The following is a 72089-nucleotide window of genomic DNA, read 5'->3' on the forward strand; positions in this document are numbered from 1 at the left end:
AAATAGAAAGAAAGACCTGTTAATAGCAGCATCAATAAAAATAAATAAGATTGACTTCTTGCCCTCTAGGAGTTTACAGTTTAAATGAAGGTAACCCATGTAAACTCATTGTATATAAATGGGAGAAGATAAATGCAGAAGATGCTTCAGCAGCACACAGAGAAGGCACTTTAGGTTCCGGGAGTAGAGACAGGAGAAGAGGTCAGAATAAATGTTCTATCAGAAATGATGACAGAACAAGTCTCGGAGAATGAGTAAGAGGTATCCAAGTGAGAATAAGGGAGAAGGCATTTCAGGCAGATGAAATGACATGAAGCCAAGAAATCATCAAAATGCATGAGAAGTACTACTAGAGAGTAAAATTCAAGAAGTAGACACATGGGAGAAAAGGCTGTGGACACCAAATTTGGGGAGCAGACCCTAGAAGGCTCTTTCTGAGGGATTTGCACCTGTGTTGAGAGAGAAGCTGAGAGAAGCTAAACAAGGGAATACAGCATTTTCACAAGTAATTCCATATAAAATGTGTGAAGAATAGATTTCCAGAGAAGATAGATGTGGCAGGCAAAATTCTGAAACATGACCCACCCCCCAATGTCTTTTCCTCTTGTATAATCCCCTCTTATTTGAATGTGGAAGGAACCATATATATAACGATATATCACTTTAGGGATTATGCATGTTATATGGTACAGTTGACCTTAAATTAGGGAGATTATCAGGGCAGGCCTAATGTAATCACATGAGCATATTAAAACCAGAGAGTTTTTCTCAAGCTAGTGGCAGAAGGGGAAGTCGGAGAGATTCAAAGCACAGCAAGGATTCTCCATTTACCGCCAGGTTGAAGACAAGAGGGCCACATGATGAGGAATGCAGGCAACCTCTAGAAGCTGAGAGTGGCCCCCGGCTGACAGCCAGCAAGGGAATGGAGCTCTCAGTTCTACAACTACAGGAACTGAGTTCTTCCAACAACCTGAATGAGTTTGGAAACAGATTCTTCCCCCAGAGCCTTCAGAAGGGAATGCAGCCCTGCCCACACCCTGATTTCGGCCTGGGCAGAGAATCCAGCCATGTCATTCCATACCAGACTTCTAATTTACAGAACTATGACTAGTAAGTGGGTATTCTTTTAAGCCACTAAGTTTATGATAACTTATTACACATTAATAAATTCTTAATGTGAACTGATAGTTGGAGAAGAACATTTGAGTCCCAAATGTACCAATATCAACTTACTAACAAAAGATGTAAACACAGGCTCAGTAATTTCTTCCCTAAGGAGCCTGATCAAACTGTGATCCTAAATGAGCCTCATTTTCCAAGCTTCCAAACAAGTTGCTGAGATCCACAGAGAATACGATGCATTCACACTATTAGCCCGCTGATGGTTTGGAGACATAAAGCTGATGCATTTGCCTTGCCCTGAAGACATATGCGAATCTACAGACAGAAGGGATGTTGCCTCCTCCTTTGTCAAAACCTCTGTCTCCTTCGGGCCAGTGAAGGGAAAAGAGCACATAAGGCCTGGTAGTAGTGAAGTCTCCAGGTTGAAGGAAGTTGGGCGGCGAGTCTTCTCTGTTCTGATGTTTTCATTCCCACCGCTACAGCAGTGGAGAGATGTGGGAGGCCACCTGCCCTTCTTAAACAATCCATTGTGATTTTGAGGTAAGATTGGATAAAGGGAATGGGTGGGAGGAATGCAGGATCATAGGGGACACTCTCAGTACTTTTGCTAAGCCTGGTGCTGAGTTTCTGAAAGGTAGGAGAAAGAGAATAGGTTGAACAGTGGGCACAGTGGGCATCACAGTGACCTCACTGTCCCAAGCTTCAGGAATTTCCATAGGAAGGAGTCCCAGGTACCACTCTGGACTCCTTTCCTCTCTTGCTGTATGGCCTTGGTCAGCTACTCATCTCTTCAAGATATTGTTTCCTTATCTCTCAAATGTGAACATCACTTTGGACCCCTGCTGAAAGACTTTATCCTGGATCGTGTCAGCCCAAGGGAGGTGAGGAGTTGCAGCTGAGATTTGAAAACATGGAAGGAAAGGACAGATGAGAGAAGAAAGTTGAAAGATACGGAGTCGTCACTCTGGCTCTTCTAGAGTGCTGTCCCAACAGTCACACTTGAGCCCCCATGGAACAAGTCCTCGGTCTAGAAAGAAAGGATTTCAGTCTCTTCTTGATGTGACATTGTTTTCTCATTTCCTCACAGACCACACCCCTGCTGATAGTGTCTGTGGAAAATGACTCAGTTCATCCTGGTAGGACTTACAGACCAAAGTCAACTCCAGATACCCCTCTTCTTCCTCTTCTTATTGAACTATATGGTCACTGTGGTAGGGAATTAGAGCTTAATTAATCAGATATGCCTGAACTTTCATCTTCACACTCCCATGTATTTTTTGGTCTTCAACCTATCCTTCATAGATCTCTGCCACTCCTTGGTCATTACGCCTAAACTGCTGATGAGCTTTGTGTCAGAGAACATCATCTCCTTTGCAGGATGCATGACTCTGCTGGGTTCTTCTTTTCTGTTTCTTTGTCCATTCTGAATGCTATGTGTTGACAGCCATGGCCTGTGATCGCTATGTGTCCATCTGTAAGCCCCTTTTGTACACAGTCACCATGTCCCCTCAGGTCTCTTCTTTGCTGATGTCTGGTTCATATGTAATGGCGTTTGCTGGTGCCATGGCCCACACAGGGCACCTGGTCAGATTATCCTTTTGTGATTCCAGCATCATCAACCATTACATGTGTGACATCTTCCCCCTCCTCCAGCTGTCCTGCAGCAGCACTGATGCCAGTGAGCCAGTGGATTCCATTATTGTGAGCACAGTTGTAATAATATGTAGTTCATTATTTTTGTTTCTTATGCTTTGATCCTCTCCAATATCCTCCACATCTCATCAGCTCAGGGTTGGTCCAAAGCCCTCAGTACTTGTGACTCCCACGTAATAACTCTTTGCCCTCTTCTATGGTTCTGGGTTGTTCACACATCTCACGACTTTTTCTGATGGTTCTGTGGGCCAGGGGAAGTTCTTCTCAGTATTTCATACCAAAATAGTCCCCATGTTAAACCCCCTCATCTATAGTCTAAGGAACAAGGATGTCAGACTTGCTCTGAAGAAAACCCTAAAGAGAATTGCGAACTAAGCAGAACCAATATTGCTGGGTTGTTGGGTGTGTGTGTGTGTGTGTATGTGTGAATGTGTTTTCCCATAATTTTCTTCAGAACAAGGTTTTTGCCTTAGATCCTTTTTTCTGTCTAATCATGCCATTTAAACATGCAAATATTATTGAGTCTCATGATTGTTCTCAGTTCCATGCTTACTCACTGAATGAGCTTTATTCTTAACAGTGGGGTTCAGAGACTCAGCTTGATTCCTACTCCTTTTCACACCACCTCCCACTTTGCCTCTTTCCGTGTACTTTTCATACATCAGCGTGAATGTGGTCTGATGCGGTCACCCCTCTTTGTTTTCCCTAAAAACAATGTTAATGTAGCCCTTTCTGTTGTTTAACCATTTGAGGAGTTCCTTCTGTGTAAGTTATACATTTTCTAGAATTTCAGTGCTCTTTTAGTCATGGTTTCTATAGTACTGCATTTCCAAACTCAGCAAAGCTTCAATAGTATCTATGAGATATTTATGCTTAGTTAACAGGGATTACAAGTATTAGCTTATAAGTATGGAATGTGTTAATACCAATTAGGAACTGAGAGAAGTGAACCTAGTTACTTTAAATCAATTTAGTCTGACTTGTTGTAATAACATCAGGGGTATGATATATATGTATATATACATGTATCAGACTGTCATAATTTTGTTTACATCTCTGCCTCATCAAATAGAATTTGACCACCTAGTGTTTACTCCTTTCTCCTACATGGTTAGACTAGAATCTGGTAAAATAAATATTCATGAAATTAATAGTTTGAACTTGTTTGATACAGATTTTTTTCTCTAAAGCAAACTAAAAGTTTTTGTTAGTAAAAACTTCCTTTTTTTCAGAAAATGAGTTTTCTTAGAATTCGTGGCCATAAATCTTCAAAACGGTAAAGAGTCTGGTTTGATACAATAGAAGGAAATGCCGTTCTTTTTTCAGTTTGAAGTACAACCTTCTGCATTTCCGATAAGGCTGGTCTAGTGGTGATGGAATCCCTCAGCTTTTGGGTTTTCCTGGGTCTATTATAACATAGGTATCTTTCAAATTGACTGTTTCAGGTAACCTGCACTTCTGTTTGCAAACTAACATGTTCCTCCTGAAGAATTTGGATCCCTTTTGGAAAAAAGAAGAACTGTTTGGTTTGGTTACAAAATAAATTAGGAAAAGCATGCAATTTTACCTTCAGAAACTAAGATAAACTAGGGATGTGTTGTACTACTTATTATATACATGAAATTTAAAACCTGTCTCCAAAATGTAACCTATGCATGTGTTAGTAGAAGACAATAAAACCAAGTAAATAAATTAGGTGTGCCTGCAAAGCGGCTGTGGCATTTTTAGAACCCCAAAATGCATCATGGTAGGAAAAATTTTGTTTCTAACAGAGGCAGCAGAAATATAACAGACATATCCCTGCTATTGTGCACAGTCCTCATGCTTGGCTTGAACCGTGGTTAAAATGGATTGCATTTCAGTTTCCTCGGTAGGATTGACAGTTGCCTTGCCCTAAATTTTAGGCTACTAGAATGCTAAGTATCAGATACCACACTGAGAAAACTACCCTTCATGATTGGTATGTTACCTTCAAGTCTTTTCTCTTTACATCCGCAGATATATTTAGGGGGAAATTGGAGTGATATTACACATAAATTTATGCATTCTTTTTCCCAGTTTTACTGAGATAAAACTGACAAATAAAAATTGTGTGTATTTAAGGTATAAAACATGATTATATATATATATATACACACACACACACACACACACACATTGCGAAATGATTACCACAGTGAAGCTAGTTAACCCATCCATCAGCTCACACAGTTACCACTTTTTGTGTGTGGTGAAAACACTTAAGATCTACTCCCTTAGTAAATTTAAAGTATAAATCCCCAGAACTTATTCCTATCATAATTGAAAGCTTTTACCCTTTGACCAACATCTTGCCATTCCCTACACTCCTTAGCCCCTGGCCACCACTATTCTACTCTCTGCTTCTGTTGAGTTTGACTTTTTTTAGATTCCACATATAAGTGAGATCATGCAGTATTTGTCTTTCTGTGTCTGGCTTATTTCACTTAGCACCGTGTTCTCAGGGTCCATCCATGTTGTTGCAAATGGCAGGATTTCCTTCTTTCATGGATGAATAATATTCCAACGTGTGTGTGTGTGTGTGTGTGTGTTTGTATCACATATTCTTTATCCATTCACCCATTGATGGACATTTTGGTTGTTTCCATATCTTGGCTGTTGTAAATAATGTTGCAATGAATATAGAATTACAGATATTTCTTCAAAATCTTGATTTCATTTCCTTTGGATATACACCCAGAAGTGGAATTGCTGGATCATATGGCAGTTCTACTTTTAATTTTTTGAGGAGCCGCCATACTGTTTTCCACAGTGGCTGAACCAATTTACATTCCCGCTAGCAGTGTACAAGGATTCCCTTTTCTCTGCATCCTCACTAACACTTGCTATTGCTTGTCTTTTTGGTAAAAGCCATCTTAACAAGTATGAGGTGATATCTCATTGTGGTTTTGATTTTCGTTTCCCTGATAATTAGTGATGTTGAGCACTTTTTCGTATACCTGTTGGCCATTTGTATGTCTTCTTTGGAAAAATACCTATTCAGTTCTTCTGTCCATTTTTTAATCAGGTTTTTTTGTTTGTTTTGTTTTTTTGCTATGGAGTTGTATGAGTCCCTTGTATATTTAAACCCTTATCAGATATATGGTTTGCAAATATTTTTTCCCATTCTATAGGATGCCTTTTCATTATATGGATTATGTCCTTTGCTCCTGCTCTGTTTTTTGATCCCTTTCTGTCATGAGTATTTTCCTGTGTCAGTAAAGATTTCCTTCTATGAAAGCACTGTTCCTGATGCCATACTCTCTCATGTCTTTTAGACTTCTTACTGATATTCCTTCTTAGGATGGTATTTCCTCTGGAAAGTTTACTTTTACTGCGTTCTTTTACCACCACCACCATCTCTGTCTAGATTTTTCTCCTTTCCTATATGTATATATAGAATTAATAACTCGTTATATAAGGGAAATACGGCTTCTTAGTATTGGGGTCCTTTTTAATTATTTAGTTTTTGAGTTCATAATGCATTCACATGGTTCAAAATTCAAAAGCTACAGAAAGGGTATACAATGAAAAGTCTGCCTTACACTCCACGTCCCCTCAGTTACCTGGTTGTTCTCCCAGGAGGCGGCCAGTCCTATCAGTTACCATCAGTGCTGTCAGTGACATTTTATTCACATATAATAAAGTTCATATATATTAGCCCACTGATTTTACAGAAATGGTAGCATTCTGTGTGCACACTGGTTTAACCTGCTTTTTATCTTATATATACCATTTCTTGAGACACAGCTAGAGAACGAGTAAGACTTAGGATCCAGGAAAGAGTAAATTTAGAAGACTAGTGAAGTCCCAGGATGACAGCTGTGCAGCTAGCCTAAAAGCAACCAGTCCAGACTGGAACAGTGGTTTAGGAGGGTTTTTTCCACTTAACAATACATTTTGGAGATCATATCATATATATATATATAAAGATAGTCATATATGATATATGTCTTATATATATAAAGACAGTCTTAGTTTTTAGTATACCTACATAAAATTTTTGTACAAATGTCCAAAAAAGTATTTGATCAGTCTCTTTTTGATGGATAACTAGGTTAATCCCAGTTTTTTGTTATTATGAAAAAAGGTTAAAATTAGTAAACCAGTACATAAATCGTTAGGCATGTGTATAAGTTTTTAGAGTGCATTTATTAAGCCTAAGGATATGTATATATGTAAGTTTGATGACTATTGTCCAGTTGCCCTAATAGAACCTGTTTCTTTGGTTCATGTAAGTTTAAATTACCTCTCAGTCCAAATCCATCCTTCTGTACTTTTTTTCATGATACTGGGGCTAAGCCTCTGGAGCTTATATTTCTACTTTGCCAGCTGGCTTACTATTCGGTTCTACCAGTATTCAATGCTGCTGCCAGAAATAAAAAGCATCTTAAAAATATGAAAACAAATTGAAACAGGTTACAGGAAGATGACCTGAATTGTCTTGGCATCAGTTTAATCACATGCAAGGGAAAAACAGCAAGTGCTCCACTCCCAAATGTCATATTGGATATTATGTAAATAAACAACTAACCAGAGTTGAAAATATAAGTTCACTCTTTCAGTAGATATGAAAAAAACAAATGTGTGGGCGTGTATCTTGGAGGATAATCTTCCATTCAGTGTCATGTTGATGAGATTGAGTGCCCAACTTCCCCCTGGAGAATCCATGTAGGAGAGAAACACCTCCCCCATGTCCCTAGGCTCACAGAAAAGAGGCACATTGACCTAGACGCAGCCAATTGCATGCTTCCACCGGAGAAGTTAATCGGATGGGAATGATGTGAGCACAGTGAGACAGTTGGGAACCATTTTGGTGGCTGCAGTATGTCCAGGGGCCGTGCCAGTTGTATGGAGCAGGGGGGTGACGTTGTAGCAAGACTGTTCCTGCTGAAATACGCCCTGCTCTAGGCCTCTGGGTTGCGTCGGTTCTGCCTTTTCTCCAAGTATAGCTTTACAGGCTCACACCAAGTGCCTGCATCCCTAATATTCTTTCTGTAAATTACTAGAGTGACTTGCTTATCAACATAAATCCTGAGACAGGATTTTCCCCTGCGTCCATATATGCCAAATCATGGACAAACTGGCCAAAGATATGTATATGAAAAGTTAAAACATTGTGAAAACTGGTTTTAGGGTGTTTTGATTCATAATTAATGATTGAAAGTGGTAGTTTTTGTAACCTCCTCTGTACCTCATTTATCAAAAGAGAAAATTCTAGCTTCCTACTCTGGCAAGTAATGTCATTATTGGCTTTGCCAATAATGAGTCCTCTTTCATGTAACATCAACCTCATCTGCTATGATTTTCGGGTTTTGCTTCTAGAAACTGTTAGAGATAAGTTACGTACAAATTTTGCTTCTATTAAAAAGTATGAGGGCTTCCCTGGTGGCTCAGTGGTTGAGAATCCACCTGCCAATGCAGGGGACATGGGTTCGTGCCCTGGTCTGGGAAGATCCCACATGCCGCGGAGCAACTAAGCCCATGCGCCACACCTACTGAGCCTGCGCTCTAGAGCCCGCAAGCCACAACTACTGAGCCTGTGCACTGCAACTACTGAAGCCCACGTGCCTAGAGCCCATGCTCTGCAACAAGAGAAGCCACCGCAATGAGAAGCCCGCACACCGCAACGAAGAGTAGCCCCCGCTCGTTGCCAACTAGAGAGAGCCCACATGCAGCAACGAAGACCCAACACAGCCAAAAGTAAAAATAAATAAATTTATTTTAAAAAAAAAGTTTGAGGAAGACAGGATCAAAAAGACTTAGTTCACCTGAATTGTCTAATTTAAGCTACTTTTAAGTCACATTCACAGGATATTCGGTGATAATACCGTGGCACTTTGGTGCCCAGCTAAATTCAGCATAATGTTAATTTAACTCACTGTGGACTCTAGAACCCACAATATTTATTCAGGATTAAATGTGGAACAGAAGAGAATAAAAAGACAGCAAGTACCATATAATGCTCATTGTCTTTCAGCTCCACACTCTTCTCTCCTATGTATTTCCAAGGTTAGAAACCTGTTGCCTACATATCAAAAACACCCCTGACATCTTCATACAATGGCAAATAATTTAAACATGTCCCTTGTCCTGAAAGAACTGAAAGTCTGTGGTGGAATCTGACAAATATTTATACTTACAGTGAGGATAATAGGTACATTTGTATCCAAGCATATAAGATTGATTTAAGAGGCTGGGAGACTTAATGGAGAAAGTAATGTTTCAACAGAGAACAGAAGAAGGATATGAGTTACCTGAACAAAAGTAGAAGTGTGTATTGTCGGATGAGAAGTGTGGGAGCACAATAGGGAGAGTGAGGAAAATTCAACAAGGAAAAGCATGAAGAAGAGGCCAAAGATAGCAGAGCATGAAGCACTTCAGGGAGAGCATAAGCATGCAGTGGAATTTATTTGGCAATTACAAATTAGGATCGTAAGGAATTACAACAAAATGTTAACAGCAGTACATTTTGGATGATGTCTAAGGTGTGGCATAGAATTTAGGGTGAGGATCTACTCAGTCCCCGCAGGGGCTCGAATATAATCAGGTGTCCAAAACTAAGGTTGGGCACCAATAGAAGAAGCTAGGGGAGATTGCAGCAGGCCAAAGAGGATGGAGGCTCACAGAGATTTAGCATATGCCCACCAAATATTGAGTTTAGGAATAGGGCTGATATCTCTGATTGATGGGCATAAATACCCATATTGCCCATTTTGGTTACTTTCAGCTCAGAAAGGAATATAGATGAACCAACAGAACACAGACTTCAGAACTTGAGACTGTGTATTACTGGGGAAGCATAGAAAGACGCCTCCCTCTCCAAGGTAACCAGTCTGAGAAACTCTTGCTGTTTTCTACATACCTCTGTTATTTAGAAGTAGAACACTAAATGAATTCACTGCTCTGATCTTTCTTTCAGTGATGACTCTCCTAAATTGCCTGAAGAAATAATTAGGGGTAATACTCATTGATTCATTAATTCAATCATTCTACAAAAAAATTTTGAACACCTATCACAGTAGGTGCTACGTGTGGAATATAATACAGAACAAACAAAGTTCCCTACATTCATGAACTCACACTATGGTAAGGAACTGTAGTTATGAAATATCCTATTTTCCTAATTTTTGTGATTGAATATCAAACAGAAAATAGGTCAAAATGTGACTAAGAAAAATCAACCCATGAAGGGAGTAATTTGGTTTCACTCAGAGAAAAATGGCCCTTTTTCATTTGTGATTAATATTGTTCCTTTTTAAAGGAGAGAAGTTTTTTTGCTATCACCCCATCTTTCCCAAGTATCATCAGAATTACAATTGTAATTAACAAATGAAACGCACCAAATAATTTATTTCATTATGAAAGCTAATGATAATGGGTGTTTGCTAATGAAAATGTTCATGATGGGATTTACTCTGCCTCACAGAGTCTCCTAATAACTGTAGAAGAGGAAAAGTAAACTCTTAGCTAAGATCTCTGAGAAAACCTGCCTGGAAGATTTTGATCTTCCAGCACCTGTTTCTAAAACTTTCTCTTCTATGTAGGATGGACAGAGTTGGAGGTTAAGACAGAAACCCAATAATGTTAAACTTGTTTAGTTGGCTAAAAGAACACAGATTTGGGGAAAACCTTCATGATCTAGGGCTAGGCCTAGATTTTTAAGACTTGACATCAAAAGCACAGTCTATAAAAGGAAAAATTTGTAAATTTAGACTCACCAAAATTAAATGTTTTGGCTCTGTCAAATACCCTTTTAAAAGGATAAAAAGACACAGAGATAGGGAGAAAATATTTGCAAGCATATATCTCACAAACGTATCAAGATTATATAAAGAAATCTCAAAAACTTAAAAGTAAAAAAAAAGAAGCAAGTAGAAAATGAGAAAAAGACATGAGTAGACATTTCACTAAAGAGGACATGCAGGTGGCAAATGAGCACATGAAAAAATGTTCAACATTATCAGGGAAACATAATTAAAACCACAATGAAACAATATTACATATTTATCAGAATGGCTAAAATAAAAGTGACAGCACCAAATGCTGACAATGATATAGAAAAACTGGATCAGTCATAAATTCCTGGTGAGAATATAAAATATTAGAATCACTCTGGAAAGCAGTTTGTTAGTTTCTTCTAAAACTGAACACATGATTACCTAGCAGTTAGAACCTTGGGCATATATCCCAAAGCAAGGAAAATTTTCTTCACACAAAAACGTGGATGAACTATTGATACAGGCAACAACCTAGATGAATTTCAAGGGAATTATGCTGAGTGAAAAGAGTCAATCCCAAAATGTTACATATTGTATCATTCCATTTTTATAATATTAATTAAGTGAAAGAGTAATACTGGTAGAGAGCAGATTAGTGGCTTAAGGATTAGAGTTTAAGGCTGGGAATGAAGTTTTAAGGAGGAAGATAAACGTCATAAGTTAAGAACATCACAAGGGATCCTTGTGGTGATAAAACTGTTCTGTATATTGGCTGTGGTATCGAATACACAAACTTACGTATGTGATAAAAATTGTACAGAATTAAACACACACACAGGGACTTCCCTGATGGTGCAGAGGTTAAGAATCCACCTGTCAATGCAGGGGACACGGGTTCAATCCCTGGTCTGAGAAGATCCCACATGCCGCGGAGCAACTAAGCCCACGCACCACAAATACTGAGCCTGCGCTCTAGAGCCGGCAAGCCACAACTACTGAAGCCTGCACGCCCTAGATTCCGTGCTCTGCAACAAGAGAAGCCACCGCAATGAGAATCCCACGCACTGCAACGAAGAGTAGCCCCCACTCGCTGCAACTGGAGAAAGCCCGCGTGCAGCAAGGAAGACCCAACGTAGCCAAACACATACACACACACACACACACACACACACACACACACACACACACACACACATATATGAATGAATAAAAGTAAAACTGGGAAAATCTGAATAAGATCAATGCATTGTATCAGTGTCAGTATCCTGGTTGTGCTATTATACTATAGTCTTAAGGTGTTACCATTGGGGGAAATTGAATAGAGGATACATGGGATCCCTGCATTATTTTTATAACTGCATGTTAATCTACTATTTAAAAGGTTTAATTTTAAAAAGATAAAAGATATAGGCTTTTATCTCAGAAACAGAGAAATTAAGGCATTTAAGGGAATTTTTTAAATTGTATTCTCCTTGAAACTAAAATCTTAGGATATCACCCATTTAGATTAATTTTATTGTTATCTTGAATTTAACTTGAGATGAACAATGTCAATGTAATCAACGTTGTATGTACTAGAACAGCTTTCTTAAGCTTTAGTGTGTCCTTAGCACATATTGTTATGGGGCATCCTATGTGCATGTTGCTCCTACCTGAATAAATTTCCCCACTAATAAAGCCACCCAACACACCAAGGGATTCCAAAGATTCAAAATGGGCCCACTAGAAGTGTGTGTTTTTCGTCTCACATCAGTACAAGTTGATGAAAATAAAGTTACATTCAAACAACTTAGGCTCAGTATTCAGAATCAAAGAGTTGATAATATATCCCCGATCCCTACATGCTTGTATGACTCATTCTCCTTGTGTGTACGAGGTTGCCCATGCCCAACACAGCCAAAATCCACCTTTCTTCCCTACCCCTTCCACTACTTCTGCATCCAAATAACTTTTTAGTTATTCTTCACCTGGACTATCCTTCCAGAAATTTCTCTTCAATTCTCTCCATTCCCAAAAGCATCCACACTCTTCCTTTCCAGGGAAGATTTCTACCAGCTTTATAGCAACTAAAGCTTCATACAATCCTGAACATAAAGGAGAAAGGAAGACCAAGGCTTCAAAATACTCATTTTCTGGGCTGCTTAAGGATTTAGGAACTCCATCATATCCATATCACATATCACACATCACATATCACAGTGATTCATGATATGACTCACTCAAGTGAATCACAGATGTTTTTAATTTGTGATTCACTTGGATTTTTATTGTTTAGATTAAGCCTACAATTTCATCTAAAACTCAGTAAAGATTGTGTTATTTACCAAAGCAAGTAAAATCAATACTTATTTAGCAGGAGTTCAGATGAACCCAGAGGAGATTCGTAATGTCTGATGAAGTTGTGGATTTCATTAATTCATGGTGAGATGATCTGATTTGGCTCCATATTTATTTGTTGGGATGAATGCTTCATGAGAACTAGAACCATATCTACATAGCTCAGTGCTGTATCCCCAGTGCCAAATGCAGGGTCCAGTACATTATAGATGCTCATTTAAATTCTTCTTACAGGGATATGTGAAAAAGGAAAAAAACAATGAAAGTGGCCACCATCCAGAGCAGCAGATGTGTGTGGGAGGTGGGAAAAGAGGGACCAAGGAAGGGGAATTCTGTGTCAGGGCCTGGTAACAGCCTTGGAGAATGTGGCTGTACTCCTGTGGGCTGGTCTCTGAGCTGTGGCAAGAGAGGGCAGCAGGCACATCTGACAGAAACTCAGGGGCAGGAGCAGCTGATCTTCTGCTCTGCAGAGCAGTGTATCCTCCAATCTTGGGGTACAGGGAAGGTTGCAGAAGGGAGTAGTGTGCTGCCAGTGAGACGACTGGTTCCTGAGCACAAGATCTTTCTGGAGATTCCCAGAAATTCTTGAGGAAATTTCACAGGAGTTGAATTCCTGCATTAGCTAGTGGAAGTACAAGCAGACAAAAATGATCTATTTTAATGAATCACTAGTAGTTTTTTTTTGTTGTTTTTTTTTTAAACTTCATGTCCTTGGCACTTTTATGATCAACCTGGGGCAATTTCTTTTTTTTTTTTTTTTAAATTTTATTTTTATTTATTTATTTATGGCTGTGTTGGGTCTTCGTTTCTGTGCGAGGGCTTCCTCCAATTGTGGCAAGCGGGGGCCACTCTTCATCGTGGTGCGCGGGCCTCTCACTGTCGCGGCCTCTCTTGTTGCGGAGCACAGGCTCCAGACGCGCAGGCTCAGTACTTGTGGCTCACGGGCCCAGTTGCTCCGCGGCATGTGGGATCTTCCCAGACCAGGGCTCGAACCCATGTCCCCTGCATTGGCAGGCAGATTCTCAACCACTGCGCCACCAGGGAAGCCCACTAGTAGTTTTAAAATCTTAGAATTAGAGGTCCTCTAGTGCAACCACCCCCATCCATGGTGAAATACCTTTTAAGACATTTCTGGCAAATAATCATTCAGCTTCTTCCCAGTTATTTCTAGTCATGATCACTTGCAAGAAGAACCATCTCAGATTATAGATATCATGAATCTGACAAAATCCCAGACTCTATTAAATGGGTATAAATCACCTGCAAAACACACAAACCCTTTAAAATGTTGCAAAGCAGTAAAACAATAATTGCTTTTAATTTGCAGAATATTAAGTTCCTGTGGGGAGCAGGATTATAATTTAAAACTTTGTGACGCTCTTCTTGCCCTCTAGAAATCAATTAACTTGGAGAGGAGACAGATCATCCAATCACATTGCTATTAGAGGACCAGTATGTATAGGATTTTGAAATACCTATATTTGTTTTACAAAAAATTGTGTAAATTTTAATTATGATAGTTATAAGCTTCTTAATGTGATTTTTAAATACAAAAAAAGAAAAAGCCAGGTCAGTACAAGAATGGAGACACAACTCACAAGAGAAACTTTTAAACACTGAACCAAGTAATTCATTTAAGCAGCCACCAGGTTGTGCTGGTGACTCAGTGAAGTTGTTTTAAAAAAAGTGAATTTAGTTTAAAATTTATATTTTGCGTATTTTTAGGTCCCTAAATGTATAACCAGAGATTTTACATAACTCATTATATAAAATTTTCAATTCATTATTAAAACACATAAACTTTTTTAAAAGATGTGTTTTAGAGCAAAATTTAAATTAAGCAGGTTGAATATATTCAATTTGCAAAACTTATTGGATGCTTACTATGTTATGTGGTGAAGAAAGAATGGATGAGACATGGCAATCACAATATAAATAACATACACAAATATAAACTAATTATTCCAGTTTAACAAATAAGTTGAATCTAAGCTCCGAGTATTTTTTGTTTTGTTTTATTTACTGCTCTATCCCCCAAACCTGGAATATAGTAGGAATACAATAAAAAGTTGAGTGAAAGAAAGATTTTATAAGTTAATGATTATATAATGTATATTTATAGAAAGTGTCATGAACATAAAATCTAGTTTTAAATGCTCACCAATATAACTTATGATCTAAATTTATTCCTATAAAACAGTGTGTTTAACCATCTTAAAACCATTTGATAAAAATTTAAATTTTGCAAATTTCAAGGCTCTGATACATACCTCCAAGGAGTGATTGTATTTGCTATTCTTTAGAATAAATGGTGTTAAGAAGATAAATTCTTTTAGGTATTCTCACCAGAGTATTTTATATCACTAAATGGCATTATGACATTATTTGTATTTAATTTACTTTCAAATATACAAAATCATGTGACAATAAATTTTTAACTATACACAATGTCCCTAAAGATTCTGACATATTCCCAGAATGAGGTTGATCCATCCTCCAGTCTCGTTAGAGTTATTGTTGGAAACAAAGCAAGGTTAAATGTTCCCTTGTAGCTGACTTTCTTCATCCAGCCCTGGAGACAAACTTTTTAAGAATATGTGCAAGTGTCTATTTTGGACTCTTAAACCAAAGTAAACTATATCTCACTCACAGGGATTTGGGACACGAACACTGTGTCCATCCTCTCTTTCATGCTGATTTGCAACCATTCCTCCAGATTGTCACGCTCTCTGTTCCTCTCATATTTCTCTATTTCATATTCCTATTTCTTTACATTCCTTTCTAGAAAGCGATGTGTATTTGTGCAAAAAAGCGTAGGAGTTGGAGTCCAATAAAGTGGAGTTTAAAAATAGGATCTACCACATTCTCGTGACCTTCAGCAGATTCTTAACTCTGGAATTCAGTTTACTCCTCTATAAAAGATGATAGCCAGGAGAATACACATTATTTCTACCTTCTAAGAAGCTAAAGGCAAGTGGGAGTTGCATGGAAAGGTACAGTCCACTGCTAGGAAGTTTCTCTGCCACATTTCTTTCCTTTTTCAAAGAGGAATAAAAGATCTTCATTTGCACTAGGGAGCTGTTTTGCACAGTGAAGAAAACGAAGAAACTTCATGCTGCAGATAGCCCTTTGGCCCTTAGCTAAGGACAAGATACTGTGGTTTTTGCTGTTAAAATTGTGGAACCCAGAATATTTGTCCAGAACTTGGAAACAGCTAGAAAATAAAAGGAGCTATAAATACAAATGAATAAGACAGTGAAATGTTACTTTTTACCTAATATAGCATGAGTTACTCAGGGCCAGGAAAGAAATATGACAAATGAAATGTCTCTGTGAATTTAGTCCAAAGAGGGCAGGCAGTTTGATGAGCGTTATATATAGCTAGAAATAAAAGTAAATGGAATAAGTCCAATAGGGTTTTTAGTTCTAGCTGAGAGAGAGAGAGAGAGAGAGAGAGAGAGATCCAAACTTCAAACTGGCTCTATCAAGACCTATTTTATGAGGTGAATTTAGTCACAATTGTATGATGAATTGATATCTTCTCAGCATCTATGTAGATGATCATATGATTTTTCTCTTTAGCCCTATTAATAAATAAATTATATTAGTAGATTTCCTAATATTGAACCATCCATGCAGCCATGTAATAAACCCTACTTAGATATGATGAGCTACTGTTTTTTTCTGCTGCTGAAATATCTGCTAATATTTTATTTAGGATTTTTGTATTGATTTCATAAATGAGGTTGGTCCTTTTTTGTATGCAATCTTGTGGATGTTGGCATCAGTGTTATACTTATCTCATAAAAATAATTTTGGAGTTTTTCTTCTTTTTTTAGGCTTTAGATCAGTTTAAATAGTATTGGAATTATTTGTTCTTTGGTAGAATTCTTCTGTGAAACCATTTGGGACTGGTATATAACTCTTGACAACTTTATTTTATGGAATTGGACTCTTTAGGTTTTCTACATGTTCCAGCATTAGTTTTACTGAATCACATTTTCCTAGAAAATGGACTATTTCATCCAAGCTTTTTAATCCATTTGAATAGAGCAAAACAAAGTAGTTTGAAGTTTTTTATTTCCTCCATTTCTAATTCTCCCATATTTCTTAAATTTAGTATTTGTTCCCCTTCCTTTTTTTTCTGAGTTTAGAATAGATAGTAGTTGATCTATTTATTTATTAATTCTACTATCTTCTGTTTTCTAATTCAGTATTTTTTATTTTAACTTTATTAATTCCTACCCTCTGTTTTCATTTTCTTGGTTTTATTATGTTTTTTCCTGATTTATTAAGTGCTTAATTTATTTTCATTGTTCTCTTTATTGATAATAGTATTTAAGGTTATGTGTTATATTTCTGCTTTAGCAGTACACATATCCCATGAGTTGTGAAATGTTGCATTTTCATATCCATTTTCTAGATGTTTTATAATTTTGCAGTTTTCTCTCACCTGTAAGTACCTTTAAAGTTAGTTTTTATTATTTAGATAATAGAGGACTTTTTTTTCTTAATTACTTATGTAATTAAGTTTTAGTTTTATTACACAGTGATCAGAGGACATTGTGCTATTTCTAATATATAACATTTATTGAGGTTTGCTTTTATGACCTAATAGCTATTCAATTTATGTGACTGTCTTGACCTCTTAATAAGAAGATGTGTTTCTAGTTTCTAGGAAACAGAACTAGACACATACACACACACACACACACACACACACACGTACAGATGATTTATATACAGTATATCAGGTAAATGATATATATAAATTATATTTTTCTGATTCTTATATTTAGACAGGATTTTCTTTGTCTTTTTCTGTTTTTTCAGTAACCTTGTTTTATCATGAACTGAGAAAGGTAATTTAAAGTTTCCTCCCATTAGTGTGTTTATATCTTCTTATAGGTCCTGCTGTTTTACTATTTAGGGCATAGAGAGTCACAACTCTCACATATACATTGTAAAATTTACCCTGTAACGTTATAGTTTTCTTGCTTAACAGTTTTGGCCTGACTTCCATTCTAGTTGATACCCATATTATTGATACTTGTTCATTTGTTTGCATTTACTTAATATGTCTTTGGCCACTACTTTATTATCAATCTTTCTGAATCACTTGGTTTTAGATAGGTTTTTGTATGTAACATGGATTTGTATTTTGCTTTATGATCCAGCCTAATCCTTTTTCAACTAATAAAGAGGTTAGGACTTTTACATTTATTTATATATGTTTGCTTTAGTTCTATCATAGTATTTTATGTTATGACTTCTCATTTTATATTTACATTATTTTAAGTTACTAACTACATGATTTGCCTTTCTTCCTCCTTATGTGTGTGAAATTTTGATTTGTATTTTTGTAATGGTGCATGCTTTTATAATAACTTTATAAAATACCCTTACTGTGTCTATTATCACTATAATTTAATGATACAACTAATACATTTCCTCTTCTTATCCTCTGTGCTCCCTTTTCTCCACCATCAAGTTTTAGCCAAAAATAATTCTTCCTTGGTGTCTATTTTACACTATTAAATATACTTATTCTTTTATTAATTGTCAGCTTGTAAGTACTCTTGTCCCTCCTCCAAGGAGATGTCAAATTGTTCTAAGTAGGCAAATGTCCTAATTAGGATTCTCAGTTTTCAGAAAGTAGTATCAATCAAACCCTCCTCAGCTTATTTATTAATTAGGGCATGTGGTTGTACATATTAATGGAAAAAAGACAGTTTGAAGTCCTAATGATCCCATTAAGTGAAATCTTGAACTCTTCACCTGTGACTTAGTGAGAATTTAGTGAATATCTGTTGAACCCATAAATGGTTCGGTGAATCTTAAAAGATAAGCAAGTCTTCTTGCTATTCTGTGAAATTATGGATTTCCTAGCCTAATTTTTCTTGTCATATTTCTCTGTTAGCTGTCAATGAGCCCCGCTGTCCGTGGCCCTATTTAAGTTGCATTTTTAAAATAAATTTATTTATTTTATTTATTTTTTTATTTTTGGCTGTGTTGGGTGTTCACTGCTGCGTGCAGGCTTTCTCTAGTTGTGGCGAGCAGGGGCTACTCTTCGTTGTGGTACGTGGGCTTCTCATTGCGGTGGCTTCTCTTGTTGCAGAGCACGGGCTCTAGGTGCACAGGCTTCAGTAGTTGTGGTTTGCGGGCTCTAGAGTGCAGGCTCAGTAGTTGTGGCACACGGGCTCAGTTGCTCCGCGGCATGTGGGATCTTCCCCGACCAGGGCTCAAACCCGTGTCCCCTGCATTGGCAAGAGGATTCTTAAGCACTGTGCCACCAGGGAAGCCCTTGAATTGCATTTTTGTGTGCTCTCAGTAACTTTGTTCTTGGTATGGTTCCTAATGGCAGTAGAATATATGCCACCCAAAATATACCATGCTGGTATAAGGATTTTGAACTGAAGGCTATTGAGAAAAAGTAGATATAAGAAAATCTCTCCCTATTTACCTAAAAGCAGCACATAAATATGTAGAGGTGTTCCTCTCCCTTCTCTACCAGAAGGGACAGAAGTTAGGGACAGAAGTTAATCACTGGAGACAACTCTAGACCCTTCTAAACCCAGAGACCTCACCAGCCTAACCTACATTAAAAAACATTACTAATTAGACCTTATCCTCCATTAGTTTTCCCCATATATTTACTTTCCCACAGTTTACCACCCCAGAAGCTCAGAACCCTTTTCCTCTATCTTGTAACTTTTCTACAAATTTATTCTTTGTTAAGATGCAATTTAAGTCCAAGTTCTAACCACCCCTTGGAGTTACTCATCCCTGAGTACTCCTATGTGTATGTACAACACGCATGTTAATACACTTCTGTTTGTTTTTCTCTTGTTAATCTCTCTTTCATCATTCTAATTTTAGGGCCCTAGTCAATGAACCTAAGATGGATAGAGGAAAGTTTATTTTTCTCTCCTACCATTTCTAATAACCACCTACAAATCAAGAGGGAGCATCTCAAAGCATAAGAAAATAAGAGCTTCAATTACCAGAAGTCCCTTTATACTAAAAAGACAAAGGTAACTGTAATGTGAGAAATTTAGCAATATTAATAACTCTCTCTCTCTCTCTCCCTTATACTTGAAACCAAGTGTAACTAAGTAAGGAAGCCATAATAGGGATGGAAGGTGCTCACTTCTGAACTGCTCCCTCCTGGCAAGTGGAACCAATTCTGTCCTTTGGTACACATTGCTGATTGCCTACCCAATAGCCATTTACTCTTTCTTAATTAATAACAAAATCCTAAAGTTTTTCCTGGATGGCAGTTTTCTGAAGTTGAATGCCAAGTTTCCCAGTCTCCCTTGTAAGTAGGGGTGGCTAGTGAGATGTCAGTGAAAGTCACTCATTGAATAGGCAAAGCATCCTTTGCCCTCCTTTGCCCCTTTCTCTTCTTGCTAGTTGGACTGTGGACAAAACCATATGAGGTCTAGCAGCCATATGGAAGCCATGATGCATCCACGAGAATGAAGTCACTGCTAAGAAGAGAAGAGAGAGAGAGACACTGAGTTCTTGGTGACTCTGCCATATCAGCCCTGGACTTCCTACTTCTAGATGCCTTTTATGTTAGAGAAAAATAAACCTTCATGTGTCTAAGCCACTGCAGTCAGACTTATGTTATCAGCAGCTGCAGCAGTTAGTAAATGACGGATTTCATTTATGGAAGTGTGAGGGGACAGAGGGTGATGTTTGTCGATCTAACACGTGGGCTAAGGCTTAGCACTGAACAGGCATCACTGCCCCACAGCCTAGAGCAGTACCTTTCACTCCCAAGCTCCACTGGAAAGTTCTTCGCGGACTTGGTGTCTGTCACTTACCTCTGTGCTCTCCTACCTGTTTAGAATGTAGGAGAATGTGTAGATATCAAGAGCAGTTTATTCTTTTCTATTCTCCAAAACTATGTCACCACCAAATTATTACATAATTCTGTTTGGTATCTGACGATACTTTCATATTTCTAATTATAACTAATTGTAGGTTATAAACATAGATCCAAACCAGAGTTATGGATTTAGGAGTCAAACATGTGGTTGTTGGAGCCGCGGGAGCTGGAGAGACGTCCCAGGAAGAGCCAAAAGGAGAAGTAGACCAAAGACTGAACCCAGAGGAATCCTGACTTTAATAATGCTTCCTAGAGAGAAAATTTAACTTGCTGAAAGTCAAAATGTCATGATATCATGAGGTGACAGAATTTTGCTATTGTGGCAGAGGGACCCACTTTAGGACATCTGACACAGAGCATTAAATCATGTTTTTCACTTACTGTAAAGCAGAAGCCCCCAAACCTGTTCCTATTTGTTGACCATTTATGAACCAGCAGTTCCTCAACACCAACCTAGAAGGATATGCAAGATGACCTATCCTTAGTTTGTGAGAGAGGTGAAGGTCTTCATAATTTATGAAATGTTGTCTTTTCTGTGGGAGAAATAAATGGCTCTTACTGGCTATTACAAGAACCAGGAAAAGAGCCTCTGAGTTTTTGTCATTTCAGATTTTCAGTGACAAAGGGTTCCAAGCCGGTGTCTCATTAAGTCATACTTATGCTTTCACCTCTAGTTACCCCAATGCCAATATGGGATGAATGTAAATAAAGTTATTCTTAGGCTTTAATGAACTTATTTCATAATTATTCCTTTCCACTCACATCCTTATGGTTTTGTTTTGTCCCTTATTTCCACTCATTTATACTAATGGTATTTTTTTCCTTTATGCATATCAAATTATATTTATTCTTATTCTTCCTTATTCTTGACTCTTACTAATATCCCCAGGTCTCCACATGCCTAGACCTAGATAATCCTCTGGAGGATAGAGTTTAGCTAAGTCCAGAGGACTGACTAGCAGTGGTTCAGCATGGCATTAACACAATTCCAGTAAGTGAGTTAATATATGTAAGGCACCTTAAACAGTGCCCAGACATAGAGTGCTCAATAAAGGTTAAGTATCATTTTTATCATAATCCAGATGTAATCCAAGTATTGGATTTTTCTGCCTTCAAAAACGCCCTCCCTTTAGCATATTTGGAGAAAATAAGTTTTATTTCACGTCTCCTCCTTAGTCAGTTCCTTGCTGCAGGTGCTTCTCTGTGCTGTTCTCGGCTGCATCTCAGGATGCCTTGCTTCTGGCCATGACCTGGAACACTTGAACTACCTTTCTTCTCAGTACGATGCTGCCACTTCTAACAAGTGTCAGCAGAGAGATAAATGTGAGAAAGGTCTTACACCTCTGTTTCCTCGTTTCTCATACCAATATACACTGTGCAGCTATCCAATTTTATGGGTGAGTTGGAAAAATACAAACAAAGCAAAATATATAGACTGAGTACTTTATATGACTCTCCCGTATCCAAAAGTACCAAATGCTTTTTACAGATGATCTCATGGGCACCCCAAGTTCTAGTCTTTACACAGAGAGGGTCCCATTCTTCTGACCCCACCGTGAGTCTCCATTCTCCCATCTTTCCATGTGGGTTGGTTTGGCCCTAAGTTCACCTTCCTGCCAACACACAGGAAAGTTTATGAGGGTGTACTCCTCAAAATCTGAGCTATCCATTATAGAATAGCAGAATCTTCAACAGAGTAGTACAGAGCAGTCTTTGGCACTCAAAATCAGGATTGCTTCCAAGTCTTCCTGCAAGTGGAAAGTGTAATGTGACTCCTCTTTCTTCCTGATTCTCTAATAGCTAACTGTAATACACACACACGTACATACACACAGTCTCAGAGACAGTAATATCTAAATCTACTGTAAATAATAAAAGAATTGTCCTAAATGCCTATAATATGCACAGTATCTCAGGCAGGATAGAGGTAGCAGTTAACATAATCTTGTAAATCCATGGAATTTCTCCCTTATTCTTTTACTTTCACCCTTAGAGCCCAGGGCCCAAGAATTTGGCTCAGTTATAAACCACCTACCCCATGGTTACCGATCCATGGCCTAAGAGTTTTGAACTTAGAAAAGAAAGATTTTAGGTTTGATTTATCTTTACATTTCAGGCCATGTAAAGAACTCTTAAGTGAGGCTTTCTCTTGTGTGTACATGGATGTATATGAAAGGGATGATTTACAATCTTCCTAGCCAAGCAACCTCTGTAGGAGTTGGGAGACTTACCTTACTTATGGCCCAAGGTATATCTACCTTTCGTCTTTGGTAAGGCTGCTCCCATAACTGAAGAAAAAATAAATTCACTCTCCTGGACCTTCATACCACCACCTGCCCCATCTCCCAGCCAGAAAAGTTGCTTGGACAAACCCAGTTAGCCTACCAAGAAAAGGATGGAAGGCATAGCGCCTCATCTTGCTCATCCCTTGGACCTAGTATAGAGTCCAGTAAACAATAGGCACTTAATAGATGCTAAATTGCATGCAGTGAACCAGTATAAACCTCAAAAAGAGTATAAGCAAGGGATTTGCGATTTTTTTAAGTAGAGAGAACACCCCACTTAAGGAAAAAAGATTAAAATTCCTACACCTGTAGATAAAAAGATTCTTGAGTATGATGCTTACCGGTAAATAACTGATACAAACAGAACCATCAGAAGAGCACTGTCTTCAGGGTTTTTCTCAGAGCAACTTTAACATCCTTATTCCTCACACTGTAGATCAAAGGGTAAGCATGGGAACCACACTGGTGTAGAAGACTGAGGCAAATTTACTCTGGTCCATAGGTCCAGGAAAAGAGGGTTTTAAATAAGTGAATGCCCCTGACCCAAAGAACAGAGTCACAGCAACGTGGGAGCCACATGTGCTAAAGGCTTTGGACCTGCCCTCAGGGGAAGGAATACGGAGGATACTGGAGAGAATCAAAGCATAAGAGATGAATATACTGATAAGGGATATTGTGATGACCACTCCAACAACAATAAAAAGCACCAGCTCATTGATGTGGATGCTGGTGCAGGAGAGCTGCAAGAGGGGGAGGACTTCACACAGATAATGGTCAATGATGTTGGAATCACGGAAGGTCAGTTTCAGTATGCTTCCGGTGTGGGCCATGGCCCCAGAAAACCCTATCACATACGAACCAAACATCATCAGAGAACAGACATGAGGCGACATGGTGACCATGTACAGCAGAGGATTGCAGATAGCCACATAGCAATCCTAAGCCATCGATACCAACACACAGCACTCAGAATTGACAAAGAAACAGAAGAAAAATAGTTGAGTCGTGCATCCCACATAAGAAATGATATTTTCTGACACAAAACCATTCAGCATTTTGGGGGTAAACACACAGGAATAACAGAGATCTATAAAAGACAAGTTGAAGAGGAAAAAGTACTTAGGAGTGTGAAGGCTAGAATTCAGCCCAATTAAGGTGATCAAGCCCAAGTTGCCCACCAGAGTAAACACATAGATCCCTAAGAACAGGAGGAAGAGGGGGAGCTGGAGCTCTGATTGTTCTGATAATCCCACAAGGATAAACTCAGTCACTGAGGAGCTCTTTCTCAGAGTCATTCTCTTCTGGGGCGCTGTCTGTGGAAACAAGGGCAAAATACATAGACTGGTTAGAGGCACAAGCATGGCTGATGGAAGAAAGGTCTAGAAGATGAGCCAATGCATGGATGCCCTCCTTTGTGCCTTTCTTCTCTCATCTGTGCCCCCGCCCCCGAAGCTATTGACAATGTGTCTGTGACTATATCTCAGCTCCCCTGGGTTGATCGTGAATCCAAGCTAGAGTCTGTTAGCATAGGCAGCAAGAGTTCTGTCCCCACTTGGGAGATGAGGAGATGGAGCCCCTGAATTGGCTGCCCAGCGACTCTCAGAAAGACCTTCCAAGAACCAGCAGGAGTACAACCTGAGCCCACTGCCTCAAGCTCAGAGACAGGAGCTCTCCTGTCCCCATTGTCTCCATTCGTCCTGCCTCCCTCTCCCAACCAGATACGGGGTTCCCGCCATGGGGAGAAAGCCAAGAGTGTCCCCTCTGTTTGCACCTCCTACCTTCCTCCTCTCAGTCCCTTCACTGCATTTCACACCAGAGTCAGTGTTAAGAGTAGGGAAGGGCTCAATACATCCCAGACCCCTTATTTGTGAGTTTAAAAGAAAGCCATCAGGAAGAATGGGAGTCAGACATTCACCTTCCTCCTCCTTGCCCCCCACAGTCCTGGGCCCTGTGCAATCTCTTTTTCCATTATCTCAAAGGAGAAAATGGTGTTAGTGCATAAAGAAGATAGCCTCAAGTTTTAACTCTTCTGATTCCCTTGGTGCTGAGAATCAGAGCTTTTACAGACCCCAGTCTCCAAGGTGCTCTAGGAACAGACCAAGATTTCTGTTTGTGGATTTTCCCAGATGGTATATACATCAACTTTAGGAGAAAAAAAATAGCAACGCTCATTTTCACCAGAACCCCAGCTGGCATATCATGAAGAACTTTATGCTACTTGATGATCTCAGGGATCTGATTAGATACAGTTTCAATCCCCTGGGAATTTCTCAGAGATATGTCCCTACAGGGAAGAAATTGTACTGTCTTTGTTTACAGCCTGGATGATGATGTTTACCTAGCATCTTGGGACTCAGGTGTTCTACTCAAACTTCTCCTTATCTCCAGGGACTTCATGTTGTTTAGTGTTGAATTGGAGGGGGGACCCTCAGTTTTCCTCTCCTTTATTAAAGCTTGGCACTTACACTTGACATTAAGAGAGGATGATCCCAAACTAATTTTAGCCATTATTTCTAAATTTTCAAAGGGAGTTTTGAGAATAGGATAAAAAAAAAAGTTAGGTCAGACTTGTAGGTGATATGGAAAGCACCTCAGACAAAATGTTTCTAGCACCATGAGCTGCTCAGAACAGTGGAGACACCCCCAGCCCCAAACACCACCTACCCTCGGCCCTACTAAGGGCCATAGGCTGGCTTTTACTATATATGAGGAGATTAAAATATCACATCACATATGCAAAGAAGCACACGCGCGCACACACACACACACACACATACCCCTTTACAAAGTTACTCGATGGATGTGTGCAGGCTAAGGTATTAACAGGAGATGTACCTAAAGGTTTTAATCCTGTCATCCTTCAGATGACAAAATTGTTCTCCATGTGATCTGCTACATGAATATTCTAAGAAATATTCAGAGATATGTGAGCAACTACATTTGTAAGTTTCCACTGAAGCTGCCTAAAATAATCCCAGATTGCTTGGAACAGTCCTGATTTACATCCATTATCCCTGTATAATTATTAATAGCAAACCTTCTCACTCTCAAAAGTGTCTGGATTTGGATAACAAATTATATGGTCACCCTACTAAAAAGAGCGTAAGCAGCTATTCAGGTCCTCTGGCTCCTGCTGTCTCCTAGACCCACTGACTTCTATCCACTTTCTGAGCAAGGGAGTCTCTCTGCCCTTCACCCTCCTTACCCTGAGAGTTCTCCTTCACTGAACCTACTCTTCCTGGCCAACCAGTACTATCTCGTCAGTAGATTTTGGCTTAAAAATGGGAAGGGCATTAACTTCAGGCTGCTTCTGATTTATACCTAGCAAAAAAACCTAAAGCAAATAAAGTTAAAACCGTAGTTACCTGCCTAAAGTGTGTGGAAGGGGAATAGGGAGAGAAGAATTACATAGGAACAAGGAATAAAACATTGGTACAATTCTATATTGCAGTCATTGGTACCATGGTATAACCATTGCTGTATATGGTACAATAAATTGATTAGTAGTATTTAACAAACTTGGACATATACATACATTTTGACCCAGCAGTTATACTCCTAGATGTATACCGAATAAAAATAAGTATACACATGTATACCCTAAAAACATGCCAAAAAGGTTCATGAAAGTTAAACAGATAAACGTCACAAACCTATTATGGAACAAAGAAGCCAAGGACAAGAGAAGGCATACTTTATGATTCTATTTATATGAAGTTCAAAGGCAAGGAAACTAATCTTTGATGTTAGAAGTCAGATAGCAGTTATTCATGGTTGGTCAGTTGGGGGCTAGTGACTGGAAAGGTCTATGAAGGGTGCTTCAGGGTCGCTGACAATGTCCTGTTTCTGATAGGCGTGCTGGTTACATGGATGTGTTCAGTTTGTGAAAATTCATCAAACTGTGTTCTTATGTTACCCTTCAATTAAAAGTTTACTTACAACATAAGTGGAGAACAAAAACAAATGAATATCTTAATAAATCATCCTGCGGAATTACTTTAACACTAAAATTACTAAACATCTTTGAGGCATAATTCCCTAATTTATAAAATGGAGATTTACTAACCTACCAACTTTCAGTATGATAACACATGCAAAAGTACCTTTTAAATTTCTCATCTATCTTATTTCTCTTAAAATAAAACCCCCTTTTGTTTCTCATATAAAAGGGAGGAAATCAAGAGGAAAAAGAATTAATGCATATGGAGCAACTGCAGAGCACCTGGCATTATGTTTTCTATGTAATATTATGTTTATAACAACTAGACATTGTGCATGTGTGGCAGATTATTCTTTCCAAAGATGGCCATTCCAGCACACAAATACACATACATACATACATACATACATGCATCTTACATCCCACATGCTCTTGGTACAATGAAACTAACACTCCTCCCATAAAGAGATGGTGTCTATGCTTTCTAACCTTGCATCTAGGCAGGGACTTGGGATTTCTCAGAGCAAGAGTATGGCAGAAGTGATGCTTTGTGACTCAGTCATGAAAGCATACAGCTTTCACTTTCTCTCTCTCTCTCCCCCTTCCCCGCTCCTTCTCTCTCTCTCCCTCCCTTCCTTCCTTCCTCCCTCTCTCTCTCTCTCTCCATACTCTTATTCCTCTTTTGTCATCCCCAGCATCTCAGTCATATTGGAACACTCTGGCTTTGTCTCCAAAAACACCACAAAGCAGAAAGTTTATGGCAGTTTATCCAATGTTGAGGGAGAGCAGAAGCTATCTAGGGGCCAGGACAGTTTCTAGTACAGGTCAGGATTACTTGGTCTAATTCCCCCTCACTACTCAGAGAATCTTTTTCCAGTTCCATATTTAGATGATGTTTTTGAGGTTTATTTTTATGAAGAAAATAGTTATTTCTTTCTAGTACATAATTTCTTACCCACTGCATTTCCCCCTCTTAAATAACAGGTTAGCAGATGTGTAGCAATGACCCAGCAATGGAACAGTAAGAAAGAATTATCTCTGTTCATTAGAGTAGAAGTCAGTGTATTCATTTATTCATCATCCAACAAGTTTTTATTAAGGTTAGCTATTTCCAGCAATCTTGCAAACTTTATATTCAGAAAAATCTCTCCTGATATAACAAAATGAAGAATTCAGAAAAAAATATAAAAATCATCTATTTGTTAATTTTTGAACTGGCAGAAACTAAGTGAATTCCTGTGAGAGCAAAAGAGAAAAAATAAGGAAGTAATAATCCAGAGGGGTGCACAAGCACTGGACCTGGGGTTTGCCCTTTGGGAACTAGTAGATGCCCTGTGGCCCAGAGTCAGGGTTTAATTGGGTTGCCTATGCAGGACATAAGAGATAAAGCCTGGGAATCAAGCAGGTTGGGAGTTTGGAACCTATTGATGCATAATACTAGATCCCCAAAGGGGAACATCTTCCATGGCTTAATTAGAGGAAGAAAAAAGCTCACATAGGAAGAGGGCAGAGATATGTATCTGTCTTGACCTTGGCTCTAGAAGGGCAGAAAAAGAAATAAATATCCCCTGAAAAGTTCTAACCACCTCTGTGTTTTAGGTAGAAAATTCATATTACATATATAACCAAAAAAAAAAAAAATCCTTCCTGGAAAAATACAGTTTAAATCAAGATATCAAAGAATTTCCCCAGATAAATATCCAAGGATCATAAGCGCTTAATGAAAATCACTAAACAAACACAAAATAAGCCACCAGGATGAGAATCACCATAAATGAAAAATCACAGTCTGTACAACCAGACCTGCAAAATTATTAGGCTTATCAGGGACAGAATACAAAAAAAATGTACTTGATGTATTCAAAGGAAAAAAAAAAACAACAAATTGAAAGTATAATGAAGGAAAAATCAAAATTGACAAGGCATATTTTTTTAAAGACTCAAATAGAACTTTATTTATTTATTTGCCACACCACGCAGCTTGTGCGATCTTAGTTCCCAAACCAGGGAATTCCCTCAAATAGAACTTCTAGAAATAAAAACATGATTGTTGAAATTAGCAACTCTATGAATATGTTAAACAGCCTATTAGACACAGGTAAAGAGAAAATAAGTAACTTGGAGAGTAGAAATTATCCAGAAGTCAACATCAGCTAGGGGGATGGGGAAATAACTATCATTTAGAAATATAACCCAAGAAATGTAGAAGTAAAGAAGGTCCGACAGATATATAGAGAGCATTTACCACATTCTAAGCCCTGTATTTTGCACTAAAAATAAAGCAACAGTGGAAACAGTTGCACATAGTCCCTGTTCTTTCAAACACGTAATTTATATGGAGAAACCTAGAATAAACAGATACTTCTAATAATCAATTAGAAATACAGTAAGTGTGCCAGAAAGGAGTTATGGGGTGCTATGAACCCATTTAATGGAGGGTCAGGGAAGGCCTCCCTGAGGAAGTGAAATTCAGGTTTAAAACCAAAAAGTAAGTAGGGATAAAAATAGTTGTTTGTTTGTGACTGTCCAGCATTGGCACTCCTTCTGCATTTGGGAATCTGCCCTTGTGTGAGCCTTGGATGGAGCCAGGACTTGGCCTCTTTCCGTGAACTCTCTCCAGAGAACATAAGACCTGAGCTCAGCTCAGATGTTCCCATGCAGGTCTCTGAGTCTGGGGCAAGTGACACAAGAAACAAGAACAGCTTATGTTTCTTTTTGGCACAAGGAAAGACAAAAAAAAATCGATCAGTCGGTAACAAACATCAGGTGTTGGTGGCACCAGCAGGAGCAGCCAGCTCAGCCTAACCAGCTGGTTCTGAGGTGTAACTTGGCTGTAATTCCACCACCTGGCTTCCCCTGGTTGCTGCCTGACTCCAAAAACCGGTTCCTCAGTCTGCTCTAAGATTCTGTGAACCACCCCATTTCTTGACAACTCCCTTTTTTGAAGAAGTTAACCAGAATCAATGTCTGCTGTCTGCAGTCAAGAACCCTGGCTGGTCGAATAGGGACTGGAGATTAAGGGGAACGTGGGCGGGGAGTGGATGCAGGGAAAGCATTCCAGGCTGTGGGGCAGCTTTCTCACATACCTGTGATGAAGGCAGACACACCTGCCAAAATCACTTTCTTAAAAGGGTGTAACAAACTCTCAGAGATTTTCTTCATTTTGAATGATTTTTCCCCTTCCAGGGAACTGTTGTCTGGATGTAGTTTAGAGGATGAAATGAACAAACATTCCAGATTCTGGAGACCATTCTTCATACTCCTACACAAAGTTTTTTAAACCTTCAATTCTCCAATGACTCTTCTTTTCTTGAATAAGCTGCTTTTCTAGCTAAACAGAAATGCATTTGATTAATTGTCTGACCAGCTTTTTTAATGCTCTGTGGGCCATAACAACAACAACAAATAATAATAATAAGGATTATGTTTAACATCTAAGAAAGCTAATGACACAAAAATTATTTTTATTAATGATTAAATTGCTAGTGTGTGTTTATATTGGTCATTGTTATTATAAGGTTCTGTTTTTCATGGGCTCTATATACACTTTGTTGTCTTTGCAATTCCTTATAAAATCAATACATGGAATAGCTTTCTGCGCACCTTGTAAAACGTGGAAAATAATTTACTCTTAAAAATCATTTATAGAGTATTATGGAAAGTGTATCTTTGATTTTGCAACAGATCTTTATTCGGAAACAGTCTCCAATTATACATTGTTACTATGGAAACACACAGTCTGCTTTATGATGTGGTTTTAGAAATGCATTGCTATTAGTCTTGAATGATAAGTAGAAGTTTACCAGCAGAGAAAATCAGGAGGATGTTCTGGGCAAAGGGAATCACAAAAGGAAATATTAAAGGTCATATGGGGGGCGGGGGGGAAGCACTGCAAATTTGGGGAATGGAAAATGACACAGACTTGAATCGTATACATGGCAGAGACGGGTGGGAGGTAGTTGGGGTAGATTAATGATGATAGTAAATTATATCCTTCTTCCCTCTCTGAGTCCAGAATCAATTGAGAAATTAGACACAGAAGTCAGACAGGAAAAAAAAATGCCAGCTTTATTGCTGATAAGGTTGATTGGAAGGCCCAGCTTGGACGTACATCTACATCCAAGGACCTTATAGCTCCCTCATTGCACACCATAGACTAAATTTATGAATCCAGGTCTAAACTGAGCTGGACAACTGTTGGTGTTCTCAACAAAGAAACAGAGTTGCAGATGGAACAGATGATTGGAGATCCTGAGAATGTGCCTGTCCTAACTAGAAATGAGGCGGGCTGTAGGAAGGGGGCTGGGCCACACTAAGCCACATTATAAGTTAACTCTCCCAATTTCTGATCAGTCCTATAAACCAGCGGTCCCCAACCTTTTTGGCACCAGGGACCAGTTTCATGGAAGACAATTTTTCCACGGACGGGGCTGGGGTAGAGGGTTGTGGGGGATGGGGATACGGTTCAGGCGGTAATGCGAGCGATGGGGGGGATGGTTCAGGCAATAATGCCAGTGATGTAAGGGATGGTTCAGGCGGTAATGCGAGCGATGGAGGGGATGGCTCAGGCGGTAATGCCAGCGATGGGGAGCGTCAGGTGAAGCTTTGCTCGTGCACCACTCACTTCCTGCTGTGCAGCCCGGTTCCTAACAGGCCACGGTCCGCTGGTGGTCCGTGGCCCGGGGGTTGGGGACCCCTGCTATAAACCATCCTTTCCTTTGGGGTGAAGTGGGGAGAATAAGGGGGAAGAGAAAGGGTTGCTTCTTCATTTACCTGCCAGGGACATAAAGGCTTCTCCCCCACTAGGGAAAGTAAAGCATAATTGAAGTTAGAATCGCATTTGGAGCCCAAAGTGGTTAGCACCAGAGTTTGGACTTCACTGTAGTCGATGGTGAGCAAAATGGGAGAGCCTTGACATCTCCAGACTTGCCTTTGAATTTTGGTAAAGGGCGAAGGAGAAGGATGGGGCTGGAGACCAGGAAACCTGAACTAAGGTGGTGGGAGGGATGTGCAGAATGTCACACATGAGAATAAATCAAAGAGAAAGCTACTCTTAGAAAAGGAATTTAGGATCCTCAGATGAACACATCACTGTTAAAAAGTTCTTTGAAAAGAAGGAAACAATGTTGTCCTTCTGTGCAGCCAACAGAAACACTTCACATCATTCCACTGACCTTACAGCTTCAAACATAATGAGTACAGCCGTTAAAAATCATGATTTTCATATATATTTAATCACACAGAAAGCTGTTTACAGTGTGTTACAAAATGAAAAATAAAGTTATAAAATCATACTTAATATGATCACATCTATTTTTGTGTGTTTGTATATGTTTATGTGTGTATTGTCTTTGCAAACCAATTTAAGCCATCACGACTACACACACACAGGTATTCTGAAAAAATATACACCCAAATCCTAAGAGTAGTTAGTTATCTCTAGGTGGCAAGATCATAGATTTTTTAATCTTTTGCTTACCTATACATTTACATATTCTTACAACACTCAAGCATTGCTTTTGCAAATTTAAGAAGAATTATTTTAAAAAATTAAAAACAAAACACTGTATAATTTAGTATTTTAAGATCTCACTAAGGATTCATTCAGCATTTATTTAGCACCTTCTGTATCTGTCAGGCATTAAGCTCCCTGCATGTGTTAGATCACCTAGCTGAGGTTGGGAAGATAACCTCAAATAAACATTTTCTGAATATATTACTTCATAATCCATATTGCCATAGTCCAGGAGGCCTCACATGTTTATATTACTGACCCTAGTAGATCAGTGCAGTGAGTAAGGAGAAGAGTCTTTAGTGTGTCTCCCTTGACATTTCTTTTTAGCAAATTGTTTTCAAATGAGAGTGAATTATGGATTTGTTCAGCTCAAAGGCAGCAAGACCTTGGTCTTGGCACGAGATGCATATACGTGCATCACTATTTCTTACACATGCAGATTGAGCCTCTGGAAGGCAGTGAGTGGTAGGAGTGTGGACACCAAAGTCAGACAGTCTAAATTCAGTTTTTTACTCCAACGCTTACTATCTATTCAATCTTAGGCAAGTTCCTTAACGTCTTTAAGCCTCAGTTTACCCATCTATAAAGCAGAGAGAATTATCTCATACAGTCGTAAGGAAGACTAAATGAGAACTTATATAAAATGTTATTATTACTGTTTGAAGAACATGAGTTCCTTGAATGTGAAAATATTGTCCACCTTCATTCTCAGATCACAGTCATTGCAAGATACATGAATGAAGGAGGCAAACGGGACAAGGAGTCATGTCTTTAAGGAGGCCAGACTGAATGGCATCTACAACCAGATGTGTGGACAAGCGTCTCAGGGCTTTTTTTCCTCCCACTCCAGGCCTAATTCTTCCTTTCATGTAGTCTCACAAGTCACTGATGGGAACCTAGGAAACTGTCATGTGAGCAGGTAAAAAGTGGTGAGAAGTGACACTTCGGAATCATCGGGTTTGGGACACAGAGCATTGGCCTATTGACAGAAGGCAAGTCTCACTTGTACATAGACAGGTATCCTCAAAGAGCAAACATATAAAGGAGTACTTTACAAACACGAATATTCTCCCATTAAATACCTGCTTGCAGAATTACATTAAATACAGCTCATTTCACCTAATAGTCATATCTCAGATTTAAACACCATTTGTCTTTATGTAGAACCAGTGCTGGGGCAGGGAAAGTACAGGATGAGCCTGATTGTTTTGCCAGAAAGTAATAAAGTGCTCAAAATCTAATGGAGATATATTAAAAGGACATAAGATCCAGTGTGAGGAGGGTCACACTGGACAAATCAGGGACAAATTGAGCATCAAAGTAAATAATGACAATAATGAATCATAACTCAGATAAAATTAGAATGTATGAGTCCACAATGATATAAATGAATGAATGAATAAATATAGAAGAAATAAAGGTTCTTCCTGACAAAATGCAAGCTAACAAATAACAAAGGTTTGATGGAGTTAGACAGTCTCCATTTTACAACCATCAGAGTAACAGATTCAGGCAAGCATCATCAATGGCTGCTAAAACTAGGGTGTGAAAGATTGAAAAGGAACGTGACATTTCATAGTTTCAAAATGTCTCCTCACAATTTACTTTTCATTACAAAGGAAAAAGTAGTAACCTTCCCCAATAAATTACTAAGGAACTTGCAAAGTTTCAAAAACTCTTGCTTTATCAGATGTCCCCAGAAGCAATTCTGAGAGGACATAGAATATATTCATTTGTGAGAGTAAAGAAAAAGGAAGCTTTGTTCTGAGGAAATGGTGCTTTGCAAGGTCAGCAAAGAAGAACCAGGATACGGTCTTGGTGACTTTTTTCCAAGTGTATTTATCTTTTGAACACAATCATTCGACCTTATAGTCTCTGTTACTCTGGGGGAAATGGGAGTGTCATACCCCATTTGGGAGTGTCATGAATGATTCACTTCTGTATTGTACAAATTTTTCTTCAGTATGCTGTCTCTGGGATATTAGTTAAAATGGGGAGTACAAAATGAATGCCCAACTGTTGGTATTTTATAAAATTTCTCTCAAAGCCCTATGTTCAATTGGATAGTGATTTAGAGTTTACTATAATACAATACATTTTATATAACACAATACATTTATATAACACAGTACATTTTACTCTTAAGAGAAGTGTAAAGTTGTGGTTTACAAATCATGATAGGGTCTGGCTCCTGCTACAGACGCCAGGTGGCATGTGCCTAAAATTGGGGATCAGGACTAAACATAAGAATAATACAATCAAGGTATCATTGATGGGATATTAGGGGCCAAGCATGTGTTTATCTGTGTGCTGGAAGAGAAGAATGTGTTGCCAGAAGACAGAACAGGGAAGCCCCTTTAGTAAGTCAGCTGCTAAAACTGCTAGATGCTCCAATCTTGCATCCAACATATATTTGTTAAATCCCCACTCTGCATGTGCTGGGTGTGGGACTGTCTCAAAATGGACACCAGGGACTCTGCTCACCCAAAACCTACAGTCTTATTTGTGGTAGGGGTGGATACAGAAAAGAAAGTGAGCAAGGACCCTACATTGTGACCAGCACTTGATGGATTGACTGCAGTGTTCTGCTGTGAGAGCACAGAGCAGAGGTGCAGAAACGAACGGGGTTGGGTGGGGGAGGTAGGAGAAAGATATTCCAGAAAGACACCTCACGATAGATTATCACAGACATAAAGGCTCCAGAGTACGTTCCCTTCCTAGAATTAAAAAGATTACCAGCAATATGATTAAGCCAAGAAAGAGCGATTTAAGAAATAAAAGGAGTATATAAGGAAGGAAAAGAAGGATGGAGAAAACATTTTCAGTTTTGCTCCCTCTTTTCTTACCCATTCCGATACCACAAGTAGTTTATGAAGTAGAGAAAAAAAAAGATGTAAAAGGAAGAGACAATAATACAAACACCACCACCACCAAAATTAAAGATGATAAATTTTCATGAGTGCCGCCCTTAACCAGTACAGAGTCTGGCCAAAGTAGACAGTCCAGATATGTTTACACTGCTAGTGAGGGTGCAAGTTGAGGTAAACTTTCAAGAAGGGATTTTGCAATAAAATTCAAGAATCTTGTATAATTCAGTAATTCCTTGTCTAGGAATATATTCTGATTGGGTGGGGGGAGACTCAAAGATTTATTGAATGTTGTTAATCAAGCATTATTTCTAATTTGGAGATATTAAAATAGTATACAGCAGTAGAAAATTGCTCATTGGATATAATACATCCATATGGTAGAATTTTACGCAATTATGAAAACCAAATTGGAGGCAAGAGATCAGAAAAAACAAATTCTTGCTGTGAGCTCTGTCTTGGGGCACACACTTTTGTAACCAGGGCTGGTGCTTCCTTGTTTTCACAGTGTTCCTTTCTCTCTCCCTCTTTTGGGCTACCCATGGCCCTTCATATACATCTTTTCTGCTTTTCTATTAATTTATGTATCCAATAATAATTCCTTATTCCCTCCTCTTCTAATTAATTTTCATCAGTTTAAAGCAACTGCTCATAGACTTTGAAAACAAAGGCAACATTGTGTGTATGTATGTGCAGGTACCGTATACTATACGTGCAAAGACTGTCTAAAAATATATAATAAGCAATAGTGATGGACCTGAGGGAGGGTACAAAAGGGCCGGAAAATTGTAGTGAAGTGGATGTCCTTTCACTGATTATTTTTTGGTAATAATTTTAATTATCATGAACATGTACTGCCCATTTAATATACAAATAAACATATATAGTAAATAGATTGTAGAAATAATCTGATAGAGCATAATCATTTTTCATTTAAGCAGGCATGAGCCCAGAAAGATGAAGCAGTTGTCCCAAGGTCACACAATAAATTAGTGGAAGTGCTGACACTAGAAGGAGAAGATCTAGCAGGAATGGACATTAAATTTGCTGAGCACTTGCCATTTAATTTTCTTAATAATCCTGTGAAAACATTTGCTCAGAGACATCAAGTAACTTGGTAAAGGTCACATAGCTACTGAGTAAAAGCGAGGGTTCAAATTTGATTCTACCCTCCAATTCCCTAGTCTTTGCTTTTTCTAGGTCTTTATGCTACTCTCCTCCTCTCCCCTGTCCCAGTCATTCAGATTCCATACTGTCCATCCGTCTTTTCTATGGTGTCTAAAGCACAATTCTCTCATTCCACTCTCATTCTTTTGAACTCACCCTTATTGATCTGTACAGTCCAAAGGGCAAAACTGTATATCCATCCAAACTTCATTTTTCCAAATAGAAGAGACTTTTCCTAAAGAGACTCTCATAAATCAAAGGTATTTTCACAGCATTTCACATATTGTTGCTTCACCAAAAAAATATTTACCACTTACAATTTTCTTTTAAAACAAAAGGCAACCCTGCCTCCCTTTACATAATACCATTAGGCTGTGGGTCTACAAACTTAAGCTGTACAACTCTTCCACCCTTTACTGGAAGTTGTGTCAGCTAGGGTCCCCGCAGAAAACAGATGATCCACTGAAACAAAATGATTGAACAAGATAACAAGGGAACTATTTGTAGGGGTGTAAACAGAAAGGTGATTGAGAGAAACCACAAAGGGATGATCGAGCTCCCAAGACTAGCAACAGCTAGGAGACATTGCCACCCCTTGGCATGAAGAGACAAAGGAGGGAGCATTTACTGTAACCAGGTAGGAAACAGGGCATTCAGTTCCTGGCACTGTAGCCCAGCTGGAAGGAATTCCAGGAAATAAATATCACAAATATCACGCTCTTCTCACCTTCTGATTTCGTCTGCTGATGCCAACCCAACCAGAAACCAGGGGCCAGGGAGCCCATTGACAGGATCCTCCCGGGGCTTGGAGTAAAGTACAAAGGGCAGACTGTTAATCTGGAGAGGCACACAGAAAACAGAAGCGGTACCGTAACAGTCAGTGGCCGTTTCCTCTGTGACTGGCTGCTGTGTGGTGCTAACCGGATTACTGACTTACAACACTAGGTTTTCTGTGGTTCTGAAAGAGTCTCCAGATCCTTAGCTGACCACCCTGAGTGGCAGACTTCTCTACTCTTGCTTTAAAAGCACATCTTGAAAACGGGAATGATTGTGTGTGAAATAATTCCCAAATCCTGTCCTTTGTAACCTTGACATGTTCTCTGAGGTCTTCCACCCAGCCTGGCCAAATCCCTTAAAGTCCAAGTCCCAGAAGCTCCACATCACTGTCTCAGGAGGTACCATGCTTGCTGCTCTCCAGGTCCTAGCACACTTCCCCCACACACTCTGCAAAATTCTTCAAGAATTTGTCTGGTCATTTAGCCAAGACCATCTCAACAAAATGTTATACCTCCTACCTTCATGCAAAAATGTGATATTTAAAATTAGCCCTTGAAAAGTTGCCTGAAATTTCTGTAGACAGAACCAGACTTTCATGTCCTAGACCAGCTCACATTTGAAATGAAACCTTCCAGGTTTGAGGAAGGGCTGAGGGAGGAAGAAAGTGAACAGCAATGGAAGGAAATCAGTATTAGAAATCAAGAGCCTGGATTCTAGTCACCGTTCCGCTGCTGAGTAACTGCATAACTAATGAACCTTGGTGAAGGTGCATAAGCCTGTGTCTATTCTCAGAAATACGATAGAGCTTAACTAAATGATCCTAAATGTCCACTGAATGTGAGTATCCTCTCGTTTTAAGAATCTTAATTTAAAGGGCTCTTAAAATGGGAAGGACAAACTTGTTTGAGAAAGAGTAAAAATTTTCTCCATGTAACCAGTGGAACTTGAATCATCTATGGAAGGAAAAATGTCCCTTTCCTAAGTATTGCCTCTTTCTCAGGAGAATGATTTTTTGCTCAAAGTTTTCTTCAGAGCAATTTTGACGTCCTTATTCCTCAGGCTATAGATTAAAGGGTTGAGCATGGGCACCACAATGGTATAGAACAAGGAGGACACTTTCCCCAGGTTCATGGGTAAAAGAGAAGATGGTTTGAGGTACATGAATGCCCTTGACCCAAAGAAAAGGGAAACTGCAATTATGTGGGAGCTACAGGTGCTGAAGGCTTTGGACCTGCCCTCGGTGGAGCTGATGTGGAGGATACTGGAGAGGATGAGGGCATAAGAAAGGAAGATGGTAGCTGTGGGCACACCAATATCAATACCCACAACAACAAAAACTACTGGCTTATTTACATACGTGCTGGTGTAAGAGCACTCATGAAGGGGAAGGATGTCACACATGAAGTGGTCAACAAGATTGTTGGCACAGAAGGTCAGTCTCCCCATGCATGCTCTGTGGGCCATGGCCCTAGCAAACCCCATTACGTAGACACCGAGCAAAATAGGTAAGCAGACCTGGGGAGACATGGTGGCCGTGTACACCATCGGGTTACAGATGGTGACATAGTGGTCATATGCCATCGCTGACAGGATGAAGGACTCAGAGACAACAAAGAAAAGAAAGAAGAAGAGCTGAGTCATACACCCTGCATAGGAGATGATGTTCTTCGTTGAGACAAAACTCATCAGCATTTTGGGAGTGATAACAGTGGAATAGCAGAAATCTATGAAGGACAAGTTATAGAGGAAAAAGTACATGGGGGTGTGCAGGTGAGAGTTGAGTCCAATCAGGGTTATCAAGCTCAGGTTCCCCACCACAGTGACCATGTAGAAACCTAGAAACAGGAAGAAGAGGGGGATCTGGAGTTCCTGCTGGTTGGTTAAGCCTTCGAGGATAAACTCTGTCACAGAAGAGTTCTCAGCTACCGTTCTCATTTAAGGCACTCTGTGGGAACAAGGGAGAAGAGTCACTTAGAGGGAGAGGGGGAGAGAGCACTGCTGCCCTCCCTGTCACCTCCCAGTTCTTTAGAATTAGATCCACACTTAGATATTTTGGACTTCAGCAGAAAGGCCTTTCCGGAAGCTATGGGTCTGTTCCCATGACCCCCTAGTGACTCTGCCTCTGGAGCACCATCGGGGGACGGATCTGCCTCCAAGAGGAGGGCCACTGCTGCTGGGAAGAAGGGACCCAAGGATTCACTGAGGAGTCTCCGGGATCTTTACTTCAGTCCATTTGTTGTGTCGTTCCAACTCCAGTGTCTGCTCAAGTTTACAGTAACTGGGGTCAGTCTCTGGGAAGAGTCCTCTGAGAGAATGGAGCCAGCCCAGCTGTGCTAGAGTGTCCACCTCATGGTCAACTTGGACAGACCAGAAAAGGAAGGTGGTCCTTCCCAAAACCTTTACTACCTGAGGGTGGGGACTTAGGAGAAGTTCAGCCCAGATGCCGTCACTCACCTCTTTCAGTCTGCAGCTTTAGCCCTGTCCCTGTCGGTCCAACTCTTGCCCTCGATTGTTCAGACAGACAAATGGCTCTGGTGCTAACACAGGTGAAGGAACTAAGCGTGGCCCCTTTAGTCCCTGTTCTATTTGGGGGATCAGAACTTGGACTGCCTTCGAATTCTTTCTGAACTAAAGAACTTGATATCTGATTGAGGCTTTGCCCTGAGGCTTTTTTCCAGCTTGCAGAAGGGAGACAGCATCCTCGCCTGTAATCAGTGCCAGGTGGTGACAGGAGACTGAGCAGTTTTATTCTGGTTTTAGAGATCTAGGGACCTGATTGGAAGTAGAAAGCCAGAGGTCCCTTGGGGCCACAGCCCTAAAAATTAACTCTAAAAAGAAGGAACTTTTGCTTATACCCTGGATAATATTTGAATGGGATTTTAGAAACATTATTTGTTCAGTTAACAGCTACTCAGTGAAATGTAAAAATAATAATTTACCACTTATTATATACGTATACCCAACAGTCTTCCTCTCCTAGCACTTGTATGCTGAACCCAGCATGCAAGGAGCCAAAGCATTTTACATATTATACTTTATTTTAATTCTCCCCCAAATCCTATGAACTAAGTTTTATCACTCCAATTTTAGAGAGGAAGTATTTTACTAAATGTTACAAAGGTCATATGAAATCTAGGTCCATCTAACTCCAAATCCGGTATTTTTAACAATTGCATTTAATATCTCCCTGTGGGAGATAACTAAATGTATAAAGTCTTATCTTCAAGGCTCTGACATTCTCTTGGAAAAGATAAGATAGAATATATCTTACTAAATATGCAAAAAAATAATAAGATCCAGAAAAAATTATTTATTAAAAATAAAATGCATCTCTTCAATAAGCAGTGCTGGGAAAACTGGACAGCTACATGTAAACGAATGAAATTAGAACATTCCTTAACACCATACACAAAAATAAACTCAAAATGGATTAAAGACCTAAATGTAAGGCTGGATACTATAAAACTCTTAGAGGAAAACATAGGCAAAACACTCTTTGACATAATTTCGATCCACTTCCTAGAGGAATGAAAAACAAAAACAAAAATAAACAAATGGGACCTAATTAAACTTAAAAGCTTTTGCACAGCAAAGAAACCATAAACAAAACCAAAAGATAGCCCTCATAATGGAAGAAATATTTGCAAACAAAGCAACTGACAAGGGATTAATCTCCAAAATATACAAACAGCTCATGCAGCTCAATATCAAAAAAAACAACCCAATCAAAAAAATGGGTGGAAGATCTAAATAGACATTTCTCCAAAAAAGACATACAAATGGCCAAAAAGCACATGAAATTGGTAGAGCCACTATTGGAGAACAGTATGGAGGTTCCTTAAAAAACTAAAAACAGAGCTACCGTATGATCCAGCAGTTCCACTCCTGGTCATATATACAGAGAAAACCATAATTTGAAAAGATACATGTGCTGCATTGTTTGTTGCAGCACTATTTATAATAGCCAGGACATGGAAGCAACCTAAATTTCCATCAACAGATGAATGGATAAAGAAGATGTGATACATATATACAATGGAATATTACCCAGCCATAAAAAAGAATGAAATAATGCCATTTGCAGCAACATGGATGGACCTAGAGATTGTCATACTGAGTGAAGTAAGTCAAAGACAAAGACAAATATATGATATCACTTATGTGTGGAATCTAAAAACAGGGTACAAATGAACTTATCTACAAAGCAGAAATAGAGTTACAGATGTAGAAAACAAACTTATGGTTACCCGTGGGTAACGGGGGGGGGGGGATAAATTGGGAGATTGGGATTGACATATACACACTACTATATATAAAATAGATAACTAATAAGGACCTACTGTATAGCACAGGGAACTCTGCTCAATACTCTGTAATGGCCTATATGGGAAAAGAATCTAAAAAAGAAGTGGATATATGTATAACTGACTCACTTTGCTGTACAGCAGAAACTAACACAACATTGTAAATCAACTATACTCCAATAAAAATTTAAAATAAAATAAAATGCTATGCAAGTTTAGAGGAGGGCTTTCCACATACCACCACTTACATTTCAGTTTATCACAGGAATTGCACAGTATCTAGTCCAGGAGAAACAAACCTTCCATCTCTTGGAATTTGAGCTTGACAGTAAAGAACAATCCCCATCAGTTAAGAACAGTTTTTTTCCAAAATTGCTAAATTGTTGGAATTCTCCTTGATATCCCCTGTCCTCCATCGTCTCAGCTCTCTTTCGGTCTCCTGGTACCCTCAGACTGATCCTGAGGCCTTGTGGCTTGATCCCCCTTTCACCCCACTGAACTCACCAACATTTGTTTCCCTGTTTTGCTTGCTTTGCTCTTTTCCTAACTCCCCCTCTCTCATGTCAAAATTATCCGTCTATGTCCCAGACTCTTAGAATCTTCTTGAGCTCAGTGACAGCTAATTGGGGGCCTCATAGATTTGAAGCAGTACTAAAAATCATCTAATCCTGTGGTTCACAAACTAGCTGTACAATTGAATTATGTAAGTATATGCTTATTAAAAGTACATACCCTGCTGCTCTAATCCAGACATATAAACCAGAATTTTCAGGAGTGGGACTTTATAATTTGTTTTCTCTTCTAAATCTCCCCTGGTGATCTGAATATTTAGCCAAGTTTGGGATACTCTGATCTAATTCTCCCACCCCATGTCTTCCAGATAGGAAAATTCAGGCCCAACCAATCACAGAGCTGGTTGGTGGTAGAGTCTGGAATAAAACATGAGTCTCTAACCTCTGCAGTTGAAGAGAGTCTTGAGCTTATCCAGAAGAAGCCCACTTGGTCTTTAGTTTGACTGAAATGCAGAGTACAAGTAAAGGACATAATTGGACATAGGACCTGGAATAGCACCCCAGGGTCATAGTAGGGAGAGACTTGAATGTCATGACAGGAAAAGTGTATGCAGTGTGAATCCATGGAACATTTTGAACAGGAGAATGAATGACATGCTCAGATGTGCTGAGAAAGACCAGTTAGTCTCATGGGCTATTGGGTGTCAATGACTTGATGCCACAGTCCCTCCAGGCACTGTGTTTCATTTGTATTCCAGACAAGATGCCTTAACTCAAAGCACAGCAATGAGATGAGGGACAAGGGATGGGCTTTCAGAATAAATAACAGGTAAATGGAACAAAAGGCCTTTCTAAGTTTACATTACAAATCATATAACGTGGGTCTTGCCTTATAGCTGTGGTATCGTCTACCGTCCACTCTGAACATTTTCACAAGGCCCCGAGTTCAGGTGCCATCACCAGGCTCTCTGTGTTGGACACCTTTTACGCCTCATTTCATATTACTCAGCCTATGCTTTCAGCTTCTACGGTTGCTCTGGCAGCTGGCTGCGTGCAGTTGTAGCCAAACAAGAGTTTCTCAGCTATGCAACTACATACGCGCTGCTTTCTGTGCGAGGATGTCTCTGCCACCACCTGTGGAACATCTGTGGGAACCTGCTCAGCCATCCTGGTGCATGTGCAAACCTGGAAGTTTAAAGGAGTTAACACGCCCTGGAGCCAGTGGATAAATGCTCCCCTCTTGTGTGGTTCATTCTTCATAGTATCTCAAAGGGCCTCAGAGAGATTGATCCTCAATTTCGCATTAGGGTAAACAGCCCAATAACCCACCCTTGGATTGGTTTTCTATCCTATCCTGTTTCACTTTTCCTTTATCCTGAGATCGTTTCCAAAAATAAGCTACCTGCACACAGATCCTTGTCTCCAGCATGGGTTTTTGTGGAAACCCCAGCTAAGGTACTCCTAAAACAGTATTTGGAGCAGGTCTGACCAAAATGTTCCTCATTCCACGTGGGAGAAGCAGCCTCCCCCAAAGCTGTTTGATTCCAGGCAGAAAACTAAATGTGAATCATGAATTTATTGAGTACCTGAAATTCCATTTTGCAGAAAGTTTGGAGTATGTTCTATCAAAATGCCAAAAAGCCAGAAGGAGTAGGATCTCAAATCATCATCAGGCCACAGCCTAATGGAGATTAGCCAGAAAATCCTATAGTGCCTTGTCCTGAGATCTGCTGCAGCTCTCCTCCCAACATATCTTTGTCTTTGTGAACATCCATATCCCTCCAGGAACATGAAGGATGGGCACTAGGTTTATTCAATTTTGTATCTTTAAATCGAACATAGAACCTGGCTTGCAGCAACTCACAACATGTTCATTAATCTCAGATTCTCAATCTCTTCATCTGCAGAATGGGGATAATGATAATAATTCACAGGGTTGTTGTGAGAGTTAAATTAAATCCAATAATGGAAGACTTTCGCAAAGAGGCGGACACATGGAAGAGCCTTTATAAATGTTATAAGAAATATACGTAAAACAGATATAAAATATGTATAATTTAGAAAGGAATAAGGAAGAGCAAAAGCTCATTAAGAGGTAGATGAACCTGAAAGGGGCAAGAGGAGCTCATACAGGATGGAAGAGGAAGAGAGCTGGCAGAAATGAGAGGAGCTCTGAAATAATATTTTTTTTCTTCAAAATTTTATGTAAGGCCCGTCTCTCCAACACAACTTAATCCACAGACAGGCTCAGGGTCCTTGAATGTTTCACTTTGTCCCTACTTCCTATCCAAAACCAATGCTTTATTTTCAAATAACCACACTCTACCACACCACAAAGGCCAAATCACAAAGTCAGGTGAGCTTTCCTTTACAGTCTCCAGTCTTCTCTTTCTGTACCCACTTCTAGTCTCGGTAAAAATCCCTCTTGCCTAAACACTCACAGTCCTAAGCTTTCTTTACCTTCAATTCTGTGTCAGAACCAATTCTCTAGAAAGATCTCACAGATTCATCAACAGTCGACTAAAGCTTATGGGAGAGCACAAACATTCCACACCCTCTTCCAGGTATTATTTTTAATGAAGACCAAATCTTTAACCAAAAAAACACATCTCTAATTATGAACTTTCAGACAGTACTCAATTGATGAGAGGTACATTTTGGTCAGAATGAGGCATTTGGAATCATCATGCACTGGGTTTATAATGAAAACCTCATTGGTAGCTGTCTGTCCTCCACTTGGCAAGCTAATTATAATCCCTGTGTCAGTCCTTTGTATGTGTGTGTGTGTTTTGTGTGTGAGTGTTGTGTGACACTTGCACATACCCGGTGCTTGCCAGTCTTCCAAACGGGGAATATATTTTGCTCACAGCTCAATAACAAGAGACCTCAACCATGAATCTTAACGCTTAGAAATTTGCCACTGCCTTGGTGATTACAAGAAATTCCAATCCTTAACTCTCACCCCCACTGTAGTCAACTCACAGTTAAAGAAAATAAATCATTATTACAAACCTGAAATAAGCCCCACAGGAAAGGGGCACCTTGGGGCACAGAAAGCAAAGAGGACCCAAGCTTCATTAAAAGTTGACTTCTCTAGGAGCCTTAGAGGATTCTTGTTTGGATAATAGAACAACCAAGGAAAGCTTCTCTGGATTTATGTCACTTCAGAGCCCGTTGCCATGGGAACTACATTTCAAAATCTTCTCAACTGGGGCTTCACTAAAGTCATGTTCCCTGAAGAGCAGATGAAGCCCAAGCAGGAAACAGTGTAGGAAGAACTATTCTTAACTGTATTCCTTTTGTTGCAGAACTGCCCTCTTTCCTAAACTTGAATCTCTATATAGTGCTTCTTTACTTTATTTATTTCCATTTTTTCTGTCTTTTTAAAATTATTATCTATTTGTGTCATTCCATGTGTGACACATGTAAATTCAATACAATGGCTCTCATGCACATGTATTAACCCTCAGATTTCTGGTGGCACGAGGTTGGCCCCAAGTGTATTGACCATCACTACCCACCAGAGGCGGCCAAGTACAAATTACAGTTTCATAAGAAAAGGCACAGAACCTGACCAAAGGGAAAAGATGGCAGCTGACAGGTCTTCATTTGTAATAGCCTCAGTTAGCCCCTGAGAAAACAAATATCAGGAATTATGTGGCTCTGCATTATATTCAATCTCAATATACTTTTGTTAAACATTTTCAACTCCTTAACATGCAAATCTGTACATAAATGGTATATGTATTTAACATAGAATCCTAGAATAAGAAGGGAACTTGGAGGTCTATATTGGGGGTAATTAACATGTATTGAACACCTGTGTACCAAGCACTCTGCTAGTAATTTTACATGCATTATGTCATTTATAGAAAATGAATAATCTACCCAAAGTACAGATTTGGCATGCTTAAAAATATCATCCAATGGATTATAGAATACAAGAATACTAATACTAGTACTAATATTTTATATTTTTAAGTGCTTACTATGTGCCAAAAACTGTGCTAAGTACTTTACACATATTAACTCACTTAATGTTTTTAAAAATCCTATGAAGTAGGTACTATTATTATCCTGCTCGGCACAAGAACGTTTCCTTGACTCAGAGGAATCAGACTTGGTTATCTCTTAGGACAGCCTGGTCTCCTTAAGCCTCCAGGTGTTTGTAGTGATGGAGGAATTAACAGATTAATTAGCTAGAATTAATGATCATAGGAGAAGAGTGGAAAGATCAAGTATCAAAGGTGACTGAGACTTCAATCCCAGGACAATGAAAAAAGGAAGTAAAGATGGCAAATAAAGACCTAGATTTAGACCTGTCAGGTGCTGAAAGTACATCTAAGAGGGTTGGTCAGGAAAAGCTGTGTGAGATGGGGGCATGAGGAGGAGGTCATCAAGATGTGCACTGGGAAATCACGTAAACAGGGGTGATCACAGAAACCACAGGTCAAGGGTTAAGGATGAAACTTTTCAGTACAAAGGGAGGAGGAAGTTACTAGTTAATGTGACAGAGAAGGCCAGTGTGTTGGCCCTGAGCAGGCTTTGTAGTCACATGACCTGAGTCCTGATCACATCACTCACTGGCCAAGTAAGATTATAGTGTTTGCCCCTTAGGCACCCAGTCTGTAAGCAGAGAGATTAACATCTAACATATGGGATTGTTGTGGGGAGCAGTTATCATAATTTTAATAAGTAATTTTGAATTAATGAAGTATCTTAGGATCCGAATTGTTGCATATCTCTTTTTATCCACTTGGTCAAATTCTGCCTTTTACTTTTCATCCACTGTTTCAGGATTGAATTTCCCCAGCTCCAGCTATATCATAAGTTACTGCAAGGCAAAATGGTATGTTGAAATACCGTTTAATTTGCACACCCTATATTGAACACAGTGACAAGTGCACATATTGTTCATTAATATTTACTGAGTTCAGTAGAAAGAAGTGTAAATGTGGTTCAATGAAAGTCCAGATTTGAAAATTGATAAGTTCAGGGATACATTTATTTTTTTCAAATATTAAGGAATTTGTTAAGAGTTTTCCTATAAATAGCTATGTGGTAAACCCATTTCCAAAAGATAAATAATGTAGATTTCACACAAGTGGTTTTAGTATATTTTTGACATTTTAAATATGCTAGTGTTGACACTGAATGGACAGTCATGTTAGATGGTGTGTACCTATTGGGTGTGACCTCCATAATCCAGATATTTACAGAATAGAAAGAACCTCCTGATATTTTGAGGACTGGCAAAGGAGAGTTACTCAGTGACAGAAAGAGCTGCAAAGTCTTCCCAAGTCAGGAGCTGCCCAGAGCTCAGTTTCATCATAGCCCACAGTTTGGGGCTCTTAAAATAGGAATCCATTTTAAAGTGACATTTATCTCAGGAATATGCATGCTACTATAAAAAGCAAATTACACTAACACTAGCAATGTAAAATATATGATTTCAAGGTGTGTTAAGGGTACAGCATGTTCCAAGATTGTGCTAGAGGGAGAAAAATGCAAGGACATAGCATGGCCTTATTTAAAGGCAATTTGATGGAGGGGAGGTTATTCTAGGCATTGGTGGGGATGTCTCAATTGATTTTTTAAAAATAAATCCTAAAAATTAAGATTCACTAATTTTGTAGAAAGCAGCAGACTTTCTTTGTTGGACAGAGATGTCTCAGAAATCCTAATTGCAGGATGGTGAAGACGCTGCTATTTTTTAACATCTCTACTGGTCAGGAAAGCCACAAAACCTCTGTAAAATGTACTTTTCAAAGCTTTTTCTAGGGAGCTTTTCTAAAGACTAGTTTTAATCAAGATGCAATGTGATGTAGTTGAAGGAACCAGGTTTAGGAACCTAAAGATCTAGTTGTGTGGCCTTGGAAAAGTAAAAATGGTTTTCAGTCTGTGATTTCCTCTTCCGTAAACAGGAATATCAAACCTGCTTTATCTACGTCATGATGTTATCTACAGTACACCAGGTGTATTCCTTCCCTGCTCATCATTAAATGAAGTTTCTGAAATTTCCAACTTCACCTTTCTTATCTGCCTGTCACATACAATTTCCCAGAATAATTCCATCCCCTCCTAGGGTTTAAATGTCATTAACTGATGTGTTAATTATGAATTAATTGCCTTAAGTATTTAAATGTTGAAAGGACTCACAACATTCAAACGTTTTACACTCACAGAACAGCTTTATCACAAGTACAGCAACAGCATGAGAAGGGTATGCAATGAAAGAGGTCCACATATTTTTGGCATGGGCTTCCTTGCCCTCCCACCACTGGATTACATAAGATGCACTTTGTCACTGGGTCTTGAATCACCACCAGCATACGTGGGAAGCTTCTTGGTACCGAGAAGTCCCAAGTCTGCTCCTTTTGTAATGAACTGGTCTTGTAGACATAGTCTACCTATGAGACCAGCCTGAACCGTTGAGACCCCCCAGCCTGAACCGTTGAGACCCCCCAGCCTCTGCCAAAACCAAGTATTATTATTGCTATTATTATTTTATTAAATTATTACAATCCAGTTATTATTACCAGACAGTGTTGGCAAGCTGGTACATCCTGCCCTAAAACAGTTCAGGAGCCCATGGTTATAAAACACTATTATCTTTAGTAAATATATTCCATAGGCTTGGCCACTGGTCAGTATCATGCCTCAGGGAGCTCTGAAGATAAACATGCAATAAGTCCATACTGGCTAAAATGAACCCATGCTATAAAATTGATAGCTGCCAAATGTATGTGTCTAGCTCAGACTTATACCCTCTACTGTCAACAGCCTATCAGACATCCCCACTTGAATATCTCAAACACCTAAAACTCAGTCATGTAGAATAAATTTCTCTTCTCCCTAAAATGTTCTCTTCTCTTATGTTCTTTAATGAAGGCAAAATACAAAATTAACAAAGAAAATTAACACAGTCTTCTTATTTGCTGACCTCTCCATCCAGCCCCAACTCATAGATAATTGATAATTGAGCTGAAACTTAACTTCTCAGTAAGGATTCAAAAAGCCTGTCACTAGCCAGGACATGGAAGCAACCTAAGTGTCCATTGACAGATGAATGGATAAAGAAGATGTGGCACATATATACAATGGAATATTACTCAGCCATAAAAAGAAACGAAATTGAGTTATTTGTCGTGAGGTGGATGGACCTAGAGTCTGTCATACAGAGTGAAGTAAGTCAGAAAGAGAAAAACAAATACTGTATGCTAACACATATATATGGAATCTAAAAAAAAAAAAGTGGTTCTGAAGAACCTGAGGGTAGGACAGGAATAAAGACACAGATGTAGAGAATGGACTTGAGGACACGGGGAGGGGGAAGGGTAAGCTGGGACGAAGTGAGAGAGTGGCATGGACATATATACACTACCAAATGTAAAATAGATAGCTAGTGGGAAGCAGCCGTATAGCACAGAGAGATCAGCTCGGTGCTTTGTGACCACCTAGAGGGGTGGGATAGGGAGGGTGGGAGGGAGACGCAAGAGAGAGGAGATATGGGGATATATGTTTATGTATAGCTGATTCACTTTGTTATACAGCAGAAACTAACACACCATTGTAAAGCAATTATACTCCAATAAAGATGTTTTAAAAAAACAAGCCTGTCACTTAGTAGTTAGTTACCATATGCAAAGCAAAACAAGCTATTTGGCATGGATAATCAGAGAGCTACATCTTATTATTTTTAATCTTTTTATTTCATTCTTAATACACAAAGTTAGCTCTCTGTATCCTTAGTTTCTGCATTTGCAGATTCAACCAGAGATTGAAAATATTCAAAAAAGAAAAATTCCAGAAAGTTCCAAAAAGTTAAACTTGAATTTGCCTCATACCACCATTTACATAACATTTACATTGTATTTACAACTATTTACATAGTATTTACGTTGTATTAGGTATTATAAGCAATCTAGAGATGATTTAAAATATACAAGTATATGGGAGGATGTGTGTAGGTTATATGCAAGTACTACTCCATTTTATATAAGGGACTTGAGCATCCCCGAGTTTTGGCATCCACAGGGCGGGGGGCGTCCTGGAACCAGTCCTGGAACCAGCAGATAATGAGGGATGACTGTATATACCCACATATATATACATAACTTTGCATTAATGCATAAATGCAGACACATGATTTTTTGTGAATGTGTGCATGTGATATAAGGCCCAACGTTATGTGTTGCCTTGACATCTGAGGGAAACCAGGAGGGCCTTGAATGGCCTAACCATGAGTTCCTCACCCGATTCCAGTCCCACAGATGAGGTCTCCCAACCAAGCAACCCCCCCTTATCATGGGGTCCAGGCACAGTCCCTGCTTCTCCCTGAGTATCCTAGAGTTTCAGTGCCCTGTTAGCCTGAGAAAGTATTCAGATAAGCCAATTACCTTCTCCCCTGGGAACCAGGGGCACCTGATCCTCTCAATACTAGGAAGCCTTCCTCCCACAGCCCCTGGATGTCCTCTCTGTTTCTAGTGCAACCCTCTCGTGAACCTGCATGACCTGCAGTGTTCCCCCCACCCCAGGTTGTGAGTATACGTGAGTAGTAAACTTCTGTTAACCCATCTGTCCAATGCTGGGTATTGTGTGTTCAGCCATCCCCATAACCATGGGTAGGGATCCCTCATCAGTGGGGTGAATAGGAAATGAATAAAATAGTGTAGCCCTTTTGAAAACTCTTTTTGAGGACAACCTGGCCACAGTACAGATATTATTGATGTGGTGTCTAAAAAAAGGAAGTTTTTCTGTGACTTGTACAGTGGTTAAGACTCTGTGCTCCCAATGCAGGGGGCCTGGGTTCAATCCCCGGTCAGGGAACTAGATCCCACATGCATGCCGCAACTAAGAATTCACATGCCGCAACTAAGGAGGCCACATGCTGCAACTACGGGGGCCACATGCCACAACTAAGGAGCTGGTGAGCTGCAACTAAGGAGCCTGCCTGCTGCAACTAAGACCCCACGCAAACAAATAAATAGATATTTTTAAAAAGTAAGTTTTTCTGTTACCTTCTTGGTGTTTGACTGCTTTTACTCCATTAAAGCTAATGCCTTCAGATTCTGCCTAGAATGAGGCTCAGTTATCAACAAACAATGCTTTCACCCCAATTTATGCCCCCTGTTTCAGCTTTTAATAACCTCTCCCTAGATTCGCAGAGGACCCTGCTGTATTGGACTAAAAAGTTTCAGACCCAGGGAAGAACTAACGATAAATCGAAATGCCAAACAAATTAAATCAGAAGCTTGAGATGGGGCCCTGGCAGCAGTATGTTTTTAAAGCTCCTGGGGTGTTGCCAAAGGGCAGCCAAGGTTAAGGAGCACTGTTGCAGGCAGCAAAAGCTCCAGGTCTTGGGCCTCATTTCATCTCACCTTCATGATTTCAGAATCAAGAAGACCCTGGTTGGTTTGATAGGAGAAGTTCCTATAATCAATTGTCTCGTTTCTGCTCAATAATTTCTAGGTTGTCTCTTCCAAAAACTCCTTTAATAATGGTAAAGAAAAATGTATCCCAAACATGGAAAAATGTAAATAGATGATTGACTAATTCTTTGACATTGAGCTAGAGCATTTTCCAAAATACCTGCTTGACCCTAATCTGATACTCTTGGAGAATATCACAGTGTATTTGACTAACAATTCATGGATGATAAAGGGGCAGGCATTTTTATAAGCCTTATAAGGTAAGATTTTTGCATAAATTGATGTCATCATAATTTGTATAGTTTAGTAAAGGAGTTAACCCTATAGGGAATATGGTTTTACTAACCTGTAGGACATTAATCAGTCATGTATCTAGCATGGCAGTCTTATTCCAGCATTTTTTCCTAGCTATTTACATATTATGTGTTTGATTTTATATATTTCTATATAAAATTGTGTGTGTGTATGTAAGCTGTTCTTAGAACCAGCTTCTTTGTCGTCTTACTAGTTGCCTCATTAATAAATAAAATTAAATTTTGACATGTGCTAATAACAAGTAAATATTTGAGTCAAGCTTTTTCAAATTAATAGCAATAATATGAATAGTTATTTCTTGGATGCTTAATAGAAGCCAGACATTGTACTCAGTGTTTATATACTTTATCTCATTTAATTTTTTTTTAATAAATTTATTTATTTATTTATGGCTGCATTGGGTCTTCTTTGCGGTGTGCCGGCTTCTCATTGCGGTGGCTTCTCTTGTTGCGGAGCTCGGGCTCTAGGCACGTGGGCTTCAGTAGTTGTGGCACGTGGGCTCAGTAGTTGTGGCTCACGGGTTTTAGAGCACAGGCTCAGTAGTTGTGGCACACAGGCTTAGTTGTTCCTCGGCATGTGGGATCTTCCCAGACCAGGGCTCAAACCCATGTCCCTTGCATTGGCAGACAGACTCTTTTTTTTTTTTTTTTTTTTTTAAACAGTACTCTTTTTTTTTTTTTTTAATTAATTTATTTATTTTTGGTTGTGTTGGGTTTTCGTTTCTGTGAGGGCTTTCTACAGTTGCGGAGAGTGGGGGCCACTCTTCATCGCGGTGCGCGGGCCTCTCACTGTCGCGGCCTCTCTTGTTGCGGAGCACAGGCTCCAGACGCGCAGGCTCAGTAGCTGTGGCTCACGGGCCTAGTTGCTCCGCGGCATGCGGGATCTTCCCAGACCAGGGCTCGAACCCGTGTGCCCTGCATTGGCAGTTAGATTCTCAACCACTGCGCCACCAGGGAAGCCCAGCATTGGCAGACAGACTCTTAAGCACTCAGCCACCAAGGAAGCCCTCATTTAATTCTTAATGAAATAGTGTATGTTACGGTACTAATTTTACAAATGAAGGAACTGAAATTTATGGAAGTTGGTAATTTTCTAGAATTCACAAAAGTGAGAGGTCCAGGAAGCTAATTCAGATTGTCGTACTCTAGTAATCAAATTCTTAGCCAAAGACAATCTTATTTTCTCTGAGTTTGTAATCTCTCTGTACCTGGCCTAACAGTTTTGTATAAACATACACTTCAAATTTCAATATCTCCCCCAAAATAACTTCCTTAGATCCCCTCCTTCCAGTATCTGCCCCCAACTCCCTCTCTTTACAGGGAACTTCTTTCATATGACCAAGGAAGGATATAGTCCTGACTAAATAATCCATATTTTCCTGCCCCTAAGGATGTATTTCTAATATTTCTGCATCTGCTATCACCCTGCCCCTAAGGATGTATTTCTAATATTTCTGCATCTGCTATCACCCTGCCCCTGTAAGTTCAAAACCCACATTTAAAGCAGGAGCTGGCAGTTGTACCCCCCTGTATAGTTTAAAACCCACTTAATACCGTATCTTAATCAATCCTTGCAATTCTGGGAGAACGTACTATTTTCCTATTTTACAGAAAAGAAAACTGGGGCATATATAACCTCTGTAACCCCAGTGGAGGTCTTTTGCCTTCAAATTTCAAAATTTATGATCTTTCTAATATTCTATCATGCCATTCATCCCCTAACTTTTTCAGAAGACCTTTGGGTCTAAAAGGAAATTCTAACAGTGAGATTGAAACATTTTGGAAAAAGATCAGGCTCAGGGAGACAAAACGTGTTGGGGGATGAATCAGAGCCCAGAGCCAACGTCCCTGGGACAAAGTGTACTATGAGGGGGAGCAATCCTAGATGAGTTTGGATCTCCAGTTGCATCCCAAACAAAATGAAGGCCTTCAATGCGTTTAAAAAATCAAACCAAATCCCACAGCAATTCGATGGGTGGTCTGGCTCCACAGCACTCCCTCTCCTCCACTCACCTCATTAATGAGAGAGCAGCATAAAGCCACAGGGCTCCACCCACTCAGAGAGAGCAGCCTGGCACCAGGCCCAGGTGAAGTCCCAACCTCTGCATCTTCCACCAGCAAGGACCCAGTCAAGGTCAAGCCTCCCTGTAATTACCACCGTCCTGGCCCATAGCATGCCGTGTTATTTAGAGAATCATCTCTTGCTCCTAGCACGGATACTCCCAATACTGGAACTGCAGACACGCTCTGCTCAGAGCCAGCTGCCTGAAGCTATTGTGTCCTCACTCCGCCCATCCTGGGATTCCATCCTGACAGCTCTGTATACCCACACTTGGTAACACCATGTCTCATATACAACTGCAGAGCACATAGATGCTTCCAGGCACCCCACTGCCTCCACAGGGGCCCCACCCTAAGGGCTTGGGCCCAGTGCATTCCTTGGATCTGATGGTCAAGTTCATAGCTGTAGGCTTCCCACTGTTGCTGCTGTTGGCACTTTCCCAAATGTTCTCCTTACTGCCATGGTCCACTTTTGAATTGTAGCCCATAGTTTGAAAAACCCTTGTCTGAAGCATGCATGTCCTTTGGAGACCAAAAGAGAAAAGACAAAAAATGTAAGAAAGTTATTATTATATTATCACCTCCATAATTATCATCAGCTCCGTAATTTTTCAATCAAAAACCTAGAAACAAGCTATTTTATCTTCAGGTTAGTTTTTATTATCTTGGGAAATAAAATTTCTAATTATGTAGTTCTTACTATTGAGACACAACATTTTTTCAGGGCTTAGAAGTCTCAAAAGTTCTTAGGCAAGACAGTTATCATCTCTGAACTGTCTTTCACTCCTTATCCCCAAAAGCTATTGATTACATATTGTTCGTGCCTAACACTTCCTGGTACATAGTACGTGCTAAATAAATGTTGCTTCTATTTCTTCTCTACTTTTCCTCCCACCTCTTATAAACCCCATCTAAATCATTATTACTTGTACTGTTTGGGCTCTTGATTTATTCAGCCACTCCACGATCCCTGTTAAAGAGAACATGGAAGAGCTGGGAGATCTGACCCTTTTTTTTCCTTATGATGCTATCTGTTTCTAAATTATTCATGGAGGGAGCCTCAAACTCACATTGCCTGTTTCATCACCATAAAATGGGGAAAAGCGTCAGTGTCTCTAATTTCTCTTTCTTGGGGAACGATGATGGGAAAACCAAAGCCAAGGGCGTTCCCACTGTATTCACTCCTTTCCTCCAAGATCATTCCCAACCTATACCGCTCCTCTACATCTAAGCTCAAAGTTGAGGCAATAAATCCTCTAAAAGATGTCACCTATCCCAGGAAGTGGATATCAACATCACCCTGCAGGAGCACTGGTACCAAAATGCAGGTTAGCAGACACAGCCAGCTGCTGGCCTGTCTGGGTCCAGTAGCCGTTTGGAAAGAGAACTCCAAGCCTAGAAGCCTGAGTCAGTGTGTTTAGCTGGCCCAGGGCAAACAGAAGAGTGAATGCTGTCCCCTTTCCTACCATGACAGCAAGGCCCAACCAGAAGACTTGAGCACAGGAGATGGACAGTGCCTGCCAAATGCAAAAATCTGGAAAGAGGCTAAGAAGTAACCCCCAGAGAATTCCTTGTGTCTCAGTTCTCATCCTTTATCGCAGCAGAGGGCTGCCTGAACAGTATTCCTGTTCCAGGGCTTCCTATGGGGGCTTCTTTCCCAGTAACTTCAGTAGCCAGTAGGGTGCCTTTGTGGTCAGCCCATGTGGGAACTGCCCAGCTCACCACGAACACGAGACTGGCCAAGACAAGATGACAAGTCCCATTTTCCTGGTTAGATTCACAGCCCACCTCTAGATACCTTCTGCTGCTTGAGACAGCAATGACAGCATCACATTCTCTGTTTCATCTGAGTTTCTTTTATTCATGTCATAATCTTCTTCAAATGCTGGGTGATCCTTGGCTGTTCTCTTGAAACTAAGAATATCCTAAGTGTCCTAAGGACACTCAGTGGGTTTGGGCCACACTTGGAAACTAGAGGACTTCACTCTTCAGTGGGTCACGTGGGCTATTTTATTGGAGAAACACTAACTTCAGTATCTGTAGGTCTTTCCTCATAGGCTGGTCAGTTTCACCAGAAAGGAGACCCCAGTCTCCTAATTTGAGAGTGGCCTTAATAACGATTCTGCCAACATTCAGGGAGTTTAGTGATTAAGTCCAAAAATTTCACCCCTGTCTTTTCAGTTCAGTCCCCTGCCCATGGCTGTGCCTGGCGTCCAGGGTCCAGGGTACCCCTGGTTCAAACTCTCTAAAGAGTAAACCTTAAGATTTCTGCCAGGCCAGGGAAGGACAGGAAATTGCAAAACTGTACCTGTGAGAGGGGAGGGGAATAAGAAAGAAAAAGCATGTATTATGTCAACAATTATTCTGACGTATTAATGTAAGTAGTGTCAACTAAAAAAATGTTCACAACCTAAAAGTTGAGTTATGTTTTATTCAGACATAATGAGGACTTCAAGCCCAGGAGGCAGCATCTCAAGTAAGCCTGAGAAAACTGCTCTGAGGAGGTGAAGGGGGAGCAGGATATATTGGAGTTTGGCAACAAAGGGCAATTAGTAGGAACAAAAGATTATTGTTAGTAAAAGAAAACTAGATATCTCAAGTTAAGGAATTTAGCCCTTTTGTATGTATGGGAAGATACAAGAGTCTGGGCTCACTGGAATCATTCCTTTGATATGCACCTCAGCTATCTGGGACCAGTATCCTGTGTTTTCACATCCTGAGTTTCCTCAGGGCTCACCGTGGGGAGTGACTGCAGTCTGATGGCTGCTAGATGGCAGGTGTTCTTCTCCTTCCTGAGTTCCCTCAGTGCTCACCAGCTCACCGGTGGTGGCTGCAATCTCTGTTGACTGTGACATCCTTTGTTTACTGATATGGCAGGCAATATTTTATTTCTCAGTAGCAAGTTGCTTAAAGGCTGTAAACTCCAGTTACCCCATCTGTTAAATGGGTTAATAAAACCTGCCTTCACCATTGTGCAGCTCAGGAAGTGGGTCTCTCTTTTTTTTTTTTTTAATTATTTAATTTATTTATTTATTTTTGGCTGTGTTGGGTCTTCGTTTCTGTGCGAGGGCTTTCTCTAGTTGCGGCAAGCGGGGGCCACTCTTCATCGCGATGCGCGGGCCTCTCACTATCGCGGCCTCTCTTGTTGCGGAGCACAGGCTCCAGACGCGCAGGCTCAGTAGTTGTGGCTCACGGGCCCAGTTGCTCCGCGGCATGTGGGATCTTCCCAGACCAGGGCTCGAACCCGTGTACCCTGCATTGGCAGGCAGATTCTCAACCACTGGGCCACTAGGGAAGCCCCGTGGGTCTCTTTTTTATCCCTATGCAGTGTATAGATTTTCAAGAACAAATTTCACTAAATTGTATGTGGGATATGAAGCCTCACATTTCCTTTTGAAAGGAAGAAAATGGCGGTGGGGGGGGAGGAGTTTCTAGCACTATGCAAAATGCTTTTCATAAATTAGGTACATTAACATTAGTAGCAGTCTTGTGAGACTAGTACTATTTCTATTTTACAGGTAACTAAACAGGGTTTAATGAAGGGAAATAATTGGCTCAAATACACTTGGTTAGTAAAAGAGCAGAGCTGCAAACCTATGCCTGCCATATCTCAGGTTATGCTCTCACCAGTGCACCGTGCTACAGTATAACCAAACGTTTACATTATAACTCTGATGAGAAATTTGTAGTTACAAATTAGGTGGGCTTCAGGTAAGAATCAATTCTTTCATTCTCAGAAAAATTGAAACCATATACCAATATCGTTCAGTGCAAAGTATATGGGATGTATGGCTAATTGGAGCTGGTTCAAACTCTAACTCCTTCATTTATTTCGAGAACAAAAATGAACTCTGCAAGGTAGTAGGATTTCTTTTGCAGGTTAAAGGCATTGGCAGTGCCGGTCTTACAAGGGAGAAGTCGATACTCAAACAAAAGCCAACTCTGGGGCTTCCCTGGTGGCGCAGTGGTTGAGAGTCTGCCTGCCGGTGCAGGGGACACGGGTTCGGGCCCTGGTCTGGGAGGGTCCCGCATGCCGCGGAGCGGCTGGGCCCGTGGGCCGCAATTACTGAGCCTGCGCGTCTGGAGCCTGTGCTCCACAACGGGGGAGGCCGCGGTAGTGAGAGGCCCGCGCACCGCGATGAGGAGTGGCCCCCGCTCGCCACAACTAGAGAAAAAGCCCTCGCACAGAGACGAGGACCCAACACAGTCAAAAATAAATAAATTAATTAATTAATTAAAATGTTTAAAAAAAAAAAAAGAAAAAAAAAGCCAACTCTGAGAAAGATAGTCCTAAGTACAGTGAGGAAGGGGAAGTACAGTCTCCCACTATGTCTGAACATTAAGACATAGACATTATGCACATGAGACTTTAAATACTGAGGGTGGAAGGTGGCTTCTTCCACAGGAGATGAAATGAGACTAACCCCTGGGGGGCACATACTGAACATGAGTAACATGTAAGACACATTCTCCACAAAAGTATTTGTGTATGTGTATACATATATATGTACATTTTTTTCTTATGTATTAATATATATGATACAGACAAAAAAGAATCTTAAGTATCACTGAATTTTTCCATATGATAGATCTATATACATACAATGCAGGTACTCCCTAGCCTTCAGGACAACCATTTTGGAAGTGTCATTTGAAAGTCAATGGCCTAGGGACTTCCCTGGTGGTCCAGTGGATAAGACTCCACACTCTCAATGCAGGGGACCCAGGTTCAATCCCTGGTCGGGGAACTAGATTCTGCATGCATGCTGCAACAAAGAGTCCACATGCTGCAACTAAAAAAAGATCCCGCATGCCACAAACTAAGACCTGGCACAGCCAAAAATGAAAAAATAAATATTAAAAAAGTAAATGAAGTATAAAAAAAAATATTTGAAAGTCAATGGCGTGGCCTTTATGCAGCCCTTTTTCCAGGGACAGCCTGTGAGGCCTGCATGCTGGCCAGTGTTGTTGGCCTCAGGTAGAAGACCTAAGGGCAAGAGGAGAAGGAATCTCCAGTGAAGAGTCTGGGTTACATGGTCCAATAACTTCTCTGTACTCAGAGAATCTCCTTCCAGTTTCAATTTTGAATGTTCTAAGGTTAACTTTTAGAAGAATAGCATTCTCTTTTGGCACGAAGACTCTTCTACTCAGCGTGTTTTTCATTCTCCTATGAGTTTCAGCAAACGTAAAGCAATAACCAAGGAAAGACATGAGACAAAAGTAATTATCTTGGTTCCTTAGGGCATAAAATAAAACTCCTTTCTTTCATTCTGTAATTTATTGTCTATCACTCTATTCATTTATAAAATCTAAAAATATGTATAGGCAACGATTTTTGGCTATATTACTGTTCGAAATTCAGAAACAGTCCTTCCAGTTCAGCATGCATTAAAATTGCATTAAATTGCATTAAATTAATTTTAATTGCATTAAAATTAAAATTCAGCATGCTGGATTTGTTTTAAAAAAAAGCACAATTTTGGTGCCTGACTTAGCTGTCAGGAAAGTAAAGAAGTTCCTGGGAGGGCAGAAAAGATAAGAAGATGGGAATAAAATGAAGTAGGTGAGCTTGCTCTTATCCTGGGGAAACTGGCCTTCCCTACAGAAGGGGAGAAGCACGTCATATGCTCAGCTGGGTCTCCCAGTCCTAGCAGTTAGGAGCATTCCTCCCCCTTGAGGAAGAATGAGGAAGGAAGTTCCTCCCGCTCTTTGTCCTCCTGGGGCATGGAAAGATAGGTGCCCAATTAGACCAAAGAAGACCTGCCCATTCACAGGAATTGTTTGCACAAAGCCATATTTCCTTTCACGGATAAGCATATAAATACATGCACCACATATGCACATAATGACATGCTAAATACTTGCTTCCAAAGTTCCATAAATATAAATCAAATATCTTTAATACGAAACACTTCTAAAGTCAAAGAAGTATCTAAAAAAAAGTTAAAAACACAAATTCTCATGCATGATTTCCCCCTTATATTTTCTGTTTTCCTGTATTAATTAATACTGTGCCATGATCTGGGAGCCCAGGATATTCAGGTACAGTTTTTTGATAAAGGAATAAAATATTTCCGAACAGTTATCATAACTATGCAAGAGCAATTCAGAGAGACATTAGCTCTATTTGGGGGCTGTTATTTAAGGAGCCTCCTCTCCCACAGCATAAATAGCTTCAAGAAGAGAAAGGGTAGAGACCCTGCTCTGAAGATATTCACCAGCACTTCCTACTTAGGACGACATTCCTGAATTCAGAGCGTGCACAAGGCCCTCTGCCATTCTTTGTGTGGGCAGGTAGGGGAAAGAGATAGGTAACTGCCGATTGTATCTCTGTTTCACCTTGTGCCTCTATCCTACAGCCTGGTGAGGTAGGTAAGTATACCAGCGCTGGCCAGATGAGGGCTTAGAAAACCTCTGATCATCTGGTTCGCCAACTAGGTGCTTAAGGCCCATAAACCAGAGCAAAACCATATAGTTTACAAGATTCTAGGTAGGAGGTAGGAAAACCACAGGGATAATGCAGGAGCTGGTACCACCTGTGGGCCTGAAGTGGCAAGGAGGGCAAGCTGTGTGGGGAGGGCAGCTCTACCTGAGTGTGACTCTTGGTGGATGGATGCAGCCCACAGTACTCGCACAGGGGAAGGCCGGAGGAATAAATACACTGTCCTCACTCTCCCTTTCCCCGCATTGCTTGCTGCAGAGGATAAGAGAGTCTGCTAATGCAGTCCATATCAGTCAGACTCCCAGAGGACAGAGCAGGATGGACAAGTGTAAAGAACGGATTTGGATGGAGCAAAAAGAGGATAAGCAGCATAGTCATAAACGCAGCCCTAAAAATGAGACCCAAACGGATAGAAAGAATAAAATGATAAAATGTAGGCTACCCAAATATCTTGAGCGTATCAAACAGGAGGCTGGGAGCAGCAAGAAGACATCCACGTTCTCCAGGGGAGTGAGGTTTGTTGAAAACTGCCCGGTTTGGCCAGAATTGGAATACGGCCAGCATAAGTGAGAAGGAATCAGTGGTTCCAGATCTAAATGCCTTGGGAAAAGCAAAGTTAGCAGAAACCAAGATACTTACCACTAACAGCAAAACAGGCCTGTTGCGTTCCATTAGAAAAGGGAGCAGCTGATTCCACAACCAAAACCTCACCCAACATAAGAACCTTAGAACATAGAGAAGTACATCAGAAAGAGGAAAAGCTCAAGAGACAAATGGACAGTTCAGTTGTGATGTGTTTTTAGTTTTCTTTTTTTCACTAATATGACAGCAGTAACATAAAGACATGTCTGTCTGTTGGGGAGTATACTACAGACTGTCAGTGCTTCACCCATATCCCTCAGATCCCTTTATCCAATTTTTATGCATGCCAGCTTCAAACAAGCTTTCACAAAATTCCAACACCTGTCCCTGCTTCTCTTTGCCAGAAAGCTTGGCTCGGGATGCTGGAGACTGGTTTGCCTACTCAGGAGAGACAGAAGTTCCTGAGAATGTGCGTTCCTTTGAAGGCAACCCAGAATGAATGATTGATTAGTGTGAAAGCATAAATACTCCAGCTCCCTAAGTGTTAATGAAGACAGCTCCAAGATGTAAGGTAAACTGAAAGATCATAGCAGTGAGCGCTGACAAAAACATTTAAGTAGAATCTGTGCTTCTTACAAAACACCGCCCTAAACGAGGCTAAATTTCTGACAGTGTGCATTGCATATCATACTTAGACCTGAGTCACTTGATCTAGGAAAAGACCCTTCTCATCCAGAGTTAGAGGAGGCTGAGGGACAGCCTGTACCCAGACAAACCAGCAAGAACAGAGAGCAATTGCTGTGGGAAAAGTGCACCATTCACCTCTGTTTTGAAATGCTGTCTGTTCTTTTCAAGTGTGTATAAAATCATAGGTCTGGAAATCAGACATGGCCTTTTAAAAAATAATCTTCTCAATCTCCTGGAGTCTTCTTTTTTTTGCCTCCACTAAATAGTTATTAAGCATCTATTGTATGCCAGTTACTCTCCTCAGCAACGTTGAGATAACCAGACAGACACCACAGACACTGCCCTCACTGAATTTATATTCTGTGTGAGGATCAGCCATGCATAAATAGGCAACTGCTTTATGTGCAGTAAATGTTCTAACAGGTTAAGTGAAGGGTGCTGTGGGAGTACATATAGAGGCACCTAGTCTTAATGGGAAAAGGAAGAAATGGGTATTTATGTTACAAATCTCTAAAAAAATTATTATAACTGACAAAGTGTCTTATCTGCTTCACAAAGCCCTATATTCCTGTCCTCCAATTTGGAGGATGCCAAAACTGTGGTAAAATTAATGAGATGAAGTCTTAGTGGATAAGGTTTATGTATCCAGAGAGAAAAACAAGAAGAAAAGACAGATGTACAATGCCCTTTCACTGACATCCTACTAAGAGAGGCAAGTAAAGAGAAGAAAATAATGTAAACTATGTTTAAATAATCAGGGTGATTACTTTTTATGAGCTACATATAGCCTTACTAGTACAGTGTGTCTGGCAAAGAGTAGACATTTCATAAAGGTATTAATCTATTTTTGGGAGTTTAAATTGGAATGAATTCACTGGGAAAGAAATATCAAATTCAAAACATCATGCTGTTTGATGCTACAGTTTCCTGTGGAGAATCTATCCTGAGGAAATCGCCATAAATCTAGCCAGAGATTTTTTACACAAAGGTGATAGTCACAGTATTAGTTATACTAATAAAACATTGGAGGATTTGAAACCGGACAAAAATGTTATAAAGTATGATACAGTCATATGATGAAATCATACGTAGCAAAACTATGAAGAATAATAACAACGAAAAACTCATGACAATAACACGCAGAAACATTTTGTAACATAAAATATAAAGTATAATCCTACTGAAAGAAAATGCTTCAAAATGAGAACCTTTCCTGATCTTTGCTTAGTAGTCGTAAGGGTAAATTTCTTTCTTAACAATTTTCTTACTTTCCAAATTCCTAAAAAATTTGTACTACTTCAAGACTCAGAAAAGAAAACGATCATAACTGTTATTTTTTTCATTAATAGACTTTTTTTTTAACAGTTTTAGGCTTACAGAAAATTGAACAGATAGTTCAGAGAGATTCCATATTCCCCTTCTTCCTCATTCACTGTTTTCTCTATTAATACCTTGCCATTAGTGAGGTGTACACTTATTACAGTGTATGAGCCAACGTTAATACACTATTATTAAGTAAAGTCCATAGTTTACATTAGGGTTCATTCTTTCTGTTGTACAGTTCTCTGGGCTTTGGTAAATGCATAATGTCACGTATCTACCATTACAGTAGCATCAGAGTAGTTTCACTGCCCTGAGATTACTCTGTGCTCCACCTCGTCATCCCTCTCGCCTTCCGCCGTGGCAACCACTGATCTTTTTGCTGTTTCTATAGTTTTTCCTTTTCCAGAATGATTTCCCATTGGAGTCATTCAATATGTAGCCTGTTCACATTGGCTTCTTTCACCAAGCAATATGCATTAAAGGTCCCGCAATGTCTTTTCATGACTTGATAGCTCATTTCTTTTTATAACCACATAATATCTATTGTATGGATGTACCATTGTTTGCTTATGCATTTGTCTTTTGAAGGACATCTTGGTTGATTCCGTCAACCCAAGGGTTTTTTTTTGCAATTATGAATATAGCTGCTATAAACATTCTTATGCAGGATTTTATGTAGACATAAATTTCCAACTCATTTGGGTAAATACCTAAAGTGTGATTACTGAATCAAATGGAAAGATTGCCAAAGTAGCTGTACCATTTTGCACTCCCACTAGCAATGAATGAAAGTTCTTCTAGGTCCCCATCCTCACTAGCATATGGTATTATCAGGTTTTTTTGGATTGTAGCCATTCTAATAGGTGTGTAGTAGTATCTCGGTGTCATTTTAATTTGCTATTCCTTAATGATGTATAATGTTGAACAACTTTTCAAACAGTTGTTTTCCATGTGTATATCTTCTTGGGTGAGGTGTCTGTTCAGAATTTTGCCCATTTTTTAAAATCGGGTTGTTTGTTTTCTTATTGTTGACTTTTAAGATTTCTTTATATTTATATATATATTTTATATATTATATATTCTTTATATTTTGTGTATAAGTAGTTTATTAGATGTGTGGTTTGCAAATATTTTTTCTTAGTCTGTGACTTATCTGGGTTTTTTTTAAAGTATCTTTTGAAAAGCAGTTTTTAATTTTAATGAAATCCAGTGTATCAATTTTTTCTTTCATAGATTGTGCTTTTGGTGTTTTATCTAAAAACTCTTTGACTAAACCTAAGGCCACTTAGAATTTCTCTGTATTATCTTCTATAATAAGATGTACAGTTTTGCATTTCACATTTAGGTCTATGATCCATTTTGAGTTAATTTTTGTGAGAGGTGTAAGGTCGGTGTCTAGATTCAATTTTTTTCATGTGGATGTGAATACCATTTGTTGAAAAGAATGCTTTCACCATTGAATTGCCTTTTGTCAAAAGAGCCATTGACTATATTTGTGTAGATCTATTTCTGGGCTCTCTAGTGTGTTCCATTGATCTATTTGTCTATACTTTCATCAGTAGCATTCTGTCTTAAGTATTATAGCTTTATAGTAAGTCCTGAAGTTGGGTAGGGTCAGTCTTCTGACTTCCCTCTTCTTCTTCAGTATTGTGTTTGCTATTCTGAGTCTTTTCCCTTTCCATACAAACTTTAGAATCAGCTTGTTGATATCCACAAAATAAGTTGCTGGGATTTGGGTTGTGACTGTATTGAATCTATAGATCAACTTGGGAAGAGTTGACATCTTAATGATGTTTAGTCTTCCTATACATGAAGATAGTATATCTCCATTTATTTACATCTTCTTTCTGATTTCAAAATCAGAGTCTTGTATTTTTCCTTATGGAGATCTTACACATATTTTATTAGATTTATTCCTAGGCACGTTTTTGCTTTGATGCTAATGTAAATGATATTGTGTTTTTAATTTTAAATCACAATGGTTCATTACTGGTATATATGAAATCAATTTACTTTTGTATCTTAACCTTGTATCCTGCAACCTTGTTATAATTGCTATATAGTTCCAGGAGTTTTTAATGTCAATACACTGGGATTTTCTACATGGACAATCATGTCAGCCACAAACAAAGAGTTTCGTTTCTTCCTTACCAATCTGTATACCTTTTTTTTTTTTTTCTTGTCTTGTTGCACTAGCTAGGACTTCCAGCAAGATGTTGAATAGAATTGGTGAGAAGAGACATCTTTGCTTTGTTCCAATCTTAGGGGGAAAGCATTTAGCTTCTCACCATTAAATATTATGTTAGCTGCAGGTTTTTTGCAGAGGTTCTTCATCAAGTTGAGGAAGTTTTCCTTTATCCCTAGTTTGCTGGGCATTTTTATCATGAATTGGTGTAGGATTTTGTCAAATGCTTTTTGTGCATCTATTGATGAGATCATATGATTTTTCTTCTTTATCCTGTTGATGTGATGGATTACATCATTTGATTTTTGAATGTTGATCATTCTTGTATATCTTAAATAAATACAACTTGGTCATTGTAATTATTTTTATACATTGTTGGATTCAAGTTACTAACATTTTGTTGAGGAGTTTTGCATTTATAATAAAGAGAGATTGATCTGTAGGTTTCCTTTCTCATAATGTCTTTGCCTGGTTTTTGTGTTAGGGAAATGCTGGCCTCATAGAAAGAGTTGCAAAGTGTTTTCTCTTCATCTATTTTCTGGGAGATAGAATTCACCAGTGAAACCATTTGGGCCTGATAATTTCTGTTTTTGAAGGTTATTAATTGTTGATTCAATTTCCTTAATAGATAAAGGCCTATTCAGGTTATCTGTTTCTCTGTGTGTGAATTTTGGTAGATTGTGTCTTTTAAGGAATTGGTCTATTTCATCCAAGTTATAAAATTTGCAGGTATAGAATTCATGGGATTAATAGTTGGCCCCTCTTTTATTTCTGTTATTAGTGATTCTTGTCTTCTCTGTTTTCTTCTTGGTGAACCTGGCTAAAGGCTTATTAATTTTATTGATCTTTTCAAAGAACCAACTTTTAGTTTTGTTGATTTTCTCTAATATTCCTCTGTTTTCAATTTCACTGACTTCTCTAATTTCTTTTCTTTCTTTTTTTTTTTTTTTTTTTTTGAGCCATGCTGCGTGGCTTGTGGGATGTTAGTTCCCTGACTAGGGATTGAACCCAGGCCCTCGGCAGTGACAGCTCAGAGTCCTAACCACTGGACCACCAGGGAATTCCCTGACTCCTCTAATTTTTATTATTTCCTTTCTTCTGTTTGCTGTAAGTTTGTATTGCTTTTCTTTTTCCTAGTTTCCTAAGGTGGAAGCTTGGATTATTGATTTTAGATCTTTCTTCTTTTATGATATATGCATTTACTACTATAAATTTCCTTCTTTGCACTGCTTTTACTGCATCCCACAAATTTTAATAAGTTATATTATCATTTTTATTTAATTAACTGAAACCAACCTTTTTTTTAAAAATAGATAAATGAGCGAATATATAAAAGTTTGTTGAATTGAAAGTGCTTGCCATTCTAGCACCTTACGTATTCAATGGCTCTGCCCCCACTACAGCAACAAGCAAACAAAGGTACAGTTAGTCAAACCATGGGGTAGGGACAGAAAATCAAGAGAATTTAAAATGTTATCAGAGCTGAAGCTACCATGAGTTTGCTGTGTTGCCTCTTCTTTTCTCTCTTTCCTACTCACACTCTGTCCCTTGTCTCTTCTGTATTTGATTCCTCTTCTTCTTGCCCAGCAATGTCCTCTGCTCACTCCTCTTTAAACCATTTCTTTTTTTAAATACATTTATTTATTCGTTTATTTATTTGTTTATTTTTGGCTGTGTTGGGTCTTCATTGCTGCACGCAGGCTTTCTCTAGTTGTGGCGAGTGGGGGCAACTCTTTGTTGCAGTGCGCGGGCTTCTCATTGCGGTGGCTTCTCTTGTTGCGGAGCATGGGCTCTAGGCACGTGGGCTTCAGTAGTTGTGGCACGTGAGCTCTAGAGCACAGGCTCAGTAGTTGTGGTGCATGGGCTTAGTTGCTCCGCGGCATGTGGGATCTTCCCAGACCAGGGCTCGAACCCGTGTCCCCTGCGTTGGCAAGTGGATTCTTAACCACTGCACCACCAGGGAAGTCCCTAAACCATTTCTATTGGAAGATACACCTTTGAATGCCCTTGTATAGAATTTTAAAACAAAAAAGGGGTCTCTAAATATGTATAGATAAATATGTAAATAAATATAAATAGATATAGAGATATGCTTGTATATGCCTGTACCATTTCTAGGATTAGTTACATCTAAGGGAAGAACAGAGACATGGAAGAACTAAAGGGAAAGAAAAGCTTATTTTTACTATGTTCTTTTTTATACTGTTTAATTTTTTACTATGTATATGTATGCTCTTGAAAAAAATATTACATTTAAATGGAAGTTAATCACCCACTCTTAATCATTGCTATCTAAAAACAAACAAACAAGCTACAGCAAACATCATATTCAGGAGCAAAAACCTGAATGCTTTTACCCTAAGGTCATAAACAAGACAGGGATATCCATTATTTTTACCTCTACTCATCATTGTATTGGATGTCTTAGTGCAATGAGGAAAATAAAAGATCATTAAGAAAGAATTAATCCTGCCTTTATTTGCAGATGGCATGATTGTGTATGTAGAAATACAAAAAAAAATTGGAAATTAAATTTTAATAATCCATTTAAAGTAGCAAAAGATATCAAATTCCTAGGGATAAATATAATGTCAGCTTCAAAACAAGACAAGAATGTCTTTTCTTAACACTTCCAGGGAACATTGTACTGGTAGTATATACCACCTTGGCTCCAACCCAAATTCTCTCCATCTAGTCCCATAAAAACATTGTCACATGATCATCAAATAGATCCATATAAAGCCAATACGATTTAAAGAGGAGAGATGGCCTTCTCCATAAATGATCCTAAAGCAATTTAATTTCTTGAAAAAATACATGTATTCATGATGTATAATATCATGAAAAAATAAACTTATTCCCTTATACCATTCATGATAACTAATTTAAAATTGATAAAATATATAAATATTAAAGGACAAACAATAAAACTTTCAAAAGAAAACATAGGAATATATTTGTAATTTTGTAATAAACAAAGATTAAACAGGACTCAGCATTAACAGTATAATAAATTGAACTTCATTAAAATTAAAAGATCTATTACTATAAAACATTGCTAAGAATAGCCATGTGAATGGCCAAGCCACAGGCTGAGCAAATGTATATGTCTGAAAAACAACTCATATCCAGAATATGCTTTCTTAAAGCTCAAATTAATAATAATTTTAAAAGACTAACACTATTTTTAAGTGGACAAAAGACTTGAACAGGCACTTCACAAAGGTGATGTCTAAATTCTAAAGAATATAGTAAGAAGTGCTCAAAATCATTATTTATTAGGGAAATGTAAAAAAAGACTAAAGTGATAGTGCACTACACACCCAAAAGAGTAGGTAAGATGAAAAGGACTGAAAATAACAAATGTTCAGAAGAAAGAGGAGCATCCTTACCTGGAAACTACTGGGAGTGCAAATCAATTTAAATATTTTGGAAGACAGTTTATTAGTATTTAAGAAGCCTAGAAGTATGCCTATCCTGTGACCCAGTAATCCACATCTAGCTATAGAACCAAGATAAGTAAGTGTAAATTCAAAAAAAAAAAAAAGCTACATGCTCAAGAATGTTCATAGCAGTTTTATTAATAATATGCAGAAACTGAAAACATGCTAAATGTTTATTAAGAGGATAATTGAAAAATAAATTGCTCTATATTCATACAATGGAATACTAAACAGCAATAACCAAGAGCAAAATACCTACACATACAACGTTATAGATGAATTTCACACTATACTTTGTATTGAGAGAAAGAAGCCAGAAATTTTTTTTAAAAGTAAATGTAATATTTAACATTTACATGAAGCTCAAGACTGAGCAAAGTGAATCTGTAATGATAAAAGTAAGAATAGTAGGTATTTCCAGAAAGATAGTGGGTAGTAATATCTACTGGGAAGGGGCAGGCAAGAATATTCTGAAATGATAAAAAATCCTCTATATCTTGGTATAGGTGGTGGTTACATAGCCTTATGTATGTGGAAAAATTAATTGAGCACTTAAAATTTGTGCACTTTGCTATATATAGCTTACACTTCAATTTAAATGGAGGTGGGGTTGTTTTTTTACTTACCAATATTGTACTGATTCTCCATCACCCCCACTGTACCCTCAATCCATAAATATCCTGAATTCAGCAAATTTTCCCTCTGCCGTACAGTCTAAAAGCACAATCCTCCATTGCACTTTCATTCTTTTTATTACATCCTCATTGAACAGAACCATGTCAAAGGACAAAACTAAACGTGTATCCAAAATTTCCCTTTTTTCTAATGGAACAGAACTTTTCTAAGAAAAGTTCAAAAGTCAAAGTATGTTGCAAACAGGTCACATAGTGTTGCTTCTCATAATGTGTTCAGACTAAAAAAAAAAAAAAAGTTCTTCTGAGTCTTTATATAAAGCTGTACCTCCATTTGCCCAATGCTGTGAATATATGACCTGCCTTGAGACCACCATCTGTTTTCCTTATGCCCTACTATTAAAAGATCATAGCTATATGCAATGCCTTAAAATACAACGGCATCTGCCTTCCTAATAGCTGGTTGGTTGGTTGGTTGTTACTGCTCTAATGGCTCCCTTCCACCCAAAGCTATCTATTACTCAGTTACGTCATTCAGACCCTTGAAGTGAGGCTCCAAGTTCTATCATATTAGTGTGGAAATAATGAATGAAGTTCATATCCAACATCTTTAACTCCCTTAAATCTGTATATCTCTCCATTAGAAGGTCTAATAAGTTAGCCTGTGTCCTTAGAGCTCTGTACACCACCTCAGTGGGCACTATGCTTGATTCTGTATGAAACTTCATTTCATACCCAAAAATATTGAAACATTTTTTATAATTTTGCCAAGACAAAATCACCAAATTTTTCACCTCCAACATTCTTACAAAAATATTCCAAAAATTAACCATTGAAAAGTTGCATGACATCACTGTAAATAGAATTAGGTTTCTTTAAATGCAAAAATAAAAACCTCTGAAATGAGGGACTTCCCTGGCAGTCCAGTGGCTAAGACTCTGCACTCCCACTGCAGGGGGCACGAGTTCAATCCCTGGTCAGGGAACTAAGATCACGCATGCTGTGCGGTATGGCCAAAAAGAAAAAAGAAAAAAAAAACCACACACACACACACACACACACACACACACACACACACAAACCTTTTTTTTTTTTTTTTTAACAAAAGCCTTTGAAATGAAATCTTCCAAGGAAAAGGTGGATCAAGAAAGCATGGCTAAAGGAAAGCAGAGCAAAGTAGATTCAAGTTGAAGGGCCTAGATTCCGATCCCAGCTCTGGCACCAGGAACATGTGTGTCCATGGGCCACCTCAAAATATTTATGAGTCACCAGTGTGTAATGTGTCATATGAGGGGCTGGATTAAATCATTTCTAAGACCTATTTAAGAGTAACCCTCTATGACTGTGAAAACTGTTTTCATAAAACAAAGAATGATTGGAATAGTTAGGCTGGAGTAAGGAGTAGAGAAATATAATGCTTAAGATCAAGTTAAAAATTTCCTTTAGCTATAGGAGAACAAGCACTGGCTGGCATTTATTTCCTTCACTGAAAAAAAAAATTTAAAAATTGATAAAGCTTTGGAGCTCCTTTCTCAATCATTTTCAAGAGAAGATTTTTCCGCTCAAGGTTTTCTTCAGGGCAACTTTGACATCCTTATCCCTCAGGCTATAGATTAATGGGTTGAACAGGGGCACAACAGCAGTAAAGAATACGGAGGACACTTTCCCATGGCCAAGGGGTAAAAGAGAAGGTGGTTTAAAGTACATAAAAGCTCATAACCCAAACAAAAGAGAAACCACAATTATATGGGAACTGCAGGTACTAAAGGCTTTGGATCAACCCTCCGTAGAGTTAATATGGAGAATCCTAGAAAGAATAAAACCATAAGAGATAAAAATGGCAACAATGGGCACCCCAATGCCAATGGTCACAACAATAAAGACCACCAGTAAATTTATGTAGGAACTGTTGCAGGAGACCTCAAGGAGGGGAATGATGTCACACATAAAGTGATTGACAAGGTTGTCAGCACAGAAGGTCATAAACATTATGTTTCCTATATGGGCCACAGCCCCAAACACTCCCATCCCACAGACCTCCCCCCCACCCCACAAAAGAAATAAACCTGAGGAGACATGGTGACCATGTACACCAGTGGTTTACAGATGGCGACATAGCGGTCATATGCCATCGCTGACAGGATGTAGGATTCAGAAAATACAAAGAAACAGAAGAAAAAAAACTGAGTCGTACACCTGCATAGGAGAAGATGTTCTTCTTTGAGACAAAACCCATCAGCATTTTAGGGGTGAGGGTAGTGGAGTAACTAAAATCCATGAAGGACAAATTGAAGAGGGAAGAGTACATGGGAATGTGAAGGTGAGAATTCAGTCTAATCAAGGTTATCAACCCCAGGTTCCCCACCACAGTGACCATGTAGAAACTTAGAAACAGGAAGAAGAGGGGGATCTGTAGTTCTGGCTGGTCTGTTAAGCCTGCGAGGATAAACTCTGTCACAGGGGATATGTTATCTGCAGCCATTCTCCTCTAGGAGAACCTGTGAGGGGAAAAGAAAAGAGTCACTGAACAAAATAGAGGCAACATATTATGGAAGTTAATGGAAGTTATGGAGGTGAGGTGGAGAAGAAAATAAAAGGAACATTTACTGAGCACTAACTATGGGATAGGCACAGTTCTACATGCTGTGTGGCATTTTGATTATCCCCATATGACAGATGAGGACATTGGACCTAAGTGACTTGCACAAGTCCCAGTGCTTCTGAGTTGCAGCAGAAGGTGAATGAATACAGGTCGTCTGGTTCACAGCGTTTGAGCTTGTAACCACGCTGCCACAGGACAGATCAGGTCAGCAGGCACTCACCCTCCTTCTGCTTGGAGTCACACTGCTGTGCTCCACTGGCTCTCATCCATCTCCT

General features: G+C 39.3%; 2 protein-coding genes, 1 non-coding gene and 2 pseudogenes across 4 annotated transcripts; 1 reads left to right on the plus strand and 4 right to left on the minus strand.

The window, feature by feature from the left end:
* Window positions 1–2240: 2240 nt before the first annotated feature.
* Window positions 2241–3150, plus strand: LOC103001123 (olfactory receptor 143-like; annotated as a pseudogene).
* Window positions 3151–23399: 20249 nt separating this feature from the next.
* LOC103001678 (olfactory receptor 8B4) lies at window positions 23400–24331 on the minus strand. Its single transcript, XM_028166822.2, is given in 2 exon segments — window positions 23400–23476; window positions 23479–24331. Coding segments are annotated over 2 exon segments (924 nt in total). The 5' UTR covers window positions 24326–24331.
* A 13961-nt stretch (window positions 24332–38292) lies between these two features.
* Window positions 38293–40702, minus strand: LOC103001409 (olfactory receptor 145-like). 2 transcript variants are annotated; one of them, XM_028166823.1, is made up of 2 exons: window positions 40688–40702; window positions 38293–39213 (listed from the first exon to the last, which is right to left on the minus strand). In XM_028166823.1, the coding sequence occupies exons 1-2, from the start codon at window positions 40700–40702 to the stop codon at window positions 38293–38295; spliced, it is 936 nt and encodes a 311-aa protein (XP_028022624.1). The 2 variants fall into 2 exon arrangements, with proteins under 2 accessions (XP_028022624.1, XP_007183503.1); XM_007183441.2 differs by lacking the exon at window positions 40688–40702 and having other exon boundaries at window positions 38293–39234.
* Window positions 40703–66124: 25422 nt separating this feature from the next.
* On the minus strand, window positions 66125–66197 carry TRNAD-GUC (transfer RNA aspartic acid (anticodon GUC)). The gene has a single exon. It is a non-coding gene; the product is annotated as a tRNA-Asp (tRNA).
* Window positions 66198–70754: 4557 nt separating this feature from the next.
* LOC103000843 (olfactory receptor 8B12-like) lies at window positions 70755–71694 on the minus strand (annotated as a pseudogene).
* Window positions 71695–72089: the final 395 nt, after the last annotated feature.

This window comes from Balaenoptera acutorostrata, chromosome 9 (assembly GCF_949987535.1).
Source record: "Balaenoptera acutorostrata chromosome 9, mBalAcu1.1, whole genome shotgun sequence".
Taxonomy (NCBI): domain Eukaryota; kingdom Metazoa; phylum Chordata; class Mammalia; order Artiodactyla; family Balaenopteridae; genus Balaenoptera; species Balaenoptera acutorostrata.

Coding starts and splice junctions, on each gene's coding strand:
- LOC103001409 (XM_007183441.2), bottom strand. CDS start 39,231: ATGAGAACGGTAGCTGAGAACTCTTCTGTGACAGAGTTTATCCTCGAA.